This window comes from Plecotus auritus (assembly GCF_963455305.1).
Source record: "Plecotus auritus genome assembly, chromosome: 7".
Lineage (NCBI taxonomy): Eukaryota > Metazoa > Chordata > Mammalia > Chiroptera > Vespertilionidae > Plecotus > Plecotus auritus.
Genome location: NC_137774.1, coordinates 168,148,286 through 168,219,320, shown reverse-complemented (window position 1 = coordinate 168,219,320; position 71,035 = coordinate 168,148,286). Strand labels below are relative to the sequence as shown.

Below are 71,035 nucleotides of genomic sequence, written 5' to 3'. Positions count from 1 at the left end.
GGAAAAAATCCTAACATTCCCCTTACCCAAAGGCTTCCAGGCCACCATAGATACTATTTTTATCTCTGTTCTGGTCATTCAGGAAGTCATTCAGCATCATCCGAGCCAGAGATTTCTGAACCAGTTTACAGTAGGGTGAGTGGAAGATCATGAAGCTGAAATCATTCAAGGTAAAATCTCTATCATTTCCCTCTGAAAAAGAAATCCAAAGACATTATGAAATTCATATAATTGACTTTTGAAGTTTTATTTTTGAACAGGGCTAGGATGTTTTTATATCTTTAAATCACAACCAAAAAAATACTGTACAATGAAATACCTGTGTGGTTTAAAATGCTTATCAAAAAGACAAGCAGAGATAGCATATACACTACCATATTACTGGTTTTCAGAGGTAACAGTCAAAACCCATTAGTGGATTGTGTAATCAAAATAGTGGGTCAGGGCTAGGAGTTTTTTATCTTTAAAAATTACAGTTTAAAAAAATTAAAGTAGAAAATAAGCTGCATAATTTGCAGCATGGATAAGCAATGTCATGACACTTTTCTTTGGGTTTAGCACACACAAAGGATGTAAAGTGTATTTCTTACTAAGTGTCCTAACAGTCACAGAATCGCTGTACCTTTAAATACAGGCTGCTCAGTAGTGCCCATTTTACAGACTGCAGCAATGCTGCTTGTCCAGAGCCACCAGGTGCCTGAATATATTTCTAACCCTCTCTCACAACCTCCTAAAGCAAAGCTGGACTATGGGAAAAGTGTATTTTATCTGATGATACCGTGCGTTTTAATAGCACTGATTCAATACCGCCCTTTTCCGTACCTCAGACCTCCTTCGGCTGAGCCTGTCTCATCCTGGAAAAATATGCTGTATCCAGCAGAAGAAATAAGCAGCTACATCTATTTTCTCCCCTAGTCAAAATACATCCCGTTTTTAGGCAGTTTGTACTGGTCAGAAAGCAGTGCTTGAATTAATACCTGAAACTGTGCTGTGCCCTACTGAAGTGCAGACTGTCAGAATGTTGTTTGGTAGACAATGTGCCACGATGTGACCATCTACCTCCACGTCTGTAATCAAGTTACTCCGCGAAGTCTACCACCCTTTTGAGTGGTCATCAAAGACACAGACTGCCTGTGGTTTACCAAGTGTCTCAGAGCATGTACCTGAGCTTACATCATCATTACTTTTATTCTAAAAAGTTATGCAGCTTTAAAAAAGCTATTCAGCCTAGATTCTGAAAACTATTAAAAAATATACCACTGGGGAGAAAAAAAAGAACTTTTTCAGGGTTAAAGATGGAGATAATGATGACATTAAAAAAGCAAATATGAATCCACAGGTCAAGTACAAATGGGGGGAGAAATTGACCTTCTTAGAGTTTTCTCTGGACACAGCCACAAACTAAAACCTGTGGAAGTACCTTTCACAAAAGATGAACAAAATTCAAGCTACTTTCTTTTACCCTACTTTTAGTTTTCTTACTGGGGATAAGTCGGCCTAAGTACTTTTGCAGAGATATACTCATTTCCAAAGCTTACCTCTTTTCCTAAATTACACACTCCCCAAAACTAAAGGAAATGCCACTTGGTGAGTGAGGAAGCCATGGTTAATGGACTCTGATGAAGGACGCCCACGAGCAGTTTCTCACTGAAGACACCCAGACGGTCGTCCTACACAGACCAAGCTGAGGAGAGCGGCGAAAACCCACCTTTTTGCCACTGGGCACGGATCTTTTTGCGGTAGACAGAGTAGCAGCGGTCTAATGCACTGAGGTAGCACTGGATGGAGAGTCTCCCATCCACGATGGGATATTCGGAAAGCATATCAGGCTTGTAAAAGTCATAGGCATGTTGCATGTGTGTCCCACGAAGTCCTATTAGAACCAAAAAGGAAGATGTCCATGGATTTCTGCATCTTGATGTCGGCATGCTAGCAAGCATTATCGGGCCCTCCTGAACTAGTCAACTCTCGCCTCTTGCAGTGTAAGCATTCCAAGGTGAAGCCAACAGTAACTGAAACAACTGTATCCACAATAGACCTAAGACTCCTTGCATATACATTTTCATGCAAGCTTCATAAATCTAACTGGGAGACTACGATTATTTTACTAAACTGAAATGAAACGTGCCACTTACTGTGTGACTACGGGCAAGTGCTTCCTTTAAGTTATTACTTAAACCCATTTTACTTCTCTGCAAAATGGGCGTGACATTGCTCACCTCATACAACTGCTATGAAGACTAAATATGATAGCACATATAAAGCACTTAGCAAGTAGTGTCTGCTGTGAATGACCACTCAGTAAGTAGTAGCTTCTATTTTCAAATTTCTCAGTGTACTGTTCTAATTTAAAAAAACAAAAAACATTCCCACTCACCTCGTTCAAAAATTAAAGGAGCATTTGGCCCAATGAGCAGAGCAATGGCTCCGACGCCACCTGTAGGTCGAGCATTTCCTGTGGCATACACAGCAATATCTCCCGCAACCACCAGGGCATACCGTCCTGAAAAACATCGTCAGTGCAAAAGGTGATCCATACTGTAAATAATACACATGTAAACTGGAGTGTTCCATTTCCCCCAGAATATGCTTTCCCCATCTTTGGTAAAGAAAGAAAATGGGCCCTGGCCGGGTGGCTCAGTTGGTTGGAGCATTGTCCCGTACACCAAAAGGTGTCTGGTTCAATTCCCAGTCAGGACACATACCTAGGTTGAGGTTCGATCCTCAGTCAGGGTATTTACAGGAAGCAACCAATTGATGTTTCTCTTTCACATCGATGTTTCTTCTCTAAAATCAACAAAAAGTACATATCCTTGGGTGAGGATTAAAAAAAAAATGGTCTAAGTTTTGATAAGGTAATATCTTACATGATAAAGATAACAGATTCATAATGCAGGTATGCTGAAAGTCTTAGCTACCTTCCTGAACATATTCCAACAAGCATAAATGGTAACGTTTACATATGACATTAATTAAAAGGTCATCTGGGCCCTGGGTTCGATTCCAGTCAAGGGCACATGCCTGGATTGCGGGCTCGATCCCCAGTATGGGGCGTGCAGGAGGCAGCCGATCAATGCTTCTCTCTCATCACTGATCTCTCTCTCACTCTCTCTCTCTCTTTCCCTTTCCGCTCTAAAATCAATAAAAATATATTTAAATAAATAAATAAAAGGTAATCTGGGCTTATTCATCCTCAGAGATTGTTTCTTTGGAATAGAGACATAACGCACCATCCCAGGAGCTGGACTCGATCCAGTTCACAGCATTGAAGACAGCGGCCGTGCCTCCGTAGCAGGCGTTCGTGGTATCTATTCCTTCTACATCTGTGTTCCCAGACTCCTCAAAGAGCTGCATCAAATTGGTCTTCACTGACTTGGATTTGTCGATGATTGTCTCTGTTCCGACTTCCAGCCGCCCAATGCAATCATAAGAAAGGCTATTTCTCTCCATGAGGTTCTGAACCACAGTCATGCAAAGAGAGTTGATATCTTCTCTATCCGTGCAGAAGCCCATCCTGGCCTGGCCCAAGCCAATAGTATACTTTCCAGCATCTACACCATCGTATTTTTCCAACTCGGCTTGATCAACATATTGAGAAGGAAAATAGATCTCAAGGGCAACAATTCCCACATCTTTTGGCCAGGAGGCTTCTGCATTCAAAGGAAGTGACCCAGGCATGGTGCGAGAGCTTTAGGAAGAACAGAAGAACATCGTTTCAGGTTCTAAACTGTTAAGTTCAAATTTGAGAAATCGACATTAAGAGTTCAACTATCACCTAAAATATTAGTTTGCTTTCAAGTTCAGCATACTTTACTTAGGGCAGTTAATTTTAAATATAGCAATTATAGTAAGAATGAAGTACTATTCGAAATTATCATCTTTCATAAAAGCTTGCACTTTACTCAAAACTAGACATCTTTAGATTTAAAGTATGATTACTGGAAGTAAAGGAAACTCAAATAAGATTCTTCCATGTTGTAAAGAACTATGCAATGTCTCTCTCTCTCTCTCTCTCTCTCTCTCTCTCTTTCCCCTTTCCACTCTCTCTAAAAATCAATGGAAAAATATCCTTGGGTGAGGATTAACAATAAAGTGTTTTTATTAACTTGAGAGAGAGAGGAAAAGAGAGGGAGAGAGAGAAACATCAATGTAAGAGTGTACCATTGGCTGCTTCCCACATGCACCCAGATCAGGGATTGAGCCCGCAACCTGGGCATGTGCTCTGAAGTCACACCAGAAATGTGACTTCCTGGCTCATAGGTCGATGCTCAACCATTGAGCCATGCCAGCCAGGCTCTTTTATTTTTATTTTTATTTTTTTTTAAATATATATTTTATTGATTTTTCACAGAGAGGAAGGGAGAGGGATAGAGAGTTAGAAACATCGATGAGAGAGAGACATCGATCAGCTGCCTCCTGCACACCCCCCACTGGGGATGTGCCCGCAACCAAGGTACATGCCCTTGACCGGAATCGAACCCGGGACCCCTCAGTCCCCAGGCCAACGCTCTAGCCACTGAGCCAAACTGGTTAGGGCACAGCCAGGCTCTTTTAAAAAAATATATATTTTAGTGATTTTAAAGAGAAAGGGAGAGGAAAGGAGAGACAGAAACATCAATGAGAATCACTGATCGGCTGCCTCCTGCATATCCCCCGATTGGGGATCAAGCCTGCAACCCCAACATGTGCCCTGACTAGGAACCGAACCATGACCTCCTGGTTCATACATTGACACTCAACCACTGAGCAACACTGGCTGGACTAAATATCTTCAAAGAGGAAGGAAAGGTACACTTTTACCACAGCTCTGGAAAACTTTAAAGCTATCTTCCAACAAGAAAGTACCAACAAGACTCAAGTCTGTTCTAAAGCGAAGGCTCAACCCTCCTGGTGAACAAAAGGCTTCAGGTCTTATTTCTAGGAGGACACAAAGGGACTATTATGATTCTATGAGCATCTTTAAAATGAAGAACTGAAAAAGGAGGAGAAAGGGTAAGGCAGGGAAATTAGCCAAGAATGCTGATGTGAGGACAGCCCCGACCCATCTTCTGAATGGCTGGGCCAGGAGGGACTTCAGCATCAGTCACCAATGCCGGGGAGTATGATGCAGCCTCCTACATGAGCCCTCTGCCTGCCCTCTCTCCCTGCCCTAGGCTAATCTTTCCAAAAGGCACATCTGCCTTTGTCAAGATGCTAGTGAAAACGTTTCCAAGTTTCTTCTCTATTATTTAGGGTCAGCCCTTTGCTAGACAAGGAGCTTCTGGAGAGCAGGAACTGTGTCTTGTTAATCACTTGACATATGGTGGAAGCTGAATGTAGAATAAATAAAATTCTACTCGCCTTCTAATCTGAAATCAGTAATAATTGTAGGAAATCATAATTATGAAGCAAAAAAGCAGAATCATAAGTGAGGAGCTCCACAGAGTAAGAAAACAATAGTTACAAATAATTAGATTATTGGCTCAAACAAATTTACAACCATTGTCCAATCTCAAATAATCATCAACACCCATCCACAGCCCAGCTGGGTATCATTTGAGGCTGTAATCTAAAAAGCACTGTTGGCATACATGCTTACCTGTGATTTTTTCTGATTAAGCAATATGCATGGTTATAGTTTATTATCTAGACTTTTCTCTTACGAGTGAACACTAATTTTTAATATTTGTTCTAGATTTTAACCATTAGTCTATTAAATACAAAATTAGCATAACTAATTAGTTCTAGATTTTTACCATTAGTCCATTAAACACAAAATTAGCATTAACTAATATTTCAAGCTAGGGTGTAACCCTGTACAGGGTTTGAGGCTGTGTGGCACATACGAATGGTTATTTGTCCTGGGATAAAAATTAAATTCCCCCTTCCTGTCAAGAGGACACTCACTTAGCTAGCAGCATGACAAGGTGCCATACCTGTGTGAGGGACAAAGAACTTCAGTCTCCAGGTCTGTCACTGTTTCCTCCTTCAGGCACTAGGAATTTCAAATAAGAACTTCGTTTAAAGTCATAAATTACCATATGAATTCAAATAACAACTCCAAAGTGAGTTAAACATTTCCTTATCCAATTACATAATGTAGTACAGAATTTGACCTTGCTTAGAACAAATGTTACCTAACACTTATAGATAAACCTTTCCCCTTTATTGTATTAGCTCTTAGAGAGGCAGGTTCAGTCCTAGTGTGTGTGTGTGGGGGCGGGGGGGGGGGGGGGGGGAGGAGGGGCATGTAGGAGGTAGCCAATCAATGATTAGAAGCTGTGGCTTTAACAATAATTTGTGCCTCTTTGAGTTTAAATTTCCTCATCTGTAAAATGGAGCTAATTAATACCGCCCTCCTGGCTCACTGTGTGGGATTGTTGAGAAGGTAAAATATGTAACATAAAGGACCAATACATTGACTATTCTAGTTCTCAGGGTTTTTCAAACAAAATACCTATCTTTCTAGCAAGATGTAATTATCTTCATTTACTCTCTCATGCTTCTAGTTTTCAACTCCTCGGCATTCAGCCATTCACCTGCCCCAACCTTTTAGAGTGATTTCCCCTTAGTGCTTGTATTGAAAAGACAAGCATTTGACACATCAAGACAAAGGAACACCAAAATTTATCAACATTTAAATTGAGTGGAGATAGTGCAGAATCTCGGAGGGAAGTGGGGGGGGGGGGGGGGGAGTGGGGAGGTAATCAACCAAAGACCTTGTATGCAAATATGCAAAAACTAAGGATACAGATAATAGGGTGGTGAAGACCTGGGGTGAGGGTGGGGGGCAGGGGCGGGTCAGAGGGGGTCAATGGGGGAAGAAGGGCGACATTTCTAGTACTTTCAACAATGATTATTTTAAATAAATCAATAAATAGAGTGGAAATAAAATGGGATGATGACCTGCAGCATTTCCTTTAGTCCACCTGTGCTGTAGGGTTGTTACTGGAGACAACAGTTCCTGTTTAACACAGTTTCCTTTGCGAAGTACTGGCCAATTTGGCATTGGCCCAGAGACTACAATGAGATGCTATTTAGTAAAGCTTTACTTTCTTCACATCATTAGATCATTTAAGAGCTCTTCACAGACTTCGTACCTTTTACTTCATTACGTTTAACCTCACCTCCCAAAATAAATCAATCCTGCCCTGGCCAGTGTGGCTCAGTTGGTTGGAGTGTCACCTCCGTGCACCAAAGGGTGGCAGGTTCAAGCCGAGGTCAGGGCATATCTGGGAGGCAGCTGATCAATGTTTCTCTCTCTCTTCCTCCCTCTAAAAACCAATTTTAAAAAAAGTTTAAAAATCCCAATTTTTACAGGAACAGAAAAGACTACTACATTCCAAAAAACTATTTGATTAAAGTATTAAATACACACTTTGAAAAAATAACTTGTTTTTTATTATCTCATTTTATGCTTTTGTAGTCTGCAAATTAAGCAGACCATGCAGACCAGTTCTCACTGGGCGGGGGGAAGCATGGTTCCCTCTGTATGTTGAGACTACTTAAATAGCAGTAATATTTCTTCTTGAAGCCATGTATGTATATGTATTCGACACTATTTATGCCAAGGAAATTTCCCCTAACTGCTGAGATTCCTTCTTTCAATTTTAATTATTCAAACTGGGGAAGAAGGAGAGCATAGGAGATCTTGCTCCCCAGTATACGTCATCAGTTTGGCTCAAATAAACTTATAAAAATTCAAAAGATAACAATAAATGAATAAATAAGCTGGGCATGAATGTTGGGAGAGGGGAAAGGGGAAAGAGGAGGGGAATGGGAGCGGGAGAGCAGGCACGAGAGCAAAGAAACAGAATGGGGTGTCACAGAGGGCTGCGGCTACTTGGGCTCCCAGGAGGAGGAGGCCTGGTGAACAAATGGAGGCAGCAAATGCCACTTGGGGGAAGAGTCCATCGGAAAGGGATCCAGGGGTGGGCAAACTTTTTGACTCGAGGGCCACAATGGGTTCTTAAACTGGACCGGAGGGCCGGAACAAAAGCATGGATGGAGTGCTTGTGTGAACTAATATAAATTCAAAGTAAAGGAGCGGAGGGGAGAGCAAGAGAACCCTCCGCTCTTTCGGCTCCGCGGGCCTGATAGAACAGCTGAACGGGCCGGGCCGTAGTTTGCCCACGGCTAGATTAGGCTCTCCATCCTCTTCTGTCATGGCTAGCCAGGTTCTCTATTCTGCCTACAACAGCCCTGCCCAAGTCTCCAACAGATTTCTCCTGGAAGGTGTTTTCAGAGCAAGTGCCCGAGCTGAGCAGCATGGGTGAGGACGCGCGTGGTTAATGAATCACAAGGGGCTGGGCAGGTTACCACAAAGGGTGTTTGGAAACTCCTGAGAGGCAAGGAGTTTGGCAAAAATTAAAATGATGAGGCTGCCTAGTTCCAGCCAGCAGGTTCCTGCAACCAACCATGCCTTTTTCTGGGGTTTAGTCAGCGTTCTGAATCCCTCCTGGCTTCCTGTACCCTTGACTCCAACAGTTGGTCAGAGAAATTCAGCAGGACACATTTGGGTACAAGATAAACTATAAGCAGTCACATGGTGACCTGTTCACTGTTACAGGAGAGGAATCCGGGCAATTGAGAGTAAGCTGCCTTTCCACCCAGGAGCAAGCAAGCGAGACTGCTGTGAAGAAAGCCTTGCCTACGCGTACACTCTGGCTGGTTGTCTAAGTACAAAACATGGATACCCCTGCCGACCCCCCGCCTCAGTTACTGGTCTGCTTATCAGAGCGTATTCTCATATTTCAATACCTTCTTGTTAGATACCTCTTCTAGGAAAGTTTCCTAGAGTTTTCTCATCAGGGCCCTGCACTCCTGCAGCAGGCACGTCTTTCACACCAAAGTCTCCATATTCTACTCTCAAAAGAAAACTATGAGAGGTCCTCCTATCCACCCTGGGTTCCTAGACTCCTCTTGGGGACACGACTGTATTTTTATTCTTTTGAAATCCCTTTGAGACCTTGGAGCAGGGGTCCTCAAACTGCGGCCCACGGGCCACATGCGGCCCGCCGAGTGCCGCTGCCTGTCCTGCTTAGCAGCCGACTCGTCCCAGGCCCCGCAGTGCGCATAGGAATTTGTTCATAGTTGTTTTTTTTTAAACTATAGTCCGGCCCTCCAACAGTCTGAGGGACAGTGAACTGGCCCCCTGTTTAAAAAGTTTGAGGACCCCTGCCTTGGAGTAAAGGGCATTCAACTGCCATTTTTTAAGGGGCTGAATTTGGAGTTACAACAATTACAGGACAAATTTTATAGATTCAAGTACTTGTAGTAGCCCTCACTAGTAAGTTCTTTTTGCTATCCCTTTTAAGGCAAGCTGCAGCACCAAAGAGTGTTCAGAAAATTAGCTTTCTACTGTTGTTGTTCAAAGCAAATGGTAGATTCCCACTGTTCCCAGATTCTAACCCAGGGGTGGGCAAACTTTTTGACTCGAGGGCCACAATGGGTTCTTAAACTGGACCGGAGGGCCGGAACAAAAGCATGGATGGAGTGTTTGTGTGAACTAATATAAATTCAAAGTAAAGGAGCGGAGGGGAGAGCAAGAGAACCGGATAGAACAGCCAGATCCGGCCCGCGAGCCGTAGTTTGCCCACGGCTGTTCTAACCCAAAAAAATGTAAGGAATCGAAATAGAATCAGAAGAGAACATTTGTTAGTCTTACAATCATGCACACATCCCCAAGCACAAACCCTGCAAAGATGACTGTGAGCTTGAAAGATTAGCTTCTCCTCTACTGCTCTAACCATACTCAGCGGACAGACAGCTAGTGAGCATCGCACATGCCAAGCACTAGGATGAACAGGTGATTAACAACCGAGTCCTGCCCTCCTCCCATTAGATTGAGTGACACATTTCTCAACCTTTTCAATCTATATCACCTTCTTGAGAAACATAAAAATATCACACCCTTCTATATTTGTTTCTTTAGTAACCCAACCTAAAATTATAAGCCTTGATATCCCTTTCTAAAGGAAACTAAATAGTGATTCTGACAAATACCCCATCAAGCTCCTCCCTCCACAACCAACTGCCTCCCCTCACATTCAGTTCCACTGGATTATGATTTTAAATAATTCTAGGGTACCAAGGAAACACGTTACATCATCAGGGTTCTGCATTTCCTGTGAGAAAGGCTATGTAAAATATTGACCAAAAATTCTCAAAATCCATCCCAGTTAAGAGAAACAAGATGTAAAAGCATTCTGGAGGAATATTTAAGTAAACAAGATCAAAAGCAAGCCCCAGAATTAGCCTACCAGATGATATGGCCTTCTATGGCCTCAAACATCATATCCATTTAACTCTCCCCAAAGGGAAACGCCCTGAGAACTGGAGTTACTGACTAAGGTAGTAGCATGGAACTGAGCTAAACTAGAACTGAAAATAGGACAAACTTAGGCGAAACCTACAAAGGATAAACACAACAAAAATGTCTTACTCCACCCCCCATAAAACACGCTATTCCTGCTCTTCTTGTCCATATGAAAATAACTGAAATTTTAAAAATAAAGTTTTGATCAGAGAATGAACACAAACTGCTTAGGTGTCTCAAGCTGCAAAGACCCTCTTGGCACAGGTACGGGTTAAGGACTTTCCATATGCCTTCTAACAATCTGTGCAATACAGGTCCATGCTCCATCTCAGAAGGAAAAGGCGGTTAGCTGTGTGAGCACCTCCATTCATCTTGATTTTGTCATTTATCTTGCTATCCCTTTTCATGACTCATCCCTGAAACAGAGCCCCTGTTACGCAGCGGCAGCAGACCTCACCCTGCTGCAGCAGGTTGGCCAGAGCATCAGGAGGGAGGCCTGCAGCAGACGTGAGCCCCGAAGAGGCCGGAGAAGCCCTAAGACGAAGGCCACAGGCAAGCAGGACAAGCAGGGGGGCCTCTCTTTACCTGTGGTCCAAATCCCTCCTCCAGCGTGGCTCTGAGCAATCCTCTCTCTACCGCTGGCCAAGGCAGGACATTCGTTTTCAAAGGCTCCATATACTTGGTTTTGAAATATCCTTGATTTAACCCCAAACCTCTTGTGTGTGAAGGCCCTGTGGGTGCCTGCCCATCACATCATCCTAGGAGGTCAGGCTGGTCCTGAAGCTATCACAGAGAGGAGGTACAGGAACCCCTATTTTTAAAATGGGCATAAAAATTATGGGGGCGGAAGGTGGGAGGCAGGAATCTGATGTCTGAAGCAAGCACACTGACAAGCAGTCAAGAGCACAAGTCCTCAGCCAGGTTAGTCACGGCTGCGATGCTTTCCTGGCCCTGCGCTCGGGTAGTAATGTTGCCCACTTTCCTTCCTCCCATCAACTCCCCCTGAGGTGGCAGAAGGACACACCCCCGGCCAACCTACAACCCAAGGGTCATCTTCCCTATCCCTGGGCGTCCACCTTCGCTTAAGGCGGCAGGAGCGCCCTGGCAACCCAGCTCCTGTCGCGTCCCCTGCGGATGCCCACGCCCGGCGCCAAGCCCTCTCGGTGGTCACGGCCCCTGCCCTGGCACCTCCACCTCCTGGCCGACTGTGTCCCTAGAACCCATAACCTTCAACGCCCTTTCGCCCTCTCCCCTCCGCAACTCGCCAGCCCACCCCAGTGCCCCCGGCCCCCTCCCCACGCCCGCCGCGGGGGGGGCCCAGATGCCCGGCAGGGCGCCTTTGACTCTCGGCGGCCCAGCCTCCTGGTCAGTTCCCCCTCTGTCCCGAGCTGGACCGAGCCGGACTTCTTCGGGCCTAGTCAAGGGCACCGCCTCCGCCGGCCCTCACCCCGCCCACGGCCCCTCCGCCGTCCAGCGCCGGTCCTCCGCGCGGGGGACTCACCCAAAGGTGACCGGCGGCAATACGGCAAAGGGAGCGAGCCACGAAAGCGCAGGGCGCGGCGACTCCCCTAGCCACCAGCTTTATAGCCGCCCACCCACCCGACTCCGGCAGCGCCGGGAGGCGGTGGGAGGCGGGGCAGTGGCTCAAGCAGCCAATCGCAGCCGGCAGACTAGCCCGGCAGTGCCCGCCCCCCAGCCCGGCTTCTACCAATCAGAAGGAAGGTAGAGGCGGGCGCTCGCTAGGGTTTTTCCCTCGTGGCTGGAAGGGCGGGAGGAGGGGCGGTGTCCGAGTCGGAGGGCAGAGGAAGTGGGGTGAGAGAGTGACGTCGAGTGGCCCGAGAACCGGCCTGCCAATGAGAGCGCGGCGCCAGACGGCGAGAGCCAACGGGAGCGGAGTGAGAGGTTCGGCGGCCAATTGGAGCCGAGTGAGAGGAGACGGGGACCAATGGAGCCTCCGCGTCCCACCACTGGGGAGAGATGGTCAAGTGTGGGAGGCAAGTTGGTCCTCACTGGAGAGTCGGTCAGGTTGCCTAGCAACCAGAGCAAGGCTTCACCTGTACGACTTCTGAAATACTTGATTTGAATTCGAGCTTAACGTTTTCTAGTTTCCAGAGCAGCCAAGTGCGCCTGCCTTACAAGTGGGAGCAGAATATGCCACCCAGAATTTGTAAATCTGTAAATAGTCTATTTGTAAATACCCAATATGGTCACCTCTTTCAAAACTATCTTGACTTTTTAAGAGATGCTATTGGGACAGTTCTTCCTAACTAAGCCTAAGAAGATAGTGTGGGGTTAGGCAGCAGCGAGGAGAGCAAGGGCTGTGCCTTGAGCAGGAAAGTGTGACTGGGATTCTGGGATTTTTGCTAGCCCGCGCACTCTGAGGAAGGGCTCCATGGGGCCTGTTCCCCACTGTTTTTTCTGAGCTTGATATGTGGTAGGTGCCAAATAAAAGGTTGTTGAAAAAAGGAAGACACCACATAATTCTCAGTGTAGGGCAGTGGTCGGCAAACTCATTAGTCAACAGAGCCACAATTTGCCGACCACTGGTAGGGAATCCACAGGATAGGGACTGTCTAGCTCTCCCAGAAAACAGAGAGGAGCAATTGCAACTGAGGAAATCACTGGAATACTATTTAGGAAACTCCAAAGGAGGGCCTTAGGGCCTTAAATTAGACTCTGCCTCCTCCCCTCCTCAGATAGGGAAACCCTAATACTTAACTTTGGTGGAGGACCACGAGAGTTGTTTGTATCTCTCACCGTTGAGTTGGGAAACTGTTGATAAGGGGTCACTGATGCATCATGTAACTACTGTTATGTGAAAATTTATTATCCGCTAGAGATTCTAACCTAGTAAGAGACATTCTCAGCAGCAAAGTAGCAAAATACATTGCGGACAAAAGGGGCCACATGCTGACCTGACAAGCTCAGGGAAGGCCTGCATGGAGGTCTTGCAAACTCAGAGACCTAAAGTAAAAAAGGATGGTCTGGAATTAAACTTTAACTAAAAGCAGTTACGGTGGGTGTTAGGTCGCCAAAGGAGGAACGCACGAGGCCAGAGTGGTGAGTTATTACAAATTTATTCGATCATCCACACACCAGATGGCTGAGCCTGGATGGCTCCAGCACCCAGTGAGGGCAGTCCGCGGCTTTTAAAGGACTTTTGGAGGAAAAATAAATAAATAAACAAATAAATGAATAAATGACGGACTTTTGGAGGGATTTTTTTCTGGGCGGAGACTTCTTTATGCATAGCCGGAGGGGAGATAATGGAATGTGGTCACCGCAAGTGAAATGTGGTCTTCAGCAAAGGGAATGTCCATAGTGAAATGACCCGAAAAGCCATTTCCCGGGGCCAGGGGTATCAACTCAATTGCACCATCAAACCTAACAGTGGGTAGTTTCGTCCTAGGCTGGTATCTTCACTGACAAGGTCAATCTTTACCTTAACTGAGCCTATCAGTCTTTTTGCATCTATGATAACATACCCTTGAAATGTCTGGGTAACTTGTAACTTCCTTTTTCTGGCCCCCTTGGAGTACAACCTAATGTGCTTGACTCCAGGATGGATACCACAAGTCCCTTCATTATCATCATGTTAATTGTTCCTGCACCCACCTAAGTATATGTCTATCATTTTACTTTTTATCCAATCCCAGGGGTTTCCCCACTTTGCTTTCTTCCGCCTCTCTAGTCTGTCACCAATGGATTTCATGTAACCCACCTACATCCCTTTCCTTTGATTGCAATGTATAAATACAGATATAACCCGCTGTTCTCCGGAGCATTGTCTCAATTCGTTGAGGTTCTGCTCCCCAGCATAAGTCGACAGTTTGGCTCAAATAAACTCACAAAATTATTTTACAGGTCTCAATGGTTTTTTACGTTAACTACATGGACAATGGAACCACGATGAAGTAGTGACATTAAGTTATTTGGGGGAGAGGACCACTCAATAATGGTTTTCTCTCCACAATATTGCCTGTTAGTTCCAGAATCAGTGCCATTGCATACCTTCCTGTAGTAACTAGGCGATAAAGGGAGAAACGCAGCCTGGTTGTGATCAACAGCAACTTTGAGAGAGGAATTGAGCATTCTTGGCATGTTGGAATGCATTGAAGGGCAGTTAAGGACAAAGAGGATATAGCTTTGTCCTTAGAAAGGGACAGCAAATAGTTCCAACATCGGGAGTACACATGGGAAATGATTAGCCAGATAGTCATGAGGATGATCATCTCGTACAACAGGAAATTCCCTCAAGGCACAGACTGTCCTTTTGATCAAATTAATCTTCAATTAGGCAAAGTTAACATGGTTATTGGTCATTGGATAACACTGAACAATGAATAACAGAATTGGTTTGTGATTAAATACAGAACGTATCAATTGAATTTTAAAAGCAAGCCTCTGAGATTCTGTGAAATATCATAAGAGATTATTCCAGGCTCCACAAATATTAGGTATGGCCATGCAGTTGAGGACAAAGTATACATATATTTATTTTGGGAGGGACTGCACGGGTTTGTTTGTTTTTTTTTTTGTTTTTTTTTTTTTAGCTGCAATTTGACACAAGCATAGTGAAGTCAACGTTGCACTCGAATGTGCATTTTTAAGGCATGGTAAGATGTATGTTTTATTGTACTGTTTCTAAATTTAATGCCAAGTAGTATTGGCCAAGCCCTGTAGATGCTATGCATTCAAGGCAAAGCATGATTTATTATTCTGCCCTACTTTGTGTGTGTGTGTTTTCCAATTATAAAAGAAAGCTTATTCAGAAAGTTACAAACGTAGTAGAAGTGAGCCAGCTGGGCTGCGTAGGCTCAGGAAACGAGTTCCAGGAGCAAAAGAAGGGCCCTTGGTGCTCAGGAGAGGGGAAAGCAAAGGTAAGACACCTGGGGACAGAGGAGGGCAGGGGGGAGGGGAGGGGAGAGCTCCCAAGAGGAACAGCGCTAATCTGCCCTATTTTGAAAGGAACAAATGCTTCTCAGGAGGTAGGAACATGTAATGATAACATTTAGTATTATAAATGCATCCACTGAATCAATATTGACTTTTTACCTGCTCTGTGGCGGGGATTGTGCTAGCCATATGCCATCCAGTAAGGCAAACCCTAGCTACAGGTGTTTCTTGAGCATTTGAAAGAGAGGTGTGCTTAAGACTGTAAAATACACACCAGATTTTAAAGACTTGGGGGTGGGGGCGGGCAGGAAGGAAGTATCACGTTAATAATTTTTATGTTGATTACATGTAATGATAATATTTTTGTTATATTGATTCAATAAAATATATTCTCGAAATTAATTTCACCTGTTTTGTTTTGTTTTTTAGTTTTGAATGCGGCTGCTAGAAAACGTAAAACGACATAAGCAGCTTCCATTTATGCCAGACAACTGGAAGACAGACTCTGTCCTTTAAAGAGTTCAGAGTCTAAAGGGTGGAGGAGAGAGAAAGAAATATAGCAAAGGACCAGGTTTCCAGTCTCTAACTCACTAAAGAGTAGGAGAGGGCGGGTTGGGAGGACCCTTCAAATTTGTCAATAAAGGTATGGCCATCTGTTCAGGTGTAAACAGCTTTATTTTGCCCCAATATTCGAGCAACTCAAAGTTGAACTCCCTATCCGGGCCGTTTCTCCTGAAACCTTCCACTTGGCAAGGTGGCATTGGGTTTTATGAGCTTTTCCTGGGTTGTTGTTACATCAGAGGAGGGGGCTCAGCCCTACTTGTGGGTTCTGGTACTGACCTCCCTTTGCTGACCAGGACCCAGTCTTGGCTGTCCCAGTGCTGCCGAATCCTAAGGCTTCACAGCTTTCATCGGATGCCCTACCCAGGAGGCCGCCCTCAGCAGCCCTCAGCGGTAGGCTCCCTCAGCCCTGTTTGCAGCAAAAGCTCACAACCCTGCCAACCAGAGTTTCAGCTCTCTTCTTTCCTCTGCGTGACACGGAAGCTTCCAGAATATCTCCACGCAACCCGGGAACTGAGGGGCCTGCCCTGCCTGGCTGCACATTGACAAGTGTTCCACTCCACAGTGGTCTGGTGCGTCCCTCTCTCCAGAACTCACCTCCCTGGAAAGTTCTGAATGGGAACTTGATTGAAAACCCTACTGATTTAGCACTCCCACCCCAACAATCCAGTGGTTTCCAACACTGCTTCCCTCTAGGGTTTGACCTCTCACCCCTCCTCTTGCCCATCTGTAACCCCTGAAAGGGTTACTACTGTAGGAGGATGCATGAAAAGCAGTTTTTATTCTATCTATTTATTTATTTTTTAAATCCTCACCCGACGATATTTTTCCCATTAATTTTCTAGAGAGAGTGGAAGGGAGAGGGAGAGACAGAGAGAAACACCGATGTGAGAGAGACACGTCAATTGGCTGCCTCCTGCACGCCCCCCACTGGGAATCGAGCCCATAACCTGGGCATGTGCCCTTGACTGGAATCAAACCCGGGACCCTTCAGTCCACAGGCTGATGCTCTATCCACTGAGCCCAAAGCAGCGAGGGCTAGGCAGTTGGTTTTATTTCAAGGATAATTGGATCCAAGAAGTCAGTTGATGTTTACTATTACTATGCTCTTCATTTTTCAAAAAATGATTTCCTTGGCTTTGGCATTTTTCTCAGAAAGGCTTCTTCCTTGCTTAAGATTCCCACCCTACAAAGTTAGGAGACAAGAGAGGCAAACTCCTTGTCCCCACAGAGCTTACTTTCTAGGGCAGAGGTCTAAGGAGAAACACACTCTGAGCATTTCTCCTCTGCTCCCAGTGCTCTCCTGCAACACTGATTTACCTCTGACACCAGACGTGTGTGTTCCACACATGAAGCAATTCTTGGATGCTAGCTGGCATCCTATGACTTAATCCTGACATTGTTTACCAGGAGATAGCATCAGATCCCACAGGTTAAGGACCCAGTCCTACAAGACTGCCTCCCACTCCAACACAAATCAGATGCCAATCAAAAGTCTAGGTCAGTGCTTGGCAAACTCATTAGTCAACAGAGCCAAATATCAACAGTACAACGATTGAAATTTCTTTTGAGAGCCAAAAACCGACTTCTGCACATGGGCCGTGAAGTTTCAATCGCACTATACGTGTGCGCCCGCACATGGTATTTTGTGGAAGAGACACACTCAAGGGGCCAAAGAGCCACATGTGGCTCGCGAGCCGCAGTTTGCCGACCACTGGTCTAGGTGATTGTTGCTTGGCGGCATGGCTCAGTGGTTGAGCATTGACCTATGAACCAGGAGGTCACTGTTTAATTCCTGGTCAGGGCACATGCCTGGGTTGTGGGCTTGGTCCCCAGTGAGGGGTGTGCAGAAGGCAACTAATCAGTGATTCTCTCTCATTATTAATGTTTCTATATCTCTCTCCCTCTCCCTTCCTCTCTGAAATCAATATCTATAAATATAAAAGGCTAATATGCTAAGTGTCCTACCGTTTGACTGTTCGACCGGTAGCTATGATGTGCACTGACCACCAGGGGGCAGATGCTCAATGTAGGAGCTGCCGTGACGCGCACTGGCCATTTACAAAGAAATGGCACTGTGGACCTGGCACCCACAAAGCAACATTTGGCTTCCTCTCCCTAGCAACTAGCCTCCTTGGAGTTTCTTCAGCCCAGGAACATGACTTGCTTTATAGCCAGGTGCAAACATTTTAACCAAATGTCTATGAAGTGTTTTCCCATGCCTCATCTCATTTGATCCTCACCGAAGTCGTGGAGTAGGTAGATAGGGAACTCAGTAGAATCCTATTTTCTTTTCATTAGCTGGAAAACGGAGATTTAGAAAGCTTAGAAACTTGACCCGACTGAAAAGAAGTAAGAAATGGTGGACCTTGAAAATGACTTTGGGTTTTCTCACTGCGCAGAATATAGTCAAACACTGCTGCAGTTAAATATTTTACTCTTTGTTCTCCCTGCATGATCTATAATAATAATCTGCTTCACGTTGATATTTACTGCTGTGTTGCTGACAATTACCTGAAAGAGAAGTTGGGGTGCTTCACTGGGCTGGAAAAAGTTTAGCTAAATCAGAAAGCAGGTCTAATTAAGCAAGTTTATTCTATATATATATATAAAAGGTTAAGTTGATTCGCGCATGCACGATACATATAAAGCTCTCACTGGCGCCAATCACACACGTGTGTTTCGATCTGTCATTGTCGATCATGAATTTGGTTGACACTTCTATTATAGAGAAAGGGCAAATAGCAATATTAAAATATTTCTTCTAATTAAGTTTCTTTCAATGTGCATGAATTCATGCACAGGCCACTAGTATGTGTGTGTGTGTGTGTGTGTGTGTGTGTGTATTCTATCTAATAGAAGAGTAATATGCAAATTGACTGTCACTCCAACACACAAGATGGCTGCCCTCATGTGGACACAAGACGTCTGCCACAAGATGGCTGGCAGGGGAGGGCAGTTGTGGGCAATCAAGCCAGCAGGGAAGGGCAGTTGGGAGGGACCAGACCTGCAAGGGAGGGCAGTTGGGGGGGACCAGGCCTGCAGGGGAGGGCAGTTGGGAGTGACTAGGCCTGCAGGGGAGGGAAGTTGGGAGCAACCAGGCCTGCAGGGGAGGGCAGTTGAGGGGGAACCAGGCCTGCACAGGCAGTTGGACATCCCTTGAGTGGTCCCAGATTGGAGAGGGTTCAGGCTGGGCTGAGGGCTGGGCTGAGGTACATCCCCCACCCCATGCACAAATTTTGTGCACCGGGCCTCTAATATATATATATATATATATATATATATCCTATCTAATAAAAGAGTAATATGCAAATTAACCATCACTCTGCTACACCCACAAGCCACGCCCACAAGCCAATCAGGAGCGAATATGCAAATAAACCCAACCAAGATGGCTACAGCCACAGAGAGCAGGAGGGAGGCTTGGGTTTCCCCGGCAATGGAGGAAGCCAAGCTTTCTGCCTGCCCTTGCCGGCCTAGGCCTCCACTCAAGGCTACAAAGTTTCAATGATAGAAGATACATAAACCCAAACAGAAATGGCGGCAGCCACGGAGCTGGAAAGAGCAGGAGGCTAGGGTTGCCCCTGGCGATGGAGGAAGCCAAGCTTTCCGCACACCCTGGCCGGCCCAGGCCTCTGATTAAGGCTACCAAGTTTCAATTATAGAAGATACATAAATCCAAAAAAAATGGCTGCCACCACAGAGCAAGCAGAAGGCTTGGCTCTGCTCCAGGCTACAAAGTTTCAATTGTAGAAGATAAATAAACTCCAGATACCAGGGCCTCCGCTTGGGTCACCAGGGGGCGTGGCCGGCCTGCAAACCACCACAGGCCCCTCACCCAGGCCACCTCACGCCCCGAGGGAACCCCCACCCTGATCCGGGACACCCTTCAGGGCAAACCAGCTGGCCCCCACCCGTGCACCAGGCCTCTATCCTATCTAATAAAAGAGTAATATGCAGATTGACCATCACTCCAACACACAAGATGGCTGCCCCCATGTGGTCAAAGATCCTGCCCCCATGTGGACACCAGATGGCCACCACAAGATGGCCAGCAAGGGAGGGCAGTTGGGGGCGATCAGGCCAGCAGGGGAGGGCAGTTGGGAGGGACCAGGCCTGCAGAGGAGAGCAGTTGCGGGGGACCAGGCCTGCAGGGGAGAGCAGTTGGGGGGGACCAGGCCTGCAGGGGAGGGCAGTTAGGGGCAAACAGACTGGCAGGGGAGCAGTTAGGCATCCATCAGGCTGGCAGGGGAGTGGTTAGGGGGTGATCAGGCTGGCAGGCAGAAGCGGTTAGGGGCAATCAGGAAGGCAGGCAGGCGAGCAGTTGGGAGCCAGCAGTCCTGGATTGTGAGAGGGATGTCTGACTGCCTGTTTAGGCCCAATCCCACTGTGCCTAAACGGGCAGTCAGACATCCCTCGAGGGGTCCCAGATTGGAGAAGGTGCAGGCTGGGCTGAGGGACACCCCCCCCATGCACGAATTTCGTGCACCGGGCCTCTAGTGCGCACACGCGTGCACACACACACACACACACACACACTAAAGGCCCAATGCACGAATTCATGCACCAGTGGGGTCCCTTGGCCTAGCCTGCGGGATTGAGCCAAAACCAGCTCTCTGAGATCCCCTGAGGGGTCCTGGATTGTGAGAGGGTGCAGGCCAGGCCAAGGGACCCCACTGGTGCACAATCGGGGCCGGGGAGGGACGCAAAAGGCTGGCCAGCCTGGGAGGGATCGCAGGAGGGCTCCAGGGCATGTCCAGCCTGTCGCACTCAGTCCCAATTGGCTGGACCCCAGCAGCAAGCTAACCTACCGGTCGGAGAATATTCAGCAGCTTTCCAGGTGTGTCCTTTCATGATCTGGGTCTCCACTAATTGATTGGTAGGCACCAGGACAGGGGATCTTTGTTCAATTCAGCTGGTCCTGAGGGCAGCCTTGGTGTTGCTTGTTTGGTGTTGCTCCAATTTATAGCTGGTGGGTCAGCTATAGGTAACAACTAGACATATATATGTGTGTGTGTGTATATATATATATACACACATATATACATATATACATATATATATATATCCATCCTATATAATAAAAGCCTAATATGGGTAGTGTCCAGCCGTTCAACCAATCAAAGCATAATATGCTAATGATATGCTAAGGCCGCTCAACTGCTTGCTATGATGCACACTGACCACCAGGGGGCATACACTCAACGTAGGAGCTGCCCCCTGGTGGTCAGTGTGCTCTCACAGGGGGAGTGCTGCTCAGCCAGAAGCCAGGCTCACAGCTGGTGAGCACAGTGGCAGTGGTAGGAGCCTCTCCCACCTCCGCAGCAGCGCTAAGGCCCCCTCGGGGGATGTCCGCCTGCTGGCTAGCAGGTCTAAGCCAGCAGGTGGACATCCCCCAAGGGGTCCTGGATTGTGAGAGGGTGCAGGCCAGGCTGAGGGACCCCTCTCAACCCCCAGTGCACGAATGTTGTGCACCGGGCCTCTAGTTGGTTAATAACATCATATAATTTCAGGTGTACAACTTTATAATATAATGTCTGTGTACTCAACTGGGAGCTCACTACCCAAAGTCTAGTCTTTTTTTATCACCTTGTATTTGACCCCTTCACCCTCTTCATCTGAGTCTTTTGTAAATTTGTCCTTGTAAAACTCAGAAAAATAACGTTAAAATAGCATAGACCTTGTTGAGGTTGAGGGAAGGCGTGTGGAGGGCATGACTGTGTAATATTACTGGCCTCCTTGGGCTTACTCATTCCATCGCCACTGGGAGAAAGAAGTGACTTACCTAGCGAGAAGCTTTGGGAGAAGACAGCAGCTATGTCCTCTCCCCCCTGCTGGGAGGAGAGGCCTGCAGAGAGGGGTGGTCTCAGTGGCTCTCTACCACAGTGTAGTTTGATGTAGCGGCTGAAAGAGGCCCGCCCTGGCCACCCATGGCCTGTGCCTGGGAGGCTGAGTCTGTGATTCTGGAGCACAGGGTTAGGAAGCCCACAGATTCCACACACCTACACCATGTCCTTTACCTTAGCTTTCCAAGGCAATACTTAAATCTCAACCCACAATTGTTTCAGAACTTGACAAGAGAAGAGGACTTTTCTATTTATGGCCCCTCAGACTCCTAACAGATTTATACAAATTGTTCCATATGTACTTCCAGAGTAAAGTTGTAAAAGTTTAATATGTCTATTTTGCTGTTTTCCCCCCATCCAATATCAGTCTGGATCCAACCAGGAAAGAGAAAACACCCAGTAATTTATTTTTTTTAAATATATCTGTATTGATTCAGAGAGGAAGGAAGAGGGAGAGAGAGAGATAGAAACATCAATGATGAGAGAGAATCATTGATCAGCTGATCAGCTGCCTCCTGCACGACCCCTAGCCCACATATGCCCTGACTGAGAATTGAACCTTGATCTCCTGGTTCATAGGTTGATGCCGCTGATCAAGAATACCTTCCCTTCAGATAACTGGTTATAAATTTAGGTGGTATTGAGAGGTTCTTATCACTCCATTTCCTTCCTAACAAAAGTCTGTTCCTATTGTCTCTTGTTCTATCCTTCCTATCTTTATGGATTTATGGCTTTTTAGAAAATCCATGTATGATCATTGTAGTCAGTTTTCACTAGGAAGCAAAGGTCAACATATGCTTAATTCATATTGTGGATGGGAAAAAGGGGGTTCTATGGAAACTAACTCACAGGCCTGTAACTTTTCTTTGGGAGGGGGTAATTTTTATTGAATTTATTGGAGTGACATTGGTTAGTAAAATTATATTGGTTTCAGGGGTATACTTCTATAAGACATCATCTGTATATTGTCCTATGTGTTCACTATCCAAGTAAAGTCTCCTTCTGTCACCATTTATCACCCCTTTATACTCTTCTACCTTCCTCCACTCCATTCCTCTCTAGTAATCACCACACTGTTGTCTGTGAGGCCTGTAACTTTTTTGTAAAAGGTTTCTCTATGCTTTAAGCAAGCCCTGCTCATTGTTTCTGTGAATCTAGGTTAACATACCTTTGAACTAAGCTGTAACCACCCTCAGGAGAGCACATAATCTTGTTGAGCTGTAACCCAGTCCCTGCCTTGCTTCCTCCCACCTCCAGGGAACCTTCCTTATGTTCCTTCCTTAATTTTAAATGCATAAAAGGAGCTGTAAAAACTATTATTCTCTGGAGCATTTGAGAGCATGCTCCCCAACATATGTTATCAGTTTGGCTCAAATAAACTCTTATAAGGTTTGGACGTTTCTTAACCGACTGGAGGTCTCTGTCCTGGTCTTAGTGGGTCCTGTGCCGAAGGAGCTAACCCACCAACCAATTCTCATCCTCAGCCGGGGTTATCGGTCCAGGCTGGCGCCAACTTCAGGAAACAAGTGTCAAACTCTCAGTGGTCCCATTGAAGCCCCGCCTAGATTGAGAAGAGGAAGTCACTTCTCTCCAAAGAAATTCTCCTCTCTAAATTTTCTCTTAAGCACTCCTCTTTCAACTCACCAACACCCTTGTATCAGTCAGGGTTCAACCAGAAAAACTGAACCCCTCGGAGAGAGAGCTATATGTATTAAGGGACTGATTGCAAGGAATTGGCTTACGTGATTGTGAAGGCGAACCCACAGGCCCGACCAGCATGAAGGGCGGGCTGGAAGCTGCACTCACAGGTGGGCTTGCTGTTTCTTCAGAGAAGCCTCGGCCCTGCTCTTAAAGCTTTTGCCTGACGGCATCAGGCCTGCCAGATTATGTAGACATCTCCCTTCAAGTCCACTGACTGTGGGTTTTAAGTATAAAATACCTTCTCTGCAACAGGTTACCTTTTGCTTGAATAAAGACTGTAGCTTAGCTAAATTGACACATAAAAGTGGCCATCACACCTGTATTATGGGTTGAATCCTATATAATAAAGAGGTAATATGCAAATTAACCCTCACGCCCTCACAAGATGGCTGCTTATGACCAGGCCGGCAGGGGGGTTAGTGAGGGACAACCAAACAATTGAACAGCAGGCTGCGTGGGGCGATCAGGCCAGTAGGGGGATTAGTGAGGGATGATCAAACGACTGAACAGCAGGCTGCATGGGGCAACCAGGCTGGCAGGGGTGCCGTGAGGGGCAACCAGGTCAGCAGGTGGGGGCAGTTGGGAGCAACCAGGCCAGCAGGGGGGGCAGTTGGGGGCAACTAGGCTGACGAGGGGCAGTTAGGGGTGACCAGGCTGGCAAAGGGGGGCAGTTGGGGGTGACCAGGCCCATGGGGGGGGCAGTAAGGGGCATACCAGGCAGGCAGGCAGGCAGGTGAACAATTAGGAGCCAGTGGTCCAGGATTGTGAGAGGGGTGTCTGACTGCTGGTTTAGGCCCAATCCTGGCAGTTGGACATTCCCCAAGGGGTCCTGGATTGGACAGGGTGCAGGCTAGGCTGAGGGGACCCCCACCCGTGCACGAATTTCGTGCACCGGGCCTCTAGTATTTTTAGAATTGTGAAACCCATGCTTGAGTGTTTCCTTTGAAAATCTGCATCTTATCTTAGCACTCACTTGGAATTTTCTATCTATTATACCAATTTAATTTCCTTATGTATCATCTTGATGCTTAGCATCAAGAGAATAGTTCAGAATAATGAGCCCCCTGAATCTCCCTGCTTTACCCTCAGTTTGTACCCTGAGTTTCTGCTCAGGGTCTCTCTTGGTTTCCCTGGTTCTTGAACTGGCCGCTGTGCTTTGCATTCCTGGCCTTACACTGCTGCATGTCCTGTTCCTCCTGCCTCACTCATTGACTGGCTATGCTTGGTAAGCCCCATATTCTTTTTTTCTTTTTTTTTTTTAAGAATAGTTTCATTGATTTTTGAGAGATAGAGAAAGAGGAAGGAAGGGAGAAGAGAGAAACATCGATATTAGAGAAACATCTAATATGGACTGCCTCCTGCATGCCCACTCCCTGGGATCGAGCCCAAAACCTGGACATGTTCCCTGACTGAAAATCGAACCAGCAACCTGTCAGTGCAAGGGATGATACCCAACCAACGGAGCCACACCGGCCAGGCCTACGCCCCATGTTCTTAGAGAACACTCAGGCTCCCGATCTGTTCCCACCTCATTCAAGGAGTGAGCCTTCCTCCAGTCTGTCTTATGCTCTGTCTCTACATTGGAGGTACACCAAGCCAGGTCAAGTCCTCCATCCTTTACTGGATGTCAGACCTCCATCCTCACAACCCCATAACTCTTTGGGTTTTTTTTAATATATTTTATTGATTTTTTACAGAGAGGAAGGGAGAGGAATAGAGAGTTAGAAACATCGATGAGAGAGAAACACTGATCAGCTGCCTCCTGCATATCCCCCACTGAGGATGTGCCCACAACCAAGGTACATGCCCTTGACCGGAATCCAACCTGGGACCCTTCAGTCCGCAGGCCAACGCTCTATTCACTGAGCCAAACCGGCTAGGGCACAACCCCATAACTCTTTATTTTTTTTAATTTCTTTATTGATTAAGGTATCACATATTTGTCCTCATCCCCCCGTTCCCATCCCAAACCCATCCTCACGCATGCCCCCACCCCCCATTGTCCGTGACCACTGGTTAGGCTTATATGCATGCATACAAGTCCTTTGGTTGATCTCTCCCCCTTACCCCCACCCTCCTCTACCTTCCCTCTGAGGTTTGACAGTCTGATCGATGCTTCCCTGTCTCCGGGTCTGTTTTTGTTCATTAGTTTATGTTGTTCATTATTTCCCCTAGATGAGTGAGATCATGTGATACTAGAAATACACTTATAAGAACCGAAAATGAGACAAGCAATAATAGTTATGCGGAGAGGCAAATGAATCAGTCTGTAGTGAGTTTCTTTCTGGGCCAACAGTTCTTTTGAGTCCCAATTTCAATGTCAAACAGTTCCTTATGTGTACATGTCAGCAATGATATTTCAGTTCTGGATGGTGGACAAATGTTGGTAATGCAGGTCCGACCCTCTCTGGTTTGGTCCTGGGCAACCTGCGGCGATGCACAGGTGCTGACTGCTAGTATGGCAAGGTGTCGTCAGCGTCTTCCATCTCTGGACTGTTTCTCTTCTGTCTTCATGGCTGGAGCAGTCCTGTCAATTCCTCTCTGTTGCAGGAATCCACATGGTCTTGGAGTTGTTTTCTGAAAATATACAAACATATTCTCGTCCAAAAGTTAATAAAGGAATACTTTCTATAAATTTGACTTGGGATCCTTTTTCATTTTTTGCCCAAACAATTTTCCTTTGGCTTGTTTTGACACCATGTGTATTTTTCATGGGTGTCTTGCTGTTAGCATTTCAAATGAAAGTTAATTTTCTAAAGTAAAAATTTTCTAGATGTAATTTACTTACAGGATATTTTTCCTTACATGATATTCTTCTACTATCCCCCCTTTTTTTATTTAAATATTAGGAGGCTTTTGGAAATTTTATAATGTAGTCTTGATAGCTTTTAAATTTTAATTTTTTGCACTAAAATATGACTGCTTTAGGTTCATTACATGTTACACAATTTTACCATGAGATGAACTACCAATAAAAATTTTAGTTAACACTTTAGGAACAGCTTTTTGTCCAGTACCATTAATTTTTCTAGAATATTCGCTTATTTCAATTAGCCAATTTAAATTAGTCTGAGAACTTAACTACTATTTTACTGTCAAATTTAATACTCTAACAACAATCTTATTTTACCCTGTAAATATTAGTGGAAAGGATTATTTGCCTTCTTGAGTAGGCCCTGAGCATTCCTGGTGCTAGGCTGGATTTAGATATCGAAAACCCACTTCCCCACACCATGGGTATAAGACAACTCAAACAAGTCTTGTTGCAGTGAGAGGGCAGCTGCTGTCGGCCAAGTCTCTTTCTGTTGCCTGGGTCCCAATTTGAGCTGGGCATGGGAAGCAAAGCAGCCATGCGGGCAGGAGACCTCCCTCAGACTGGGTGAGGGTTCAGGCCCCAGCAAAGTTGCGGGGGTGAGGGTCTGTGCCCCACCTCTGTTGACCCCCAAGTTCTCTCCTGATGGCCCCTCTGCGACTGTGCCTGTCTTAGGGTGTTCCTTCCTTGAGGAATCTTACCCGTCTCTGGCTAACCAGCCATCCTCCGGGGCCAAGCAGGGTGATGTGAGGTTCAGTTCTGTCTCCTGGTAGCCTATGCCCCCGTGGCACAACCCCATAACTCTTATGGAACAAATGTTACTCTTGATTACATTAGAGTTACTTCTCGTATTGGTGATATTTCCTACCCATTCCAGGCTGGAAGTTTTTGGGGACAGATACTGCTCCGGTTCATGTTTCTAGGGCCTCTAGCATCTAACACGATGCTTTGCCCAAAGTAGACCCTTAATAACTATTTTTCTGAAATAAATGTATTTGACCCGGATCATTATTTCTTTAAGGCTCAGCTGGTGTGGCTCAGTGGTTGAGCGTCGACCTATCAACCAGGAGGTCACGGTTCGATTGTTGGTGGGGTCACGTGCCCGGGTTGTGGGCTCACTCCAGTAGGGAACGTGCAGGAGGCAGCCGATCAATGATTCTCTCTCATCATTGATGTTTCTATCTCTCCCTCTCCCTTTGTCTCTAAAAATCAGTAAAAATACATTTTTAAAAACAATTTTCTGAAGGAGCTGCACATATGACCTCTGAATCAGGAAACTTGGCTTTGAGCTTATCCTTGTTAACCTCAGTTTTTCTAGCCCTCATTCTCTTCATCTTCCAAATGAGAGGTTTGGGTGAGGTGATTTTCAGAGTTCCTACTGTGTTCTTAAATTCTAAGATTGTTTTAATGCCTAAAGTGAGAATGCTGGTTTGTTTTCACAGTTCCTCAAATAAACAATCTTTGCTCCGAGGAGAAAGATATGCCATTCTGAGTGACAGTCTGAGTTGCTGGGATGACAGTGAGTAGGCAGGCCTATCCTGCCCTAGCTTGCCCTGCTTGGGGCAGCATGCTGCTCAAACTGCACCCAATCAGGGAGCAGGAAACCTGGTCACCTGCACTCGGATGACAGCAGGCGATGTGGGAGCAAATGAAGGGCGAGAAGAGAAATTGAAGGCACTTCCTTAAAGAGGGGAATTTCTAAGAGAAGAAAGATATAATGAGTGAAGAACCATTTCTTTGACACCACTCCTGATGTGGATGACAGGAAAGCCAATAAGAGTTATTGTCACTGAAAGTAGGTGTGGTGGCAAGTGGAAGCAGAGGGAAATGAAACAAAAACACAAATAAAAACACTATGAAGCTCCCCAAATCATCTCCTCATTTCCAATAGCTGTAGCTAGACTTTATCTTTGCCCTTGTGTTCTCTCTCTAACTTCCCCACCCCCAACCGCGGTCTCAGAGGTCCTCATGATTAAAAAAGAAAGAAAGAAAGGCAAGGGGAGGGAGGCTCTTGACATTTTCTAAACGCTCCCCAGTCCAAGTCCAATCCTAAAACAGAAGTGATTTCCATGCTGTGAAACAATAGCACGTGAGACTCAAAGATGGGGACACATGATTCTGATGCTCAGTTAAGACATCTTGTAATCCCACCACGAATGGTCAGATTTTACCTCGCTTCAATGTGACTGCCCCCCGCCCCCCCGCCCCAGGGCCCAAGGGCATTGCTCCAGTGGTGCTTGGGGACCATTGAGTTTCGTGCTTCTAGAAGCTCTGGCCTTGTTTCTGCTGCCTTGGTGCTGCCTTAGCTACCCACGACCCACATGGAGTTGCTGCTGCTAGGGGCACAGACACCCTCTGTTCTGTCAGTGACAGCCCCAATGTCACCACTCAGGCTGTGTGAAGACACTGCTCCCCCCTTAGCTCGTTTTTCTAAAGCACAAGGCAGATCCTTCCCCCACTGTTCGAGATACGACCAAGGCCAGGTTGCATTGTCTAACAGGTGCTCAAGTGCTAGGAATCAGAGTGTGGAAGTCAAGTTGAAGAGAATGCCTTTCCTCTCAAAGATTGTCCTCACTTTGAACAAACCAGATTGCAGTCGTCCCCAAAACAGCACAATAGTGACTGAGCATCTCTCACGTGGCAAGCACAGTGCTCTGCGTGACCTCTTCACAACGATCTTTTTTTTAAAAAATCGTTATTGTTGAAAATGTTGCAGGTGTTCCCTTTTTTCCTCATTGACCCCTTCTAGCCCACAACTGCCCCCCCCCCCTTTTAATGACTTAAAACAACAGACATTTATTATCTTAAAGTTCTGGAGGTCTGAAGCCTGCAATGAGTCTCACTGGGCTCAATCCAAGGTGCCAGTAGGTTCGGGCTCCTTTTGGGGGACCGTTCCTTGCCCTTTCTGGCTTCTAGAGGCTTCCCAGGTTCAAGGCTTGGAGCCTCTTCCTCGAGCTTCGAAACCAGCAGCGGGCGATGGGTCGAATATTTCTCACAGTTCTTCTGAGAGACAGATGGTTCTTCTTTTTTTAAATATGCTTTTTTAAAAATTGATTTTAGACAGAGAGGCGGGGAGAAACATCAGTTGCCTCCTGCACCGCCCCCCCTCTACTGGGGATCAAGCCCACAACCCAGACATGTGTCCTGATCGGAAATCCAACCTTGGTGCACCAGATGGTGCTCAACCAACTGAGCCACCCCGGCCAGGGCCAGATCATTCTTCTGCTGTCCTGTCTCCTTCTCTGACTCCACAACAACGATCTTTGGAACCAGGTTTCTCCCTCTCCATTTGCAGATCAACAAACCAACATTGTTTACAGGGATTTCAGTGAAGGGCTGTCAGACCAGAGGGACCCAGTGTTTTTCTCCACCACAAACGCTGCACAGACCGAAAATCAAATGTCAACATAGCTTTCAGAAATAATGTCCACTTTATCAAAAGGCTTTTGGGAGAAATTTCTTTAAATAAGAAACTCACCCACTTCGTTTACAGTTGATTTCAATTTATAAAAATAAACGGAATAGCAAGAGTTTTCAGGAATGGTTAGCTTTTTTAAAAAAACAGGTTCACTTACAGTTTTAAAGGTGTGTGTGTGTGTGTGTGTGTGTGTGTGTGTGTGTGTGTGTTTAAATAACAGGTGCTAATGCCATGAAAATTTATACAAGACTCTTAAAACTGATATTTTATTCAATTATTTACATAGCAGTCATTGTGAGCATGTTTGCTCCATATACTGCTCTTTCTTCACCACCTCGGATTTCTCCACCTGAAATATGGTTTGGAAATTTACTTTGGCGAATTGTAAGTGCCAAGTTTCTCCTTTTACCCCTAGCAAGTAACTTGAGCCCATTTTGGATTAAGGAGCTATTTCTCACATAAAAAACAGAAAATGAGGTGACTGTATTAAGGGCCACACCCAGTTACGATAGCCTTGTTCAGGCCTGTCCTTGCAGGAGTCAGAGCTCCCCGTCCTCACCTTCGATCTACATTGAATCTCTGACATGGCTTCTCATGCTCCACCGCCTTCGGGTATGAACACAGTCACATTTGTTTTTCCAAGTAATAGACTGCAAATCAACTTACCTTTACTCCCCAAAACAAGAATATGTCCTCTCTATCTCCTCCACCCAAAGAGTCCAAGAACTCAGTCCCAAGCTTTCCAAACACCAGCTAGAGAGAGAGATTCGTGTCTACCAGCCCTGTCGCTGTGCTTGCAACCACAGGTGTGGCTACTGAATGCCAGATTCCGTGTTCTTTGTGAGCAACTTTTATGCTCAGATATTCACTGAGCGCCTTCCATGGACCGGGCACGGGGGCTAGCTAGGCACAAGGATGTTGGTGGGAGCACATTGGACATGGCTTATGCCCGCCTGTGCTTGTCCCAGGATAATGGCATGCAGGGGACGATGCCTTACTGAACCAGGGCCACAGACCAGCTTGAGGCGCTGCATGCTTGGGTCCCACAGATGCAGCTCTCCTGGATCACATACAGGCTCACACATGACACCTGCCGACCACACACCAGTCCCCTAATCATCCCTATCGCTGAAAGCAAAGGGACACGGATAAGAATCCTAACAAACAGGCCTTATCCAGATTCCCCCAGTTCACTACACTGACCTCACACCGAACCTGCCGAGGCCACGACCCTGGACTTCCAGCCTCCAGAACTGTGAGAAATAAATGCTTGCTGTTCCCAAGCCACCCAGTCCCCGGAATTTTGAGATAGCAGCCTGAACCAACGAGGACATTAGGAACCATTCTCCTCAGTTCCCCTGTGTTATCGGATTATCACAATAAAACACATGATGGGGTTGAGTGGAAGAATGTGAATTTTTTTTTTTTACATAATCTGTCTTTAAGTTGAAAGAAGAACCTGGTGAGGCAGATTTGCAAAGCAAAGGTGATAGATAGTGTGCAATATTCTCCATTGCCTCAAATTGGGAAATTCAATAAAACCAGGTTGGGGCCTGCTTTCATCTATGGAGAGAGTACTGCCAGTATCAGCACCAACACACCTGTAGCAGCACCAGCACCGCCTGTAGCAGCACCAGCACCGCCTGTAGCAACACCAGCACCGCCTTAGCAGCACCAGCACCAGCACTGCCTATAGCAGCACCAGCACCGCCTGTAGCAACACCAGCACCACCTGTAACAGCACCAGCACCGCCTGTAGCAGCACCAGCACCAGCACCGCCTGTAACAGCACCAGCACCGCCTGTAACAGCACCAGCACCAGCACTGCCTATAGCAGCACCAGCACCAGCACTGCCTTAGCAGCACCAGCACCAGCACCGCCTGTAGCAGCACCAGCACCGCCTGTAGCAGCTTGCTTACTTCCAGGCTGCAGGTAACGCTGACGGCAGGCATCCTCTGGCCCTTTGTGAAGCACTAGGTGCACAGATCTTTATCTGAACGCCTCTCCCTCTGCCCCACCTATGTGTCCACACCTTGCTGGGCCCTCTGCCAGGGCTGATAGGAGAGCAGGAAAAGCCTGGAGACCTGGGCACAGGCTTCTCTCTGCCGCTTACTGTGTGACCTTGGGCAAATCATTTAGCATCTATGAGGTATCCTTATCCAAAAAGTGGAGAAAGCAAGACAAAGCTCACGGGATTATTGGTGAGAGCAAACAAATGACCTGCTAAGTTGGTGTTGAGGAGCAGTGTCAGACAAAGGCTGCTTGGTGATACTTTAGACTACACCAGGCTCAGCACCTCTGTGTGTCCCTTATCACCTCCCAGTCATCCTGGCCACACCACTGCGGGGACTGGCCAGCTGGGCAGCACAGGACACCTGACACCTGCCCAGGTGGACACCTGCTCCTGACATCTAATGGCTGATTATGAAACCAGGTCTGGCTCTACATCCCGAAGCTTCTGTGGACAAGGAAGGCAAAGGTGGATCCACGCACAGTGAGGGAAAGGTGGTTAGGAGTTACAAGCTGTAGGCTCTTGTTTAGGGAGAGTAAGATCATCCCGCATGGGACCTAATTCCAGATCCTTCCCTGAGAACTGACTTCAGGGATAGATGGCTCCTGGAGCAAAGCAGACCTTTTTTTTTTTTTTTTTTTCCAGCATCAAATTATCAATCGGTAATTTTCAACGGTGGTTATTCAAACTAGGTATTGAATGTGAAATATATAGATAAGAAACTAATTTTTTTTCTTGGTATAAAGCTGATAATGTGATCACATAGAAAATGTCTTTATTTTTGAGGGATGCCAAATTGTACCAGTAAAAATAAATTTAGGAGTGACGTATCATGATGTTTATAACTTATTTTCCAGTGGTTTACAAAAAAAACTTATATATTTATGTTTTATACACACACACAAAAAGAGAGAGAGAAAAACAAATACGGCAAAACATTAACAATGATTAATCTAGATGACAGGTATACAGGGATTCATATTACCATTCTTTCTGTAGGTTTGAAAAACTTTACAGTAAAAAAGTTGAAGCCCTAACCAGTTTGGCTAGTGGATAGAGTGTCGGCCTGCAGACTGAAAGGTCCCAGGTTCAATTCTGGTCAAGGGCATGTACCTTGGTTGTGGGCACATCCCCAGTAGGAGGTGTGTAGGAGGCAGCTGATCGATGTTTCTCTCTCATCAATGTTTCTAACTCTCTGTCCCTCTCCCTTTTTCTCTGTAAAAAATCAATAAAATATATTTTTTAAAAAGTTGAAGAAGTTGTATCTATGAATTTCGTGCACCAGGCCTCTAGTATATGTATAAATGTGTGTGTGTGTGTGTGTGTGTATATATATATATATATATATATATATATATATATATTATATGAAGTTTTTCATTTCATTTTCCAGTGGAGTGTATCATTGGCTACATTTGCATACTGTATCATTGGGGTTTGCCTGTTGGCTTCCAAGAAGGAGCATTCCCATGATCAATGTATACCCAGCCCCGGCCAAATTCCCAGCAGGAATCTGTTCACAGGTGGGTTGGCACGCTCTCTAACACGGAGCTCGGGGGCCGCGTGCCTGGTGTCCCCGGATGTGCCCCTTGGCTGTGCCTCTTGCCATGGTGCTTCTTCACGTGGCAAACGTGGCCGTTGGCATGCTTCTTGGCTGCTTGCTTTCTCATCCACTGCTTAACAGTGTGGCTGTGCGGGCTGACACAGATCCTCCGGTGCCTGACGTGGAGGCTGCCAAAGAGGCAAGGAACACGTCACGGACAGAAAGAACAAGGAGACGCTCACTCCCAGGCAGTTCCCACGCTCAGACCCTGCAGGCGCAGGCCTCCCCGCGAAGGGCACTCACATGACCGCCGCCAGGTCACAGTCCCCGTCAGCTCTCTGGATGCGACACACGCTCACTCTGTCCAGGAGCCGCCGGGGAACGTGATGGGACACCGCAGTGCAGCAGCTGGAGGCGACGGGAAGTATGGCTGAAAGGGGACAAGAAAGAAAACGCCACACCTTACAGTTTGTGGGACAACGGCCTGGTTCGCATCTTAAAGACTCCAGGGAGGCTGGCTGGTGTGGCTCAGTGGTTGAGCGTCGACCTCCGGACCAGGAGGTCATGGTTCAATTCTCACTCAGGGCACATGCCTGGGTTGTGAGTTTGATCCCCAGGGCGGGGTGTGCAGGAGGCAGCCGATCAATGATTCTCTCTCACCGTTCATATTTCTAGCTCTCTCCTTCCTTCCTCTCTGAAATCAATAAACATATATTTTTTTTAAAAAAATAAAGACTCCAGCCCTAACCGGTTTGGCTCAGTGGATAGAGCATCAGCCTGCGGACTCAAGGGTCCCAGGTTCGATTCCGGTCAAGGGCATGTACCTTGGTTGCGGGCACATCCCCAGTAGGGAGTGTTCAAGAGGCAGCTGATCGATGTTTCTCTCTCATCGATGTTTCTAACTCTCTATCCCTCTCTCTTCCTCTCTGTAAAAAATCAATAAAATATATTTTTTAAAAAAAAGACTCCAGAGAAACAGAATGTTAATCCACTTAGCAAGGGGCAGACAGGAACCGATGGGTGGCTTTGGTTGTAGACCCAGAGCAGGCCCCAGCTCTACCTTCCAGAACTTACACTGAATGGGGGACTGGGGGGCGGGGGCGGTGGGGGGGGGGCGGGAGATAAAACTAAGTACAGATGAAGCACAAACAGAGTGAAGAGATGAAAGCCGCTCCAGACAGCCATATGCTGGGGTTGCAGACTGACTGGGTAAAAGATGGAAGAAGCAGGTTGACACAGTCCTGAAGAGAGCCCCACGTGGCCCCGGAGCAGGTTGAAAAGGCCCCACTTGGGAAGGACTTGGCCGAATCCTGAAGGATCCAATGGGTGGAGGAAAAGGGAGACTCACCCAGACTAAAGCAGGTGCATGGCCAGGAGCCCATGAAGGCCTGGGTGGGAGGGGCGGGCTGGGAGAGGCCCGTGAGGGGGAAGGGGACAGATGTGATACTTTACACACACACAGTCCTGAGACTGGAAAGCACGAGGTGCAGAGAAAAGAGACCGCCGTCTGGGGGGAGCAGCTGGGAAGTTGAGTGACGGGGAGCACGAGGCACACCACGGAGGCCTTGATGTCGGTCTCAGGGGGTTCGCTTTTCTGAAATGGGGACCACTGAAGATGTGAGAAAGGAGAAGGGTTTTAGGAAAATCCCTGTTGTAGTGATAAGCAAGATGGACTAAAGCGGGGAGAGACTGCGGCAGGAAGTCAAGCTGGGAGGGGCTGACCTTACCCAGAGGTAAGGGGACGAGGGCAACGCAAATGTAAAAGGAAATCTCACCCCTGCTAAGTGTGTGTCTGCAGATTCCTGCCTGCCACAGGCGCACGGCATTCTCCTAGGCCTCCCATTTCACCAAGTGGCTAGCACATTTCTTTAAAAAAATTAGAAATTAAAACCAAGAGGCTGCAGGTGCAGCCTGGTAATAACAGACAGAAGTTAGAATGAGAGGCTGATAGAAACGAGTGAGCCGCTCTGTGTTGTCAGCTGTAAGCAATAGAGGCGCCTCTGAGTCCATGCTCCGCCCACCTGGAGACAGGCTCCTCACAGCGATGGAGCAGAGAGGAAATGAAATAAGGATATCTAGGTGACTCACTCTCTGGGCACCAAAATTCTCCATTGTTATTCATTCATCTATTCATTTAGTTTTTTAAAATATATTTTTATTGATTTCAGAGAGGAAGGGAGAGAGAGAAACATCAATGATGAGAGAGAATCATTGATCAACTGCATTGAGCCTGCAAGCCCGGCATATGCCCTTGACCAGAATTGAACCTGGGACCCTTCAGTCTTCAGGCCGACACTCTATCCACTGAGCCAAACCAGCTAGGTCCTATTCATTTAATTATTCAATAAACATTCACCGAACAGTTCCAGTCACAATCAACCGAAGGACTTATACGCATGCATATAAGCATAACCAATGGATACAAGACACTTGCGGGGGCGGGGCAGGTAAAGGCATGTACTGGGGGGTAGGGGAGGCCGGGGGAGGTCAATGGGGGGAAAAAAAGGAGACATATGTACTACTATTTGTAATACTTCAAACAATAAAAAAAAAGAAGCAACTAGAACTTAAAATAAATAAATAAATAAATAAATAAATAAATAAATAAATAAATAAATAAAACAATATGTCCCTGTCCTCCAGAGGCTGTGGTAGAGGAGACAGGCTTGGAACTAAATGCGCAGGGAATAACCGCATTGGCGCACTGTCACTGCACTTCTCAAATCTATGCTCCTGGGGCTCCCACAGGCATAAAGACAGGGGCACAGGCGTTCTCTAGAGCAAAACATTAGAGACCATCTGTATGTCTACCAGTAGTTAAATACATAATGGTACACTCTAAGGATGAGGTAGGTCTATATATGTTAACACATGAATTCCATAATTTATTAAGTGCAAAAAGCAAATTTTAATATAAGAACTACAAATGATTCCATCTTTATTACAAATATACACGCATACACAGAGGAAAAGATGTGGAAATACTTAGCCCTAATTTACTAGTATAAGAAAAGACTACTTCTAGAAAGGGGACAAATTTTCAACTCGCCTGCAATACTTGTAATTTTTTAAAACTTCCAGTGCTAGGCAGGTTGGGACGAGTCCTATAGAAGCACAGAAGACTACAGAACACCACCCGGGGAAGATGGGAGGTATCCAAGGACGTGACGTTTGGACCCAGTTTTGGAGGATGGGTCAGCTTTCACTGGTTGAAAGGGGGAGAGGAACATTCCTAGCAGCAGGAACTTCACGCCCAGAACCCTGGCGTGGAAGAGAACAGAAGACTGTTTATCTCACAGAATCGGAGTCACGTTTGAGGAATCTGGTGTCTTAAACAGGGACAAGTCTCCTCTGGCAAGATTCTTGTCAGCAGCAGTCCAAGGAGGAGGCTCGGACTGCGGCCTTGTGCAGGGCCCGGGGAAGGTGCCTTGACCTTGGTCCCAGACCTCAAGGACGATCTGTGTCATGGTCACTGGAGCTCTTTCCCTCCAGAAAGAAAGACTTGCACCTGCTTCCCCGCCCCGCCTGTCCTAACAGCTCAGTGCTGCTGCTTTTGGAACAGAATCCCGGCTTCATATAAATCAGTGACAACCTAGCTGCAGCCCAGGACATCTATATCTCAATTCTCAGGGAATTAACGTATACATACAGCCTCCAAGTCGACATTAATTATATAGCTACATGAATTCCTTACAAAAATGTATGTCTTCAACGACTACTAAACCATGCATTCAGGGGTCCTCAAACTACAGCCTGCGGGCCACATGCGGCCCGCCAAGGACATTTATCCAGCCCGCCGGGTGCCGCTGCCTGTCCTGCTTAGCAGCCGACTCGTCCCGGGCCCGCAGTGCGCATAGGAATTTGTTCATAGTTTTTTTTTTTAAACTATAGTCCGGCCCTCCAACGGTCTGAGGGACAGTGAACTGGTCCCCTGTTTAAAAAGTTTGAGGACCCCTGGTTTAAATGAAATATATAGCTGAAATATACCCGCATAAGCCAAATAAATTGTTAACTTCTGCTCATCTTCACTTCTGTTCTCAGTTAGTGTCACCCAGATCTGCAGCAGCCCAAGAAAGGAAAATGTTTACATTGCCCGGGGCAAGCTGTTTCATGCCACAAGGATCTCTCTGCTTCCCTCTCAATCTAGAGCCAGTCAGAACTTTCCGAGCTGTTATGGGTGTAAGGAGTGTGTATAAGGCACACCCCACACCACCCAACCAGATTCACTGGAATAGGAAAAGCATCATTCGTTCAGCAAACAGGCATTGAGGGCCCCTCTGTGCCAGCCCTGAACTCTGCATCAGAAATAAACCAGGCATAGTGTCTGCCCTCAAGGGAGGAAGGCAGTTAAACCAGTAATCAAAACACAGCAGACGTGTGGACAGGCGCGTTCACTGTGTGATGGGATTATAAGGGACAGAAGCCAGATTCAGAGAGCCACATACTGCCTGACTCCGTTTATATGAAGTGTCCAGAACAGGCAAATCCATAGCAACAGAAAGTGGATTAGTGGTGTCCAGGGGCTGGGATCGGGGGTGGGGAGTGACTACTTACAGGAACGGGGTCTCTTTTGGGGGCGATGAAATGTGCTGGAATTAGAGGTGATGATTGCCTAATTCAGCGGATGCACCGAAAACACTCAATGGTGAATTTTATGGTATGCGAATTATATTTCAACTTTATAAAAAGTGCTATAGGAGAACAGCACATTGGTTGTCCTTACATTTATTAATACATTTGTTTCTTAAAATGAATTTTTTTTTCCCTCTAGCTATGCTGTGCTGCTTATTCTTCAAGTCAAACTGTTTTAATATCCCCTCCCCCCCCCTCCCAATTTGGGAGTTTATCCATGTGTCCATCTTACTATATAAGAATCACTGTGTGAATTCTTACAGAGTGTGTCACTAGCTATGTGTATATGACTTCTTCTGTGTGAGTCACTATGCTAGGGATGGAGGTAGGGAGACAAAGAGTTACTAGCTTCAAAGAGCTAATACACAGACCACTGCTGTGACCCAGGAAACTATAAAAGAGGAAATGGCTTTCAGAGTCATAGGCACACCTGTGTGTTTAAGAGTTTGAGTTGTCTGAGTGCTGACATCAATTCGAGAAATAGTCATGTTGGCGGATGTGACTGGTGCCCTAATGAGGAATTCTGAAATACATATAAGGCCAGAATCCTTGGAAAGTTCTTGAGGAGTCAGGCAATGAAGTAGGCAGTGGTTCTCAACCTTTCTAATGCCGCAACCCTTTAATACAGTTCCTTATGTTGTGGTGACCCCCAACCATAAGATTATTTTCGTTGCTACTTCAAACTGTAATTTTGCTACTGTTATGAATCGTAATGTAAATATCTGTGTTTTCTGATGGTCTTAGGGCGACCCTGCTAGCGGTTCTCAACCTGTGGGTCGCGACCCACAGGTTGAGAACCGCTGCTGTAGAGCCTAAGACCATCGGAAAACACAGATATTTACCTGACTTCATTGCCTGACTCCTCAAGAACTTTCAAAGGATTCTGGCCTTATATGTACTTCGGAATTCCTCATTAGGGCACCAGTCACATCCGCCAACATGACTATTTCTCGAATTGATGTCAGCACTCAGACAACTCAAACTCTTAAACACACAGGTGTGCCTATGACTCTGAAAGCCATTTCCTCTTTTATAGTTTCCTGGGTCACAACCCGGCAGTGGTCTGTGTATTAGCTCTTTGAAGCTAATGTTTTCTGATGGTCTTAGGCGACCCTGCTAGCGGTTCTCAACCTGTGGGTCGCTGTAGAGCCTAAGACCATCGGAAAACACAGATATTTACATTACGATTCATAACAGTAGCAAAATTACAGTTATGAAGTAGCAACGAAAATAATTTTATGGTTGGGGGTCACCACAACATGAGGAACTATATTAAAGGGTCGCGGCATTAGGAAGATTGAGAACCACTGGACTAGGGCAATGGGAAGGTTCTTTTGGACAATGTCGCCCCCTAGAGGTTTTCTCATGCAGTCTTCAGTCCGAATATTTCCATTTTTAAAGAAAGGTCAGCTACTTCCTCTGATTTCCACATCGGAGAGATTTAGCAGAGGCAATAAAGTTGAAAAAGGAATTAGTTGCCATTTATTCTGCATTGACATCGTTTTTATTCATATGATACGTTTACTTGTTTGTGGAAGCAAGCTGAGAAGGAATTAGGAAAACTACGCCTTCCTACAAAGGCCGCCTTGAATGCCACCATTGCAAGAGGCCAGGAAGCCCAAGGAAAGACCCTGCTTTTGTCCTAAGACAGGAATTCACACAGGCCTGTCTGATGCAGTAGGGGTTCCCGAGAGGGAAATGTGAGAAAATAAGAGAGAGGTCTCGCAGAGCAGGCTTGATAAAGCAGCGGGGCCCAAGGTATGAACAAGCAAAGGTCTGAGGTTTGTTGTGAGGCTTGACCCCCTTCACTCCCACCCCACTCCTAACTCTCCACCTGGAATCTCCTCTGACAGGTGATTTATGAGAGCAGCACCTGCTGGCTAAGGCCAGTCCTCTGGGGGATGCAGGTGAGCACCAGAGGGCAGGGAGTGGGTCAGCAGCACCTGCCCAGCAGGTAGGGCCTCTGACCCTGTGGAAGACCAGCGTCTCTACCCTATCAATCCACCTCGCCCCGATTCTTAGAGGGAAAGGACTCTTCTCTAGGACCCACAATTTCAGAATTATCAAGAATATTTGGGTTGGGGAATCATGGGAGAAATCTGTCATGACTGTCAGGCAAGACCAAAATCGGTTGTGGGAGGGGAGGATCAGAACATCATAATGTCACGGGCCAGTGAAGCCCAGACCAGGGATCTCCGTGGGTAACATCAGCCGGTGTGTTCCCTCTCCTTGGTCCACTCCTCAATAATTAGCATTTCTCAAAGCTCCATCCATGACTTTCTACTTTTTTCCCCCCATCTACATCTTCTCATGCTTTGTCAGTAACTTCAAAATATCTTTGTATGCTTTAACCTCTACCCCAAGACCCTGACATATATCCAGCTGCTCAAACATGCACTTGGATGTCTCACAGGCTCCCCTAACTCAATACTCAACTGAAGACATTCTCTCCTGCCGCTTTAACTTCACTCCTTTCCTCATCTCAGTTAACCATCATTTACAGTTACCCAAGCCAAAACCCGCATGGCATTCCAACCTCCTGCACCCCACAGCCTGCCACAAACTCCTGTAAGTTTTCCTTCCTTGACACTCAGATTTGCCTTTCCCTTTTCATCCCTCCTACACTGCCCAAGTTCAAGACCTCAGTCATCGGCTCCAGGCCTACTGAGCTCCCCAATTGCCTCCTTTCTCTCAGTTTTGCCCATTCTCCACATGAACCTGTGGTCCCACAGAACCCTGCGTTTCCCTGGCTTTCCCATATATAAAATTAAGGGTTTATATGACAGTCTTTTAAGACTCCCTCAGGACATCTTTCTATCCACACCTCAGCATAGAGTCTACTGTTAATGCTAAATAAACGTCTCTCAAGCTGAACTAAGTTATGTTGTAGTCCTATGTGTCTCATTTTACCTTGTTTAAGGCTCTTAATGCCATTTAAATATTTTTCATTTTCTTTTTCATTTTTTTAAAGAAAATAAGATTATCAAGGTCTTATGTACCAAATGTCCTAAAATTTCATAGTGCCTTTTAGAAACATCCCATCCCTCTATCCTCAAGCAATTAGGGGCCAACTCAATATAAGATAAATTATTTGTCCATTATACTTAATGTTTTAAAGATATTAGTATCTCATGAAATGCATTACTATTTGTCTTATTAATTAGGGTGCTATTGCTATTGATTCTGTTGGTTCTGAGTTGTTATCATTGTGGTTTCCAGTATTAAGTGGAATGAGTGTCTTGCTATGAATGTCCCTGATTTGGTTCTGTCAGTGGATCCCCTTCAGCCCCAGCCCCTCCCCTAATCCTTGGTCACTAAAGACCTTAGAGAGTTCTGTGTTCAAGACATATTAAGAGGAACTCTAAGGCACTACATATCAAACCTGGTGTATAAAAATTAGGTTTGGGTTTTGGGGAAAGGATCCTGTTACCGTAGAGACATAAACCAGCTTCCTCTCTTCCTTGGATGTATTGCACAATCTCTTGCTACTCAAGTGTGGTCCCCAGAGCTGCAGCAATGGTATCAGTCGGGGGCTTATCGGAAATGCACTGGTATAAAGGGCACAGCAACATGGAAATAAGGCAAAGACACCTGCTGTTGCTGGAGAAAGGACTCCCGGGGTAAAGAAGACATGACGAGAAGGTTCACTTGGCGGCTGGCAGTATCTCAAGCCGATGACCGCAATTTAAGAAGGCAATACATAAATAAACACAATGAGCTGAATGCGGTTGGTTAGAGATACACTTCCCCTTTCTAGTGGACTTCATGCCTTAGGAGACATGTCACACGTCACACATGGATGCCTACAAACAAAGGTGTCCTCTGCCGTCACCAAGCAGGCAGGAAGGACTCACCAAGCCATGATGCATGAAATGCTAAGCCCAAATACTGGTCAAGTCCTCCCTGGCGCTTTCTGGAACCTGGGATAATGTTTGGGTAATGGAGAGTGATGAGGGTTTTTCTTTACCTTCATAGGAAGCCACTTGGCCCCCGGCACTTCCCACAGCATGGACACTGGAGTGGCCAGGGGGTAGTCCAGAAGGGGGTGGGTGATTCGGGCTGCAGAGATACACTGAGAGGCGTGACTGCACAGTTGAGCATATGGAGCTAGCCAACCAGGTTCGATTCCTGACTCTGCCACATACTAGCTGGGCTACTTAATTCTCCGTGTCTCCGTTTCTTTATCTGTAATATCAGGGGTGGGTAATAGCACTCCTTTACAGGGCTGCTGTGAAGATTGCATGAGTGTGTACACTTCAGTGCTTAGGACAGGGGTGACAAATAGTAAATACTCAGTAAGTGGAAACAAACAGAAAAAGCACACAGTCCCTGCTCCATAGTAGGCATCCAGGTGTCTATCCAGTGCCTGTGGAATGTGTCGATGTATTGCCCCTCCACTTCAAAGTCATCCTCACTGGCCAATTCTGTGAAATTAAAATTAACATGGGCCCCTGAAATTCTTTTCCTTCGCCAGCTGTCGTGCCGTTACACTTTGTCGGTAGCGGGCGCTAGAGAGACCTCGCAGGGAGAGGGTTTGCCTGGCTCTTCTCAGCAGGCTCCAGCAAGGGCCCTTCTCCAGCACCAGGCTCTGGGAGAGCACAGCAGCCAGCAGCGCCCCCTTCCGGTGGCTTCGGAGCCGAGCGCCTCCACTGAGACAACTCCGTGGGAGGAACTACCCCCTGCACACTGGAGGGCTGGCTGACCAAGTGACTTTTGTCGCCCTTAGGTGAGCCAGGGCTGTGCCGTCTCCAAGGTGTGGCGCCCAGCCGGTAGGCTACAGGGTGCACGATCTCTCCCTTGAGAACTGTGCAGAACAACTTCTGAGCACACATGTATATTCTTGGGAACCCTCCCTCGTGAGTCTCCTGTGGTTACAACAAACAAAAGCTACTTTTCTTCAAGGATGCCAACAGCGCGTCTCTAGCAAGTATCTGAGTAGTGAGGGGCCATCCTAACCTGAGGCAGTGATTGCCAGTCAGAAGGAAGCCAGCCTGGGACTCAGCGAAGCCGGATCCCCAGCCTGCACCTGGTGGACACGGCCAGGCCCACAAAGCCCCGGACGTGGCTAAAAGTAATCTGGCTCGCGGCCCAGAGAGCGCACAAGAGACATTTTTATGGGCTCAGCATTGAGTTCTGGGAGCCGGTAGCTGTGTCAGCGGGTGTGGAGTATGCCCTCTTGTCTTTGGGTGGAATCCAAGGCTTTTCACTGTGGGCAAGTCAGCTGCTTCCTGATTGATGCAGAACACTTTGGGAATGCCAATCACTGGGCCATCACACCAGCGTGGCCATTAAAGGGATCATTAAGATAAGGGAACAGTTAATGCCTAGAGGAACAACGTGTATTTCCCTATGTCCCAAACTGGCACAGGCCACTTCCCTATTCCCTCCCCCAGCCTGGACAGTGGCCAAGGCCACCCTTGCCTCCTTCCCAGCACTACTCAGTATTCCTCCCTCCTCCTCCTTCTCCCTCCCTGGCCTTCCCCACCCTGCCCAGCTGAATCCCTGCCAACCTCCACAGGGCACCTGGGGCACAGGCCCTGGAAAGCTGTGGGGCTGTCCCTCTCAGTTCCACAGCTGGTCTCGGGCCGCCCCTCCATATTTTAACCCATCACTTACTTTTAAAGGGCAGAGGTGGGGCTTCTCAGACAGTGTGATTTTCCTTCGGCCCAAACGGCCTTAGGGAAAGCCCTGAGATTATCCCAAAAAGCTACTGTCCCATCTCCTCGGCTCCCTTCCTTTCTTTCTTTCATCACCACTGTTCCTTTGCTTTAAAAAATAAATTAATTTAATTAAAAAAATTTAAAATATATTTTTACTGATTTAAGAGAGGTAGGGAGAGATAGAAACATCAATGGCGAGAGAGAATCACTGACCTGCTACCTCCTGCACACCCCACACTGGGGATCGAGCCCACAACCCGACCAGGAATGGAACCGTGACCTCTTGGTTCATAGGTCGACACTCCACCATGAGCCATGCCGGCCAGGCACCACGGCTCCTTTTCAAACACCTGTGTGTGCTCCTGTCCAACCTCTCTGCCAGGACTCAGTCCCTGGACCCTGGGCCTGGGGCCTGGCAGGGTTTCTCATTGCCCTGTGCCCTCCACCTGCCCTCCCTCCCCGGTCCTGCAGGCGGTGCTGCCCCTGCTGCTGCGGGGACAGCTGGAACCGGATCAGGAGGCTGAAGGGAGATACTTCTGTGAATAAACATTTGCCCAAACGCTCTAGTTTAGATAAAGCCTCGGCAGGCCGACCTTTGAGAAACAGTGAAAGGGAGTCCTAAAATTTCAATGGTGAATTTTTCTGAAAAATTTTACAGAAACATATATAATGAAAACCGTTTGTCTTTGTCTTGATAAAATAGGCTGATAGGAATGAAGAAGAGATTGATCGGATTTTTCCTGTGCTCGGTACCATACATCCAGAGTCCCCAGACACAGGCCGCCAGGAAGCAGGCAGTTCATGGTGGCCAGATCTGATTGGTCAAGAGTAGATTTAAAATCCAATTTGCATACATGTATGTGTGAGTAGTGGGTGTGAAATTGGTCTGTTGGCTTTTACATTTTTAAGAGCAGACCAAACAAAACGCATATTTCACATCTGGTCTGGATTTAGGGAAACTTTGCAGGGTAAAGTTCAGAGAAGGAGATGGGGAGAAGAGCGACAGCTCAGTGAAGCTGTAAGCACCTACGTCCGGGTTTCCTAAACACAGTAGAAAAGATCTCCTCCAGTCCAAATGCAGCTATCATCTCCATCTATGTGTTAGCCACTCACTGCTTAAGTTCTCTTGGATATAATTTGTATAGGTCAGTCTCCCGCACCCCCCCCCTTTAAAAATATTTTTTTATTGATTTCAGAGAAAAAGGGAGAAGGAGAGAGAGCTTGAAGCATCAAATATGAGAATCATTGATTGGCTGCCTCTTGCACGCCCCCTACTGGGGATCGAGCTCGCAACCCGAGCATGTGCCCTTGACTGGAATTGAACCTGGGACTCTTCGGTCCACAGGCTGATGCTCTATCCACTGAGCCAAACCAGCTAGGGCCTGCAGGCCTTTTTAAGGTCTGATTGAAGTTTTGGTTTTCAGCATCTACAGAGCTGACTGTGTCCAGAAAACTTGCAACTTCCCAAACCCTAAAAAGTCTGTCTTCTTCCAGGAACATGCACCTTGCACCCCCACAGTGTAGTAGGTTAGGGTGAGGGGATGACGGATGAATAAGTGGGGCTCTGCCCCAACCTCTCCCTGGGGATTTTGTAAGACTCTCTCATCAGAAAAGAAAACGCAGCTCAAAGTTGACCTCATCTACCAGGTAAGCCAATCACTAAGACTCCTGTTCACATGAGGTTCCTTCCTGAAAGTTCTTGGAGATCAGGAATTGATCAGGAACATGCCATTCTCTTGTAGATCACTGGAAATTCCTAGCTGAAGACAGAAATGCCTGCTCCAAATTGCTGGCAGCCCCTCTATTCTGGGAGGCACCCCCTTCCACTGGGGGCTTGGAAGTGGGCACCCCACTTACCTGCTGAGGGGCGAAGAGCAGCCCAGGCAGCCAAGGCCAGGATGGCGAGTCCCGTCGGCTGCATTCCTGCCTGTCCCCGCTCAGGCTGCACCGCAGGCGAGGCTGGAAGGTCAGGAAATGGGGCTAAAGGTGTCCTTGGGTGCAGAGAACCAGCAGAAGGAAAAGGAAGCCAGGAGGCCCCGCCCGGGGAGGTGCTCGGGGAACCTATTTCTCAGGTTTCTTTCCTGGCCACCAGGCTCCTTTTTAAGACCAGACCTGTTTTCAGCCACTGGGCTCAGGCGAGGTCAGTGGCCGTCTGACAGCTGGTGAGGTTATTGGGAGTTGCGGGTGTGGGCCAGTCACTTGGAAACAATTAAAAAATGAAATAAAATAGCTACCTGCAGAAACTCCTCCATGGACCTATGCATCAGAATTTTGGAGCAGGAAGCCGGGAATTTTAATTTTAGAAAGCTCCCGAGGTGGTTCTGATGGACGCCTCCATGGAGAACCATTGCGTGAAGAAATCTGTTTTTAAATTGCTTGTTGAAACTAAAAGTTTCTGGGGACAAGGGTGACAAGTCATAAAAAACATTATCTGGTGGAAAGATACGAAACAATTCAACCCCACTCTGGTCTTGGTTTGCAGCCAAATTGCTTTTCCAGTGAAGCTGTTAGTTTCCATAGGAGAAAGTTAGCACAGGTCCAGGGGCCTCTTGCCTGTGGGCTGGGCCTGGTAGGAAGGAGCCTTGAGCAGGGGTGGGAGGTAAAGCTGTTGATAAGAAAACAGATGTAACCATTGAGCCATTCATTCATTCAGCAAAAACGTATTGAGTCCCCACCTTGCACTGGAGACAGAGTAAGAGACAGAGAGGATGTCCCTGCCCTTCAGGAACCCAGGCTGGTGTGGCGGGGGGGGGGGGGGGGGGGGAAGAGGAAGAGAACCAACAATTTCAATGTTGATTCCTGTGGTGGGTTCCACCCTTCTGTGTTCCTCAGGGTGAGTCTTTGTTTACTCTCCGGAAGCGGGGAAAATCAAGACAACCACTCTTTCAGGTCTTCAGCCGGGTCTTTGTCTTGCCTGGGATTGAGGCTTCCTAGCACCCAAGTCCTCAATTTGAAGGCTTCCATTGCATTAAAATTAGGAATGCAGTTCCCAAGCTGTGTGCCGGGGAACCACAGGTTCCCACAACGAACTCCTAGGATGCTGTGGCCTCGTCTAAATGGTTGAGGGAAACACATAGACAGCCATTGGACACCACACAGCTACTCCCAGTAGGTCCTCGGGATCTAACTAGATAACAGGAATTAGCTGCTATTTCTTTCGGCAGCGTGGTACCGTGAAAAATCACTGAGACGTTAAGAACACCAACCGTCAGCCAAAAGTTGGGGAACCTCTGCAGTACGTCATCTATCAATTTTCCTGAGACTTCCTTATGGTTTTCTCCCCAAAGGGAACACACAGTTTGAGTCCTTCTTCCTCCAGGCAAGGCTTATCACCTGGGCCTCCTGCAGGGATTTCTCTGGGGGCCTGCAGAGGGCACCCTAGGGTGGGCACTATTCCCCTCTCTCCCCACAGCCTTCTCCCCCACCACTCCGGGCTCAGTGCTCCCTCCCCCCGGGTCTGGCACCTCCCTGGGGAAATCATTCTCAATCCTCCCCAGGCCTCTGGGAAGATTTTGCATTCCTCTGCCCACTTATGGCTGCTCAGCACCAGGTGGAGACGTTGGGGAGGCTGTGGTCAGCTCAACACCCCAAGATTAATTTCCATTTGCATCCCTGGTGAGAGGGGAAAGTCCTGTCCGCTCACTAACATCTCTTTGCACTGGTTTCTTGGTAACTAATATTCTGGGGCTGCTGTGCTAAAATAGCACTGAGCATTCCACATGAACTCATAATAAATGGTAAATGCCCAAATGTGTTCTAACTGGGAGGCTTCTCCCCGGCCTCTGGGACAGGGTGGGGCTGAAGTAGCGGAATGAGGGTGGGCAGGGAAAAGCGTTTAGCCCTGCCCCACTGTGGGGACCACAGACAGGAGGCTGCGGAAGGCTGCTCGGAGGGAGCCCGCGCTCTTCCCTGGGACTGAGCGGAGACAGCGAACACTTGAGCTGGGTCTTGAATGGAGAGTTAGAGCGACCCAGAGTCTTTTTTTTTTTAATAAATTTTATTGTTCAGATTATTACAGGTGTTCCTCCTTTTTTCCCCCCATAGCTCCCCTCCACCTGATTCCCCGCCCCACCCCATGTCCTTACCCCCTGCCACTGTCCTCATCCATAGGTGTAAGATTTTTGTCCAATCTCTTCCCGCACCCCTCATACCCCCTACCCCCTGAGAATTGTCAGTCCACTCCCTTTCTATGTCCCTGATTCTATTATATTCACCAGTCCATTCTGTTCTTCAGATTTTTTATTCACTTGACTTTTAGATTCACTTGTTGGTAGGTACGTATTTGATGTCACTTTGTTGTTCATAATTTTTATCTTTACCTTTTTCTTCTTCTTCCTCTTCTTAAAGAACACCCTTCAGCATTTCATGTAATCCTGGTTTGGTGGTGATGAACTCCTTTAGCTTTTTCTTGTCTGTGAAGTTCTTTATCTGACCTTCAACTCTGAATGATAGCTTTGCTGGGTAGAGTAATCTTGGTTGTAGGTTCTTGCTGTTCATCACTTTGAATATTTCTTGCCACTCCCGTCTGGCCTGCATAGTTTCTGTTGAGAAATCAGCTGACAGTCGTATGGGTGCTCCCTTGTAGGTAACTAACCGTTTTTCTCTTGCTGCTTTCAAGATTCTCTCTTTGTCTTTTGCCCTTGGCATTTTAATTATGATGTGTCTTGGTGTGGTCCTCTTTGGATTCCTCTTGTATGGGGTTCTGTGCGCTTCCTGGACTTGTAAGTCTATTTCTTTCACCAGGTAGGGAAAGTTTTCTGTCATTATTTCTTCTAATAGGTTTTCAATATTTTGCTCTCTCTCTTCTTCTGGCACCCCAAAAATTCGGATGTTGGTACGCTTAAAGTTGTCCCAGAGGCTCCTTACACTATCTTCATATTTTTGGATTTTTTCTTTTTGTTTTTCTGGTTGGGTGTTTTTTGTTTCCTCATATTTCAGATCTTTGGTTTGATTCTTGGGGTACGTTGATCTACAGTTGAGTTTCTGTATATTCTTTATTTCAGACAGTGTGTGCTTAATTTCTGACTGGTCCTTTTCCATTTTTTTGGTATTCTCATTAAGATCCTTAAAGGTCTCACTAAGTTCCTCAGCGGTTTTTAGAAGATTCTTGAGTAACCTTATAAATGAGGTTCTGAACTCTATGTCGTCCAGTAGTTTACTTTCTTCCATTTCTCTCATTCGTGACATGTTTCTTGGTCTCCGCATTTGCTGCTTCCTTGTGTTGATGGAGTGGCTTTGTGTGGTAGGTGACCTATAGGGGCCAGTAGCTCAGCCTCCCCAATCCCCTGAGGTGGACGCTCTTGGTACACCCCTTTGTGGGCTGAGTGCAAAGTCTTGGTGTAGTTAAGCCTTGATTGCTGTTGGCACACTGGGAGGAATTGACCTCCAGGCCAATTGGCTGTGAAGACCCGCTGTGTCTATAATGGAAGAACTGCTGTGCTGGAGACACACTTATGGTGCAGGTCTTGTTTCAGTGGGGCTTTGGTGCTCACTGAGTCTGCCTCTTGAATGTGTCACTTATGGATGTGAGGAGTTGAAATCTGGTGTCTCACTCTGACCACTAGGTACACTGGCTTCTGGATCTCCAATGGGGTGCAGGTCAGCTCCTGTCTGAGGCCACCCAGCAGGCGCTACAGCGAGAACTACAGTTTTCTCCTCTTTGCTTGGGGTTTGGAGGTTTTGGAGCTGTCTGACCCGGGCTGCAAGTTTGCTAGGTTAAGCTGCAATAGGGCAGGTCATTCATATGCTAAAGCCGCTGCTTGGAGCTTGGGTGGGTTTGTAGGTTGTGCGGGGCGGGGTCTCAGGGCGTCACTAGGCTAGGGCGTGGCAAACAGCGATGGCTGCCAGAAGTCGGCTCTGCGTCTCAGACCGTGTTTCCGCATCCCGCGCCCCAGCACAGTAAACAATTATTCCTGCGCGCAGCCCTGCTAGCAAGCCTCACTCACTTTCCGACCCCACGGCAGACAGTCCAGCTTCTCCCTGTAGGAGTTTGGGTCCCCCGCGTCTCCCCAGAAACTGGAGTTCGGAGTAATCGGGAGCTTATCTCCCTTCGGGTTGAAAACAGCAGTGCTCCCGATTCGCACGTCTCCGTACCTCAGCTTTTCAGCACTTGTGCACCCCTCAATGCTGTTTGCTCTTTCCTTCTAGTTGTAGAACTTCCACTCAGCCAGCTTTCCCGTGGTTCTGGGTGACAGACGTTTTGTCTTTTAGTTGTAGTTTTGAAATTGTTGTGCGAGGCAGCAGTTTAGGTGTTTACCTACGCCGCCATCTTGGATCCTCTCTCCAGAGTCTTTTTTTTTTTTAAAAAATATATTTTATTGATTTTTTTACAGAGCGGAAGGGAGAGGGATAGAGAGTTAGAAACATCGATGAGAGAGAAACATCGATGAGCTGCCTCCTGCACACTCCCTACTGGGGATGTGCCCGCAACCAAGGTACGTGCCCTTGACCGGAATCGAACCTGGGACCCTTCAGTCCACAGGCCGACGCTCTATCCACTGAGCCACACCGGTTAGGGCACGACCCAGAGTCTTGTCCACCATTAGAACATTCGTCTTTAATAGGAGGCCTGCTACATAGGAGCACCTGAAACATTTGTTATGAGCCAGTGTTATGTGAGGGCGAGTATTATATTCATCTTCACCCAAAGGAACTATGAATGTTTAATTGGCCAAGACTTTTATGAATTTAAATTTTTATTTTTTTTATGGAGAATAGAAGAAGGGTTTATATAAAGATTCAATAGTTCTACATGGAGAAGATAGAAGAGAAATACAACTATACATGTTAATAGCAAGGGGGAAAAGAAGGACATTACAATCCCCAGATTAAACTTAACTCTGACAAGGTGAGTTGGAGGTCATTTCCCAGGAATTCGAGGAGCCCGCCATTACTGGGACAAGGAGCAGGGATTCTAGGAAGTGAGAGTGGGAAGGGAGCCTTGGGAAACATCTGGCCCATTTCTCATCAGCTCAGAAAGGAGGAGTGACTTGTCCAAAGACACCTGGGCTAGATTCCAGTCCAGTGCACAGCAGTCAAGAGAGCAGTCTCCGTATGTGGGGTGAGGGGTGGCTTGCCAGCCCATATTAAACAGACAAAACCACCACCAACAAAATAAAAAGTCAAAACAAGGGTAAACAGAATAACGGCCCCCAAAGATCTCCACACCCTAGTCCCTGGAACCTGTGAATGTGCTGCCTCACGGAGCAACAGCGGCTTTGTCAATGTGGCTAGGAACCTGGAGATGCGGCGTTTATCCTGGGTTGTCCAGGTGAGCCCAAATAATCACGGGTCCTTAAGCCAGAGAACCTTCCCCCGTGGTGGTCGGAGGGAGACGGGCTATGGCAGGAGGACCAGGGAGATGCAGTGTGAAAGGAAGCCGACCTGAGCACCAACTTTGAGGGTGGGATGAGGGGCCACACGCCCAGGAATGCAGGTGGCCTCTGGAAGCTGAGAGACATTCTCCCCTGGAACCAGCCCTGCTGATGCCTGATTTTGACCCACTGAGACCTGTGTTGGATTTCAAATATAAAGACTGTAAGATCATACATTTGTCTTGTTTTCAACCACTGAGTTTATGGTGATTTGTTACAGCAGTAAAAGCAGGGTAATACAGGATACACACACACAACATAACCTCAAAGCGGGCCAAACAGCTTCCCCTCTCCCTTCCATCCTTTCTTCTCACTCTTTTGTGGTATGTTTGCCTGTTCAAAGCTCCTCTGAAGCTATTATTTTTAAAAACATATATTTTATTGACTTTTTACAGAGAGGAAGGGAGAGGGATAGAAAGTTAGAAACCATCGATCAGCTGCCTCCTGCACACCCCCTACCGGGGATGTGCCCGCAACCAACATACATGCCCTTGACCGGAATCGAACCTGGGACCCTTCAGCACGCAGGCCAACGCTCTATCCACTGAGCCACACTGGTTAGGGCTCCTCTGAAGCTATTTTAATCCCATTTCACCTGGATGGGTATGTCAGGATAGGAGCATGAGGCTTGCCGAGTGACTTGCTCTGCCCTTGGGCCCTAGGAGTGGCAGAGCCCTTTCCAGGATTGGCCCCGGGAGCGTGCCGCTCCTTGTGAGGCTGGATTGACCAACAGCAGCCCTGTGCCAGTCCACTCAGAATCCAGGGAAACGTCAGCGTCTCTGCCAGCCAAGAAACCAGGCCTGACACTGAGGCCATTGTACAGCCGGGCAAACAGCCTGAGGTCAAGGAAGAGGGAAGCTTGGCATTTACTCATGGCTCTCCAAGAAGACGGGCCTCACAGCAGGGGCTCAGGGTACTTGAAAAAGCTCCAGCCACTCCCTGTGATTGTGTGCCATGGCCGCAGGCAGCCGGGTAAGACCACTGACATTTACAGACGTTGCCCTGCCTGCCGTCTGTTATGTCACACTATTCGCACTTCTTTTTATTTTATTTTATTTTATTTTTATTGATATTTTACAGAGAGGAAGGGAGAGGGATAGAGAGCTAGAAACATCGATGAGAGAGAGACATCAATCAGCTGCCTCCTGCACACCTCCCACTGGGGATGTGCCCGCAACCAAGGTACATGCCCTTGACCGGAACCGAACCCGGGACCCTTCAGTCCGCAGGCCGACGCTCTATCCACTGAGCAAAACCGGTTTCGGCCGCACTTTTTAAAATATATATATTTTATTGATTTTTTACAGAGAGGGAGAGGGATAGTTAGAAACATCGATGAGAAACATCGATCAGCTGCCTCCTGCACACCTACTGGGGATGTGCCCACAACCAAGGTACATGCCCTTGACCAGAATCGAACCTGGGAACTTTCAGTCCGCAGGCTGACGCTCTATCCACTGAGCCAAACCAGTTAGGGCAGTATCCACATTTTATACGCTATTTAGCATCATCCAAACATTTAGGGAAATTTTTCTCCCTGCCTTCGCTTTATGTGATTGGATGGTATCACTGACCTGGAGCCTGGGGGTGGGGGGTGGCGGGTGGGGGCGTTCCTAATGAAATCAAATCAGTATTAAGTGAGTACAGGTGTGTGAATTCAGAGGGGTGTTTTCTTTGAAAACACATTCAGGCGTCCTCAAACTACAGCCCGCGGGCCACATGCGGCCCGCCGAGGACATTTATCCGGCCCGCCGGGTGCCGCTGCCTGTCCTGTTTAGCAGCCAACTCGTCCCGGGCCCCGCAGTGCGCATAGGAATTTGTTCATAGTTTTTTTTTTTTTAAAACTATAGTCTGGCCGTCCAACGGTCTGAGGGACAGTGAACTGGCCCCCTGTTTAAAAAGTTTGAGTCATAGATGTCTGAGGAAGATCAGAGTATGTGTTCAGGTGATTATGGGGCTGATTCAGGGGTGGGCAAACTTTTTGACTCGAGGGCCACAATGTGTTCTTAAACTGGACCAGAGGGCCGGAACAAAAGCATGGATGGAGTGTTTGTGTGAACTAATATAAATTCAAAGTAAAGGAGTGGAGGGGAGAGCAAGAGAACCCTCCACTCTTTTGGCTCCGCGGGCTGGATAGAACAGCCCATAGTTTGCCCCCGGCTGGGACAGCTACCCAGACCTCCGAAGTAAGGAGTATCACTGCGTAGGTAAACCCAACAACTCCTTGCAAGGTCAGTCAAAAGGGTCCAATGCTTCAGAAACCCTTTAATTATTATCGTTATTCCTGGTACGTAAACAAATGTCAAGGGCACACGTGGCAATGCCTTGGATTTTTGCAAAGTACAAAGTAACTGTGGAGAATGATTATTCACAGGACTCTTCAGGTCAGGGAAGGCTGTGAGCCTCCTGCTGGGGCTTGGATCGAATATGGGTCTTGGAATATTCCTGGAGTCTGGGGAAATAGTTAAGTAACAGTCCCAGCAGTGGGTCTAATGGAGGTGGTGAATCCCAAGTGGAAACTGAGAAGCAGGTCAACAGCTTGCGGACCCACTGGGACAACCAGCCCCGGAGGCCACGGTACAGGCCTCTGAGGAACAGTGAGTGTCAGCTGCTCACTCAGACCAGACCTGCCCCGCAGCCTGAGGACTGCACGTATTTTTTAAAAAATATATTTTTATTGACTTCAGAGAGGAAGGGAGAGGGAGATAGAAACATCAATGATGAGAGAGAATCATTGATCGGCTGCCTCCTGCACGCCCCCTACTGGGGATGGAGCCCATAGAATCCAAACGTGACTTCCTGGTTCATAGGTTGGTGCTCAAACACTGAGCCATACCAGTGGGCCAAGGACTGCACTTACGATAGAAAAATGGAAATACCTACTTTACAAATATGGACCCATACTGCTCTACTGCTAGTTTTTACTTTTCCTTCCAGATAATTTTGCATACATTACAGGGGGCTACTTCACCCATTAGTATTCCACTGCTTGTCCCATCAGTTAGGTGCTAACTCTCTAGTTAAAGACTTTTAAGTGGTTTTTAGGTGTTTGGGGTGTTTTTTTTTGTTTGGGTGTTTTGTTTTGTTTTTCATTTTAAGCAGCCAAATAAAGTCTTTTTCCTTTGTATATGTACCTGTTTAGTTCTTTAGAATAAATTCCTAGAGTTGGAATTTGGAATTTCTGGGTAAAATGGCTTAAAAACACATTACCAAATTCCCTCTGCAAGAAAGTATGAGTTTGTTGTCATACCAACAATGCCCATATGCTTACACTCTGCCAACACTGAATGTTATCAATCTTTCTAAAGTTTGCCAAACTGAGAATCAAAACAACTCATTGCTGTTTTCTCTTACATTTTAATTAGATTCAATGCTTTGGGGTTTACATTTAAATAAACGTTTATTTCTATAACATAATTACAATAGTTATAATAACTTGCAATAATTAGAAATAAGCATTTCTTGATGTCTCTGGGGCAAAAAGTACCTAATAACATAATAATATCTGTAAATTCAAAACAAAACTAAATCAAAATCCACCCCTTACCACATTCTAACATATCTCACTAGGATTAAATACAGTATGTCTTTTATCACATGAAACAGACATTAAAAAAATATAGTAACCGTTTGTGAAGAGAAGTGGCAAACAGCATTTCTCAGGAGAGCCTAGGACTAAGAATATTCATCACTGTGGAATGACTTTTAAGCTAATCTGCATCAAGACAAAATAATAACTAGATTTCTTTGAGGTCCTATGACGGTACAATTTTGTGTTCGGTGAGTCACATAATGAGAAGAGGGAATCAGTATTTAGGAAAAGAAACTCTGTATGGACTATGGCTTCACGATTGGAGTCCAGAGGAGAAACCCTGGGAAAACAAACACAAATGAGGTACAAGCCAACTTTCCATCTCAAGTATTGACACGAACTCCTTCACTAAGAAAAGGAACACAATGGCAGCTGGGGATGGGAAGTTGGTTGTTGTATTTCTAGAAGTTGCAGCCACAGCTTTCAGGACAAGAAACATTTCTGATGGCAGAGGTAAGAACACAGATAAATCCACACTTAAAATCTGCAGTTACTGTAGAAGCAAAGAGTCGTGGTCAAAGTGAACTCCCATTCTAATAGGAAGGCAGAACAAACCCCAAAGGCCGACGTGGCATTCTTAAATAAGGCCCTATGTTTTAAAGATATTCCTTTGCCTAACATGGAGGAAAAAAAATAGAATTTTATAATTTAGTCAGAAAAAGTCATACAAGATATATGCTTTATGTCCACGGGTTTCTGAAATCATATGCTTTTTAAAAATCTCAACCTTAATCAAATTTACCCCCACAATATAATATTTACGATTAAACCAACAAAACTGCCACAATGATTGCTCTCAAAAGATAATAACAGATTATAAGGTCTAATAGATTGTAAAATATAATAGAATGCAGTCAATTGGTTTTAACAACAACAAAACACACTACAGCAAGCATATCAAACTCGCAGCCGGTGGGCCGCATGCCTTGTCATATTTCTAGAAGTTGCAGCCACAGCTTTCAGGACAAGAAACATTTCTGATGGCAGAGGTAAGAATAGAGATAAACCCACACTTAAAATCTGCAGTTACTGTAGAAGCAAAGAGTCGTGGTCAAAGTGACCTCCCATTCTAACAGGAAGTTAGACATGCTTCGAGTTTGAAGCCACGAGTTTGACATGCTTGCACTACAGAGCCTGAACCATGATAACAATTTACAGAACTGTTTAACTTAATGAGAAAAACCTGCTGGATCAGTAAGGCATTGCTGCATCATTTCTCAGAGAGGAAGGCACACAGTCACTAGCAAGAAAAATCACAAAATGTGTAAGCAAATACCAAGACAGCAGATGGTGCACATGTGCAACCAAAAGCGGTGCCTCTGAGCCCTGGCTTTTATATCAAAGTAACATTACACTGTGCAGATGTACAACTCACAGCAACCCAATTCCCTTCTCTAATACAGGCTGATCATTTTTAACAGACGACCAATCTAGAAGAAAAAAGGAAAAATCAAATTTTCTAAAACAGTTTTATTTTCAGAAAAGCTGTTTTGTCTCTTAGTATTGGGCAGGTTTTTAAAAAACTGTTTAACTGGTATAATATTTTAGAGGCGTGTATAAAGAAATTGACAGCAACTAAAACAATTTTAATGGCACATCCAGGAGTTCACATTCAAAATGACATTACTGGTGAGTTCTTTTTTGTGCGTGAATTCAAATTCTATATTATGAGCCAAGTAGCAATACTTTGTTCATGTTAATATTTTGTTAAATTTAGTTAGGTTTTTCAAAACAGTTAAAACCCTAACACATGAGATTTTTGGGCAAAGATACTGACATAATAATGCTTCAGGAAGATGTTACTATAGCCAACATATTGCAATAATTTCCTAAAGTGATTTCTGAGACAACTAGGGGCCCAGTGCACAAATTCGTGTACCTTGAAAGGAACTGTGGGCCACAGGCTGCGGTGGGCACAGGGGCGGGTCTCAGCTCATCCTCTGCGCCGCCTAGCCCCTCCTGCCATGGCCCCTGGTGCCGTCTGCCGGCAGCCCCGCTCCCGCCGCCACCACTCCCATGAGCTGACGGCACCGGCCCCGCTCGCACCCGCTGCTGGCACCAGCCCCAATCGCTCCGCGCCATCAGCGGGTGCAAGCGGAGCCGGCGCCATCAGTGGGTGCGAGTGGCGGCTGCCGGCCCTGATCACCCCTCAGGAGCAGGGGGAGGTGGAGGAGCCCTGAGGGGTGATTGGTGCCAGCAGCCACCGCTCGCACCCACTGATGGTGCTGAGTGATCGGGACTGGCACCGGGCGCCAGCAGTGGGTGCGAGCGGTGGCTCCAGCACTGGCAGCAGGTGCAAGCAGGGCCAGTGCCAGCAACGGTGCCAGCAGCGGGTGCGAGCGCCGGGTGGGACCATGGCGTGTGGGAGCAAAGAATTTTCAGTAACCACCAGAGGCTCGTCCCGATGACAGCGACCAGTGCCCTGCCTTCGTCTGGCGCCCCCGCTCACCTGCTCCCCCATCCCACCATGGCCGATGCCCGCCACGTTCTGTGCACACCCCCTGGTAGTCAGCACACATCTAGCGACCAGTTGTTCGGTTGTTGCACCATTCGGTCTATTTGCATATTAGTGTTTTATATATATAGATAACCTAGATCTAATCTTAGTTACTGCCTTTTATGAATGTTATAATAATTTCAGCACAACTGCACTGGTGCTGATCCTGCCAGTAACCACAACTCACTAAAGCACTTGGCAATTCCATTCCCGTCGGGGTCCACACAGATGGGCAGAAGGAAGTGTTAGCATTCACTATACTAGTACATCTTACTCATGGTCTCATTAACTTTGGCCTTTTCACTGTTTCAGTATCTCAGGAAAATAAGGATCCAAAGATCATGCTAATCTTCCACAAACTATTCACCCTAAAATTTGAACTATTTTTCATCAGGAAATCAACTACCTTAAAACTCTACTTCCAGAAAACTTAACTGGATGTTAATCTAATCAAGTTATTAGTAAAGCCAGATACACAGAAGAAATAAAAAATAGAAATGGAATAAATGGAACTCTAATACTGTATGAAACTGTTATAGAGAGAAAAACAAAATTACAACAAACATACCATTTAAAAAAACTGTACATGCCTCCTGAGCAAGAGGATTCAGGAATTATAGTAATTAATGTAAGTACCTAATATGTTTTCTAAAATTCACTTTAATGTTGGGTATCCTTAATTATCATTGTCCGAACCATTTGTTTCTCTGAGGCTGCTGCATGGTTACCTCAGACATCAATATGAATTCCGTGTTTTGAAGACATCACCTGTCTGGTCCCTGTTAAATACATGACCAGGGAACAGATGTGAGGTAAAGATGCTGTGCTTACTACATAAAGCCAGAGTGGCAAGGGAGGAGTTTTTCCAAATGGGCATATCCACAGGCCGTGACGAAGGCCATCTCGGATATGATGTGAGGTCCAGGATATGAAGACCATCCAGGGAAGGAAGCACCATGAGTCTTTGAGCTTGAAGAGGTGCATGGTACACTTGAGGGTCAGAACCACGGCAGGAATCACAGTAGAACAGTGAAGGAAGGGTCTTCGTGAAAGAGTCAAAGCAGCCTGTGGGGAGGGCGGGGAAGCAATACCTCTATCATTTCCTTCTTAGCAAACAACATTTTACACATGCTTCTTAATACTCTAAAATATTTTCCTGCCTGGACAGGGTGGCACAGTGGTTGAGTGTCAACCTATGAACCAGGATGTCACCAATTTGATTCCCGGGCAGGGTACATGCCCCGGTTGTGGGCTCAATCCCCAGTAGGGGGTGTGCAGGAGGCAGCCGATCAATGATGATTCTCTCTCATAGACATTTCTCTCTATCCCTCTCCCTTCCTCTCTCTCTAAAAATCAGTAACACCCATATTAAATCCTAAATGTATAAGGTTTGTGTAATTTTGGAGTTTTAAAGAATTGTCTGGGGCCTCTAAGAGTGCTGCAAAAAAAAAAAAAAAAAATCGCACAACCAAATAAAATGTTCTTCAATTAATAAAGGCACAAGAGGGGAATATTTTTGTAGTAATCACTTTATATTAGTGATTACTTTGAATACTTTCAGAATTTATTTACAACATTTAGAAATATTATATTATTTTAAATAAGTATTCTAAAGTTGAATAAACTTCAGTAAAATCTCTAAACCATTGCAAAAAAAAGGTAACAAATATCTAAACAAATGAAAAATTCAGACTCAACCCCTCAATGAGCCGAGTAAGGCTTTGTCCCACGCAGTCTAAAGGCTAATTTGCAACTAGATAAGATTGCCTAAGTCTGAGTCAACCACACATCCTCAAAAACATTTCAGAACAGGATAAGTAAAACCTCACTCAGCACACACAGAAGTCAGAGAATGCTCAAACTTCAACTCCTCTGAAGTATTAAACACCAAATCATGAGCTCTCTCTCTCTCATACTCCCACCACGAGCCAAGAAAGACTGATTGAAGAAAAATGAGGAGAAACAGAAGACTGATCTAAAATTGTCACTACAGCTCTAGCTGGTTTGGCTCAGTGGATAGAGCGTTGGCCTGTGGACTGAAGGGTCCCAGGTTCGATTCCCGTCAAGGGCATGTACCTTGGTTGCGGGCTCAATCCCTGGCCCTGGGGGGGGCATGTGCAAGAGGCAACCAACCAATGTGTCTCTCTCACGTTGATAATTCTCTGTCCCTCCCCCTCCCTTCCACTCTCTCTAAAAATCAATGGGAAAATATCTTCAGGTGAGGATTCACAACTACAAAAACAAAATAATAAAATCACCACTACAAAGAGAAAGGACAACCTATGTACGAGAATACTGAAAAGGGTCCCGTTGGTCCGAGCACGGACCACAGAGAAAGGATTGAAAAGTGTGCATGATTCGAGGCTTTGAAAGGCACTGGTTCTGGGGATGAAGATGGTGACAAGAAAGGGAGAGGTACCCATTAGAGATTGGGGGTGGGGGGTGGAGGGGGGGAGGGAGAAAATAACAAAGAAAAATATTTAAGTATCTATAAAAAAAAAATTAGAGGACACAATCCTCCCCCACATTAAAAAATAAAGTCATCCATTGAAGGGACTGCACCTTGTCAAACTGCTAAATCAGACTCCCTGGAAACTGGGAACCACGTAACCTCCTGCTTAAAACAGTATTCTTTAACCCTGACCTACCGACTGAATAGCACAGTTTACTCTACATTCCTCTTCCTTCTCCCTTCCCCTCCACGTTTTTGGTTATTTTATTTCTAATCTGTCAGAACACCTAACTTTTCTGCATGATTATTCCATTTTTGTCTCCATCTTCGTTTGTAAGCTCTCCGCGTACAGAACATCATGCTCCCCAACAGCAGGGGGACGAGGAGGCCTCTGGTAGTCGCTGCCTGGCGCTGAGGCTGTGTGCGTGCAGAGCAGGGTCCCTCTGCACATTCTGGGAAGCCTGTTTACAATAACAGATGCTGAAGAAGAAAGGGGAGATTTCTGTTGCTTGGCTGATCTCTAAAATATCAATGCAGATTTTTTACTCAGAGAAAAACAATGACTAATGAAAGAAGAAAAGGACATAATTATGAAATTATAGAAGTAAAAATAGATCACTTAAAAATAGAAGTAAAAATAGATACTAAAAATGAGTCTCATAAATATTTATTCTGTTCTGATATTTATTTACTGATGATCATATACAATCTTATGGTGAATGTGAAAGCATTTTAATACCTCACTCAAAAAGAAGGTTCAATAAGGGGGCTGGGTGATAAAAAAGGTGAAGGGATTAAAAATATATATGTATATTTATATAAATAACACATGGACACAGACAACTACACTATGGTGCTAGCCAGAGGGACAGGGGGTGGGCGATGGGGAAGAGGGCAAAGGCAGGATAAATGGGGATGGCAAGAGACTGCTTTGGGGGACAGGCGCACGAGGCAGTGTGCAGAAGATGTTTTGTTGAGTTGTATAGTTGAAACCTGTATGGTTTTGTCACGCCAATAGACTCAATAAAAAATAAGTGTATTAATTAAAACAAAAAGGATCCGTATCAGCACGACCTCATTTAATTCTTCTAACAATCCCATTAGTCCGGGGTTATTTACGAAGAAGAAATGGGAGACTTAGGAAGCTAAGTAACTTCCCCACGTTGTGGATGTGGTGGCAGAGCTGGGGTTGATACTAGGTCTGCCTCACCCTCTGGCTTGTATTCTTAACGCCACGGCTTCTCAATGAACCAAAGAATAAGTACAGCATACGACCCAAATAGCTTAAAAATTACAATAAAGTAGTTAAATTCTCGATGAATGAATTTATGAACCATACTTTTCATAATGCTTCATAGCTTATCCCACTCTCTAACCATTTTTGTTAACTATTTGCTAAGGTGTGTCATTTAACATGCTCATTTAATCCTCACAACAAACCTTTGAGGTAATTAACGTTATAATCCACATTTTACAGATGGGGAAATTGCGATTTAGAGAAGTAAAGGTGTGCTAACATTACATCCTAGGATTCACACTCAGGTCTTCTGACCCCAATCTTGTGCGACCTCCGCTTACAGCAAAAAAGTTAGTCTTTAACCGGGGATTACTGATTCCGTACTGGTTACGTCTCTAAACAAGTAAGATGACCTCTGAGAAATCCCTCGTACAGTACTTGACACAGAGCAGGAAGAAGCAATCAGTTATCCTTTGCTTGACAAATATCTGCTGAACACTTAGGAGGTAAGCCAGGAACTGTTCTAAGCCAGGGGGAGCCAAGCAAAGTCCTTCCTCTATGAGTTTATATTTCTTTCCTTGACATGTTTACAGATCATAAACATGTAAAAGATAGGCAAATCTGTTGACACTGAGAAAATATTATCTGGACTGCTAGTTTAAGCTTAGTTCATTTGCAAGACTAATAGTCACTGTCTGGCTAAACCCCGACGCCTTCGTGAAATGCCTCCATTTCTCCACGAGGGACTGTGCCCTAATCAGCCCACTGAAATGCACACCTTTGGCTCCAAGAGGGACTCAGGGAATGAGTCCATTAAAGTCATTCCCCAGGGATGGAATCACCTTTGTTTTGTTTGTTTGTTTATTAAATAGTTGACTGAGTTTTAGAGAAAGAGGAAGGGAGAAGAGAGAAACACCGTTGTGAGAGTGCAGCTGCCTCCTGCATGCCCCCCAACGGAGATTCTGGAATCATCTTAAAGCCACTAACTGGTATGGAGCAGCGGTGAACCAGCGGTCGCCCACCTTTCGGACCTCAGGGACCACCAGTGGTCCGCGGACCACCGGTTGGCGACTGCTGCGAGCATGCAGATCTGCGTGCTAAATGATAAAACATGAAGAATGTGTGGGAAATGTAAGTATGGTCGAAGACGGAACACACTAACACAGAGAGATGGGGCAGCCCTGAGAATGACCCCATGGTCTGTGCATACCGTCAGGAAGTATGTAGTGGTCAAAAAAGTTGGATTAATGGGCTTTCTTATTTCACATTTTTTAATCCTCACCAGAGGATATGTTTTTATTGATTTTTTGGAGAGAGAGGAAGGGAGGGAGAGAGAAAGGAAGGGAGAGAAAGAGAGAGAGGGAGAAAGAAACATTGATCAGTTGCCCCCTGTACATGCCCGGACTGGGGATTGAACCTGCAACATAGGTATGTGTCCTGACCAGGAATCGAACCTGCCACCTTTTGGTGTACAGGATGACACTCTAACGAACTGAACCACTCGGCCAGGGCTGGGCTTTCTTATTTTAAAACAAGGTCAGTCTTCTCTAGTTCTAACTAAAATGATGCTGTAAAGTTGGATATAATGGTGCTAACAGAATCAAAGGAAAATTAAACAGATATGCTTCTTACCTTTAAAGATAGGGATCTAGCTAGTAAAAAGTGGTCTACGTCAATAACAGAGGCTAAAAATCCAGCTAGAAAGATTTCTCTCAAGTCAGTCTTCTTCTTGATTCCAATGACTATTGCCCAGGACCACATGCCAATCACACCATGCACTGCGTTATCGGAGAGGGCGCGAAGCCAGGTATTTTGCTGAATCATGGAAAACTGCAGAAGTCTGTCAGCTACGAGGCAGAATATCCCCAGACCGAGGCTGGAAAGAAGAGATTGAGTGCTACAAGACTGGAGTAAAGCCTGGGTCTTCTCAGTCTCGGATGCCATCGCAAACAATGTGTCAGTGTACATGAAGAGCCATCAGGAAATGAGCCACTTATTCTTGTTGACATTCCCAGTCACCCTAAAATAGAAAGGAGAAAAACACACAAATGCATATTATGGGCTGCCATACAATAGCTAAACAAAACATCATCAGCAGTAATTTTATAAATAAATATAAAACCAAGTTGTAAAAACGGGTATTCCTTTTTTTAAATTACTGTAATTTTATTTTTTCTAGCTTTCTTGAGATATAACCAATCTAGTACATGGCGTAAGTTTAAGGCGCACAACGTAATGATTTAATATACATAATGTGAAGTGACTACCACAAGAAGGTTAGGTACCACATCCATCAGCTCACATAGTCCACTTTTCTTATGTGTGGTGAGAGCACTAAAGGTTACATTATATATAATAAGCTATGTGGCCCAAAGATGACAGTTTTGTAGGAAAAGCAGGTTAGATGGTAATGTGTAGCATGGGAAATTTAAGGAAGCCCACTGACTGTAATGTATTACTTTGAGGTCATCTATCTCTCAGAAATGTTTACTGCCCGGTAGTGGGCATCCATTGTCTACGTACCCAGCAACTACCTTCCATACTTTTTCTGATATCAGCCCCTTCCTTTGGGCAAAACTGCTCATCACGATATTTTACTGCCAAAAATAACAGCAGACTTTCATGTAAAAGGAACAAAATGAAAACAAGAAAGAGATCATGAAGATGAAAAGCCTGATTGCCCAACTAAAAGGTTAATAGGAGCAATGCATAGTAAATGAATGCTTCAAAAACCACAAGTGAGTATGAACATTTTCAAAGAATTTTCCCAAAGCTTGAGTTGGGTATTGAAAGAAAAATAAATTAAAAAAATAAAGAGAAAACCCTTTAAGAGTATTTAAGCCCCCCCACCCCACCAAGGTTATCTGCAAAAGAGAATGTGATTAACATCAACAATACCAAAATATTGTGGGGTACAGAGTTCTGAGAGAAAATGGATCATTACTGTAGGATTCTAAACATAACTAAATTATGGGAATTATGTCACAATCATGAATTTTAAGAGTTTTCCCTTAGAAATTATAACACCTAGGTACAATTTCTTGGGGAAAAAGAATTGAGGAACAGGACTTCTAAATCTCTAGGGGAAGGAAGAGGGAAAAAGAAAACTTGATTAATACAGCAAAACAGAAAAGGGAAAAAAGCAAACAAGAAAATTTTACCACCCCCATCAAAGAAAAGCAATTGGAACCAAACATCAAACACAAATACCACAATAAATGTGAATGTCTTAAATTTCTCTAGTAAGAGACAGATTGAGCCCTGGCCAGGTAGCTCAGTTGGTTAGAGCAGTGGTCGGCAAACTCATTAGTCAACAGAGCCAAATATCAACAGTACAACGATTGAAATTTCTTTTGAGAGCCCAATTTTTTAAACTTAAACTTCTAACGCCACTTCTTCAAAATAGACTCGCCCAGGCCGTGGTATTTTGTGGAAGAGCCACACTCAAGGGGCCAAAGAGCCGCATGTGGCTCGCGAGCTGCAGTTTGCTGACCATGGGGTTAGAGTATTGTCCCAATATGCCAAGGTTATTGGTTGGATCTTGGGTCAGGGCACATACAGAAAGCAACCAATGAATGTACCAGTCAATGGAACAATATATATATATATTTCTCCTTTCCTCTCTCTGAAATCGATTAAGAAAGGGGGAGGGGTAGATGGAGACAAAAGGAAATATCTTCTGTTTTAAGCCTCTAAAGTTTTGGAGTAATTCATTATGCAGCAGTAGATAACAAAAAGTTGCTATTTTTAAAAAGGTATGGTCCCAGAAACACACAATTCTGACATCTATTCCTCTCCAACTATTGGTGCAGATATTTAGATTCTCAGTATGAGGTAAATAAATTTAGTAAGTGTACTTCCTCTTATTTATTGTCTCTGACCAGGACACCTAAGTGACCCCTTTTTATTCTTACCCCTTTCTAATTCCTGCTCCTCCCCCTACAAATAAAATGGATTCCAGGAGCCTCCTAAACTGTAAAAGAGCCTTCTGTTTATTTTACATACACACTTTTGGGGGGGGGGTCAGGTTCCTTAAGAGTAGTAATTACAACTTTCTTTTAAGCCTGTCATGCATAAAATCTAATGTGCTGAGGTGCTTAATAAATATTTCATTATTATATTAATAAAAGGGATAAGCAGGTCAGCAATCCTCAGCCTACAACCAAAGATATTAATTGGATAGGACTTCTCTGCCATAATAGCCAGTTTCCACATCACACATTTCTCTCTCTGACCTGCAGGAGCCACTGTCTGCAATGGCCAAACTGCCCATTATAGTAAAATGCCATCAATTATGGGGCCTTCAAAGTATATATAGCAGTAATCTTCCCTTCCCTTCACTCCACGAACACATAATTAGCAGTTACTTTAATTATACACTGTTATGTATTGTCAGTAACTTCTTAGACATATTTCTGCCAAAACAAATCAGAGCTAATAAAACAAAAAAACAAAAAAGAAAACAAATCAGAGCTAACAAATTCCCAATGTAAATATCTTCTACTTCACCCCCTTCTTCTCCCCAATCACATTTACAAAAGCCCCAAATAAAAGCACATTCTAAAATTGGAAAACTGTCTTTATTATGCTTTACAAATAAGTCCTCTTCACCGAACTGGAGTTGCTGCGAAGCTTATATTTCTTTAATGCGACAACACCCAGAAGAGATGCCAAATCTAACGCAGCTAATTTGCAAAGCAAGGAAACACAAATGGTGCTTGCTCACTTGCACGGAAACTTTCATAGCCTGCATATAAAATGTTTAGAGCCTATGACCATTACGAATAAAACATACAATTCCATATTTCAACTTGATGTTTCAAGTCTCAGCAAATTCCCAAAGTCATACTTTCATCAGGTGGGTGCGATGCAATAATTACTAACATGTCGATTAAGAAAGAGGATAGGAAGCCGCGGCGTCTGCAGGGAAGGGACCATGTCACACTCGTCGCATTCACGCCTCCAAGGATCCGGGGCGCGTAAGGGGCTCCGCCGCCAGGTAACGATGGCAATGGGCAGCTCTATCAGACCCCGGGACCCCCGGCTCCCCGCCCTGGGCCAGGGCAACGCCAGGGGCGCGGAGCCAGGGCAAGGGATGGGCTCCTGGGGGACCTAGAAGGGGCGACGAAGCCAGAGGGCGCTTCGCGCAGGTCCCGGGCCCCGGACGCCGGCCACCCCGCTGGCTCTCGGGTCCGCGCGCCGGCCGCACCCGCACGCCCTCCCCATCTGGAACCTGGACCGTCCAGACTTCGGGCTCAGGGGGTCCCCGCCTCGGGCCTCCCACTGGAGGACGTAGTTTCGCAGCGTCCCTCGCAACCCTCCCCCCCCCCACCCCCCCACCCCCCCCCCCGCACCGGTCCCTCGCCGCAGCCCAGCCGCACCCACCCTCGGCTCTCGCGGCAGAAGCCGCCGCATCCATGGAAGCCCCGCCCCTCCTCCCCCGCCCTTCGCCGGGACCATAGTGACGCCGGCGCGGCCAGAGCGGCTCCTGCCCACGCGCCGCCGAGAGCACGACGGGATACGGCGCCAATCTGAGCCAACGGGAGCCGTTGTTCGAATGCTCTCTGGCGGAGGGACTGGGTACCTCGCGTTCTCGCCCGTCCTTTCCCACTAGAAGGAGGCCTGTAGGACAACGGGGTGAGAAGTGATCAGTGCCTGTCGGTTCCTTCCGTCGAACCTGGATTCGTTTTCGGTTTAGCCGGCGCCGTGCCGCGGACCTGACTGGCGGCCGGGAGGCCGGGCCGCAGAATGAACCGCACCAACGGGGAACCGCAAGCCTGGTGCCCGGACACGGGAGCCACCGGCCGCGAGGACCCCGAAGGGGGAGAAGTATTCCTCACTCCTGCGATGGCCCCGGAGAGACCCGCCGCCCTGCCGCTCCTCCGCGGCGCTTCACCGCCCCCTCGGGGATGTCTGGATAATGACTCTGGGCCGCTCTGCGGCTCTTTCCTGTGGACAGCGTGGCTGAATGCTCCTTTCCAAAAGTGACTGCCGCTGGGTTAGCTTGACCCTAGTTAACGAGGCCGACAAGATGCCGCTCGTGGACTGGGACACGCCCGTCTCCTTGCCTCCAAGTGCTCTCAGCACCAAGAACGGATAGCGAGACATTTAGCTCTAGGAAATACTGGCCCGAACAGAGAGGAACATTTCTTTCTCCTCCTTACCTCATTTCTCAAAACAGTAGTCAGATGAAAAGCAAGGGCAGCAGGGGGATTATACTCATGCTAGAGGCCCGGTGCATGAAATTCGTGCACTGGAGGGGGGGTGTCCCTCAGCCCAGCCTGCACCCTCTCCAATCTGGGACTACTCGGGGGATGTCTGACTGCTGGTTTAGGCCCAATCCTTGTGGGATCAGGCAGGGATCGGGCCTAAACCGGCAGACATCCCTCTCACAATCTGAGACTGCTGGCTCCCAACTTCTCACCTGCCTGCCTGATCACCCCCTAACCACTCCTCTTGCCAGCATGATCGACACCTAACTGCTCCCCTGCCAGCCTGATCACCCCCAACTGCCCTCCCCTGCCAGCCCAATTGCCCCCAACTGCCCTCCCCTGCCAGCCCAATTGCCCCCAACTGCCCTCCCCTGCCAGCCCAATTGCCCCCAACTGCCCTCCCCTGCTGGCCCGGTCCTCCCCAACGTCCCTCCCCTGCTGGCCCGGTCCTCCCCAACTGCCCTCCCCTGCAGGCCCAGTCACCCCCAACTGCCCTCCCCTGCTGGCCTGGTCCTCCCCAACTGCCCTCCCCTGCTGGCCCGGTCTCACCCAACTGCCCTCCCCTGCCGGCCCAGTCGCCTCCAACTGCCCTCCCCTGCCGGCCCGGTCACCTCCAACTGCCCTCCCCTGCTGGCCCGGTCACCCCCAACTGCCCTCCCCTGCCGGCCATCTTGTGTGAGGGTGTGACAGTCAATGTGCATATTACCTCTTTATTATATAGGATCGTTGAAAGGGATCATAGAATCTTCAATCTTGAGCAAATTCATAGGCCTCCCACAGAATCTTAAAGCGTGGCTCAGTATCTCAGTTATAGAACTGTCCTTTGTCACACTGTTGGTGCTTAGCTAAAGGTTAAAGAGTCAACTAAGAGGGAAAATTACACATTTTATCCACACAGCATAAAAGCTAATTGAAAATATCACCAAACACATTAACCACAATATTGAGTGCTTTGAGTCACGGTGACAAGTTTTTTCTGCCTGAATACAGTACCAATTTAGCATGGTGTATTTCTTACTGTAGTCTAGGCCAGTGGTCGGCAACCTGCGGCTCTGTTGACTAATGAGTTTGCCGACCACTGGTCTAGGCTTTCTAGAGCTGAGGAACAACATAGATGGCTCCGTTACCAAAACAGGACCACAGTTCTTTCTCTGTAGTCAGTCAACTGCCCAAAGGCACTGATTCATTTGTACCACACAGACTTGAGTGCTCTCAGTATGCCAGGAACTATGCTTGGTTACAGTATAACTTTATGGAGTCAAATTCTAGTGGGCAATAGAAACCACAAAGGAATTGGACAATTGAAGTACAGTATATGCTGTAAAGGAAATGACTAGGGCAGGGGTGGGCAAACTTTTTGACTCGAGGGCCACAATGGGTTCTTAAACTGGACCGGAGGGCCGGAACAAAAGCATGGATGGAGTGTTTGTGTGAACTAATATAAATTCAAAGTAAAGGAGCGGAGGGGAGAGCAAGAGAACCGGATAGAACAGCTGGATCTGGCCCGTGGGCCGTAGTTTGCCCACGGCTGGACTAGGGTGATGTAATAGAGTAACCAGGAGGCCCCTCTGAAATTATATTTGGGATGAGACCTGAAGGTGGCAAGGAACCCAGCAAAAAAGGACCTAAAGAGAGCATTGTGCCCATTCATATCGCTGACGTTACCCCTCCTAATGTACTACTACCCTTGGCTTGCTTTGTTTGCTCTCTACATTTCTCCTTGTTTTCTCTGTTACTTTTCCCCTTTTATGTGAAAAAAGCTCTTGTTTTTTTCCAGAAATCGGAAGTAGAACATTTCTGGTTATATTTGATATTATCTTGAATTATTTTTATTTTTTTAATGTTCTTATTGATCTCATAGAGGGAGAAGGGATAGAAATATCGATGAGAGAGAATCATTGATTGGCTCCCTCCTGCACACTCCCTACTGGGGATTGAGCCTGCAACATGGGCATGTTCCCTGAATGGAATCGAACCGTGACCTCCTGGTTCATAGGTGGACACTCATCCACTGTACCACATTGGCCGGGTATTTGAAGTCTTTTTATTTTATTTTTTAAAATATATTTTATTGATTTTTTTACAGAGAGGAAGGGAGAGGGATAGAGAGTTAGAAACATTGATGAGAGAGAAACATCGATCAGCTGCCTCCTGCAAACTCCCCACTGGGTATGTGCCCGCAACCAAGGTACATGCCCTTGACTGGAATCGAACCTGGGACCCTTGAGTCCGCAGGCTGACGCTCTATCCACTGAGCCAAACCAGTTAGGGCTTGAAGTCTTTTTAGATGTATGATTTTATTCTTTCCCAAAAGACAAGGTATAATAAATAGCACTTTTGGTAAGCTCATTTCTCGTTTAGTTTCACACACTTTGTAAAGTAAGTCTTTTCAGCTGTTCAAAAGAAATGAACATACCTGGTTCCCGAGACAGTTCAAATGACATTTAGTCGTTGCTGAAGTACTTGGTTCTTAGCCTGGAGCAATATTACCTACTTTTCTTTTTAAAAATCTAATTCTCTTCTCATAGTTCAATTGAAAAAATGTTTGGAATAGAGAGACTAAACAGCAAATGACAAATGAACACAATACTGCATTTTTTAAAAATCCTTGATTAATAGTCAATGCTTCACAAGATAAAGCTGTATGTTTATAAATTTTTTTCTCATAAACCTGAAATAAGAAACAGTTCAAAATTTCAAAATAGTTCTTTATTAATAAAGCATTTTATAAATACACATTTTAAATTTACATGTTAGGTAAAATACATCCAAAGTTAAATGTCACTTCTCAGATTATTGTACAGAATAATAATCTGTACAATAGTTTCTAGTAATTTTATACCAGTGATTTGAAACATCCTTAAGATTTAATAATATATTGTAATAATTTCATTTTTCACTTTTTAGAGCTTGATAGAAGACAATCAATATCCTGAATAATTTCAGAGGTTCTTTTCAATGCCACTGATACTCTCTTTTCATTTACTTCTTCTAGCAAAGTTTCTGAATAGTTTGGTTTACAATCAAAAGACTGTTCATTTTTCTTGTTAGAAATCTGGTTTAGGACACCACTGTTCTCCAGTAACACTAAGTTGCTTCGTCAAGGAGTTTTTGCCCACATTTTTCATTATACAAGTGTTTTTAATGTCAGAAAGCCTGACTTCATATTAAAATAGGATTTCTCCATTGGGGGGAAGATCTTTTGGATTCATAATAGAGTTGGTACTTCAGAACTTATCAAGTCTATTCCTCATAGATGAAGAAACCAGAGTAAAGGGAAAAGAAAAGAGTATGTAGGTGTGTGTTTGGATGGAGGTTTGGTGAAAGGGAGGAAATAAAAATCGCAGTAAAACTTTAAGCTAGATTTACCAAGAAAAAGAAGTCAAATAAATAAAATTAGAAATAAAAGAGGAAATAACAACTGATACAACACAATACAAAGGATCATAAGAGACTACTATAATTATATACCAATAGACTGGACAATCTAGAAGAAATTGATAAATTCCAAAAACATACAATCTACCAAGACTGAATCAAACAAAGCCTAAACAGATGGAATACTAGTAAGAAGAAGGAGATTGAATCAGGAATCAAAACCTCCCAACAAACAAGAGCCCCAGATCAGATAATGGTGAATTATACCAAATATTTAAGGAAGAATTAATACCAATCCTTCCCAAACTCTAAAAAAATACAAGAGGAGGGAAAACTTTCAAAGTATAAGGCCAGCATTACCCTGACAACCACAACCAGACAAAGACACTATAAGAAAACAAAAATACTTGTCAATATCACCGATGAACATGCAAAAATCTTCAATATCATGTAACTTCTACAGACAAGCTACTTCTCAAATATCTTAAGTATTCATTGAAGCTCCACAATATATGTGTGGATTAATATAAACTATAGGGTTATGAATTAAACCTAGAATGGAAAGGGAGTAATTATGTTTTATTAAACATAAAATACATTATGTTTAAAGGATACAGTTAAACTTCTGTATCTTTTCAAGTTCAGAAGCCACACACCTGTGGAGAAAAGTAAGTTCATGCTAGACATCTGATTCTTTTTTATACACAAGCCTATATAAAAAAAACCCTAATACACAAATCGACTGAACTGCGGACTAGTGGAACAACCTGTCACTATGATGCGCACTGACCACCAGGGGGCAGGCGCTCAATGCAGGAGCTGCCCCCTGGTGGTCAGTGCGCTCCCACAGGGGGAGCACCGCTTGGCCAGAAGTCAGGCTCACGGCTGGCAAGTGCAACGGCTGGCAAGTGCAAGG

General features: G+C 46.0%; 4 protein-coding genes across 8 annotated transcripts in view; all 4 read right to left on the bottom strand.

The window, feature by feature from the left end:
* HMGCS1 (3-hydroxy-3-methylglutaryl-CoA synthase 1) overlaps positions 1–11,926 on the bottom strand; it is an 18,444-nt gene extending 6,518 nt beyond the window's left edge. The window contains exons 1-7 of one of the 3 annotated variants that reach the window (XM_080682115.1): positions 11,799–11,918; positions 10,883–11,108; positions 5,916–5,974; positions 3,231–3,688; positions 2,378–2,503; positions 1,709–1,873; positions 27–192 (exon numbers count right to left, since the gene is read on the bottom strand). In XM_080682115.1, the coding sequence (XP_080538241.1) occupies positions 27–192; positions 1,709–1,873; positions 2,378–2,503; positions 3,231–3,688; positions 5,916–5,974; positions 10,883–10,972 (1,064 nt within the window). In that variant the 5' untranslated portion in view covers positions 10,973–11,108; positions 11,799–11,918. Of the gene's footprint in view, positions 1–26; positions 193–1,708; positions 1,874–2,377; positions 2,504–3,230; positions 3,689–5,915; positions 5,975–6,885; positions 6,995–10,882; positions 11,109–11,798 lie in introns of those variants that run through there. The other 2 variants (XM_080682117.1, XM_080682116.1) reach the window with 2 other exon arrangements.
* Positions 11,927–33,060: 21,134 nt separating this feature from the next.
* CCL28 (C-C motif chemokine ligand 28) lies at positions 33,061–45,299 on the bottom strand (the record flags this gene model as incomplete). Its single annotated transcript, XM_080679232.1, has 3 exons — positions 33,061–33,274; positions 33,390–33,516; positions 45,236–45,299. The coding sequence occupies 3 exons, from the start codon at positions 45,297–45,299 to the stop codon at positions 33,061–33,063; spliced, it is 405 nt and encodes a 134-aa protein (XP_080535358.1).
* An 8,793-nt stretch (positions 45,300–54,092) lies between these two features.
* TMEM267 (transmembrane protein 267) lies at positions 54,093–65,940 on the bottom strand. Of its 3 annotated transcripts, none has more exons than XM_080682810.1 (3): positions 65,414–65,940; positions 62,162–62,549; positions 54,093–57,905 (listed from the first exon to the last, which is right to left on the bottom strand). In XM_080682810.1, the coding sequence occupies exons 2-3, from the start codon at positions 62,495–62,497 to the stop codon at positions 57,570–57,572; spliced, it is 672 nt and encodes a 223-aa protein (XP_080538936.1). In that variant the 5' UTR covers positions 62,498–62,549; positions 65,414–65,940; the 3' UTR covers positions 54,093–57,569. The 3 variants fall into 3 exon arrangements, with proteins under 3 accessions (XP_080538936.1, XP_080538937.1, XP_080538938.1); XM_080682811.1 differs by having other exon boundaries at positions 65,325–65,852; XM_080682812.1 differs by having other exon boundaries at positions 65,379–65,852.
* A 3,491-nt stretch (positions 65,941–69,431) lies between these two features.
* LOC308253843 (uncharacterized protein C5orf34 homolog) overlaps positions 69,432–71,035 on the bottom strand; it is an 18,286-nt gene continuing 16,682 nt past the window's right edge. The window contains exons 12-13 of the mRNA XM_080679615.1: positions 70,735–70,775; positions 69,432–69,828 (exon numbers count right to left, since the gene is read on the bottom strand). Coding sequence (XP_080535741.1) covers positions 69,638–69,828; positions 70,735–70,775 — 232 coding nt within the window. The 3' untranslated portion in view covers positions 69,432–69,637. The remainder of the gene's footprint in view (positions 69,829–70,734; positions 70,776–71,035) is intronic.

What these genes read in the sequence shown, in the direction of transcription:
- TMEM267 (XM_080682810.1), bottom strand. Translation starts at nt 62,497, where the DNA reads ATGTACACTGACACATTGTTTGCGATGGCATCCGAGACTGAGAAGACC. An exon ending in CTAGATCCCTATCTTTAAAG is followed by an intron (nt 57,906 to 62,161) that starts GTAAGAAGCATA and finishes CCCTCCCCACAG; the next exon opens with GCTGCTTTGACTCTTTCACG.